We start from the raw sequence: 72089 nt of genomic DNA, 5'->3' as shown, positions 1-72089 counted from the left end.
CAAATTTAAACAATTATATTAAATTTCATAATAATACCAAAAAGTTTATGAAAATCTAAATATTATTTTTTAACATTCAGATTTTTTTTTTATCCAAGCAGCTGCCAGAGCTCGTTAAATAATCTGGTTATCCACTAATGTTATTTCCCTGACCGCCTCCTGTCCTGTCTATTATAATGATAACAACATTGCGAAAATCACCATGGATATTCCCTGCTAATTCAGCCGCACACTTCAAAGACCAGCCCAAACACAAGCCACTGAAGCTAATGGTGCAACAGTTCAATCTAAGTTTCGGAATTAATGGATTAATAGTCTAACTTCCAACGTGGGTTCATCTGCAATCCACCGGAAAAGAGAAGACGTGGACATCAAGCTGGAATGGTTATTAGGGCTTCCGTTTATAGAGGTGTCGAAAGTGAAAGCTTCGTGATGCGCACAGAAATCAACACAGTTGAATGTACAGAGACAACCAGTGTACTTCGCCCATTTGGGATCTTCCGATCTAGCCATGAAATATTCATTTAGTGCTGATCGGAAGATGCCTCCTTGGCTGCCTGACAATGTTCCTTCCAATTTTAAATAGCAAGGTAATTCCGATTAAATCAAGAATTGTTGAGAAATTAGTTTATTACTGCTTGCTTCATCAAAAATGAACTTAACAGACTGAAAAATATATGATGACTCCTTTCTTTAATTTGGTTTTGGGAAACAAATACCGTTCGTGGGAATTACTAGAAGACGCAGTTATTCTTTCCCAGGCTAGTAAAGTGAAACTCACCCACAACTTTATAAGCAATAAATAAAACACAAAATTGAAGCCACTTGCATTTTGAAGAAACCTTGAACGTTTAGCAACTAAAATCTGTCCTTAAAAGGTGGAAGGAAAGCACATTGAGAGGGCAAAGAAGCAGGAGACAAACCACTCTCTGTGACATCCATGCCATTCAAACACAAGCTGTTCGTCCAACTCAGATTTCTTTTGACAAAATTTACTTTCAAGCACCTTCAGAGGGGAGAGTACTCTGTATGTTCGAAGGCATCAAGATGTTAAAGCCATCTGAGGCAGTAGACACGATCATCCCCGGAATCTGAGCATGCCAATGAAGTTCTTTCAAGTCTTTTTGTCCCTGTTCATGGTACAAAAACAAGTCAAGGGTCTGAACTGGCAGCATTTTGGATTAATATCCTGGCATGAGGGGAGTTTCACAAAACATACCTGGTGAACAAACAAAAGTTGAGGGGGCAGATCTGCTGGGGCATTTACTTGCTCTTTTGTTTTAGCTTTGAACTCTGCTTCCTCTTCCTCATCCTTTTCCAGAGAAAGATCCCATATTCTAGTAATTTAAAGGAAATAAAAGAATCAGTTTCTGGATAAAAGAGCCAAAATGCATTGATGTTAGGATTGGTCATCCTATTTACTCGCTTTCCATCTGTTGCTCTGTGCGTGGAGTATTATTACTTACGTTAATTGATTGTCAGATGATGACACCGCCAATGTGGAGGCTTCATGTGGACTCCACTCAATGGATGTGATGGGGCGTTTATGGTAATCAAAATGTGCCACTAAAGATTTATCCTCTTCCTGCCACCATAAAACATATGCTGATAAGATTACAACTAGAGAAATCTAAAAAGAAAATGGCATATGAAAGTACAAAACCCTAAAACCATTAGAAAATTGATAGCAAATGGCATACAAGAAAACAAAACACTAATACTAGGAAAGTTCCTAATAATGGAGATTGACCAAAGATGTCAGATCTGGAACACTTGAAAAACTAACGGAAATTGAGAACACCTAAGCAGAACAAATATTATTTCATGGTCTGAAAATGTGCTATGAGAACTCAAATTCTTTAAACAAAATGATGTAACAGCATACATTACACACAACATACCGATTTTGGTGATAACAATCTAAGATCACGAATAGAAAATGTTCCATCATCACTTCCAGATGCCAACATGACACTAGCCAGCCTATCACAATTAATGCACATGGTAGATCAGTAATATAAAAGAAAATCAGAAGGGTGCTGCTATGGACAATGAGTGGGGTATCTTAATGATTCAAACACCTGTTCCATGAGAGCACGTTCACATCTGCATTATGTGCCTTGAAAGAAATAGCTGGTGACTTCCCCAGACGCGCATCCCATATTGCAATATGCCCATCCACAGAACAAGAGGCAAACACATGATCTTCTGTAGGACTCCACTGCATAAATTGAAGTTGGAACCAGAATGTTTAAAAGATTGAAAAGTTCAGAGGTGTAAGTTTTATTGGATTTAGAAGTAAATCGTGTACTTGTATATCTTCTACGCTTGCAGTATGTCCAGTAAATGGAGTAGCATCAACATTCCATGTTGCACCAGATGTGGGCTCCCATAAGTGAATACAGCTCTTGCAATCACCTTCATACATTCAAAAGATTTTGAGAGCATTAGAACACTTTACATAATATGCAGCAGAGCATTAAAGATCCTTGAGTGAGAGGCTACTGAATAAAAGAAAGTCACGGTACCAGTTACCAGCCTTCCAGTGACACGAGGACTCCAATCTATAGCATAGCCTTCATCTTTATGCCCTTTGAAGTTAAATAATGGAGCTTGATTAAAAACTGAAGAACCTCCCCGGGGAACTTCTGTTTCTGACTCTGCCAAAGCATTCAGATGAGTGCTGAAGTTCCATATCTGCAAAAAAGGTTGTGATTTAGAACATATGAGAGAGGAGCCAGAAGCCCAGAATCAAAATTTTATCACTAATCTGATATGTTCACAACTCCACTATCACCATTCTATGACATGTTAAGTTCAGAATTGATAATCAAACAAGCCTTTGAGATGGGAATACAGAAACAAGAAAGATTGAGAATCTTGAAGAACTTCTTTAGATGGTAAGCATAGAAGTCTAACCTGTACATAACCAGCATCTGACCAAGAAGCACATATATGGGGATTTTGTATCATTGCACGAATACGATTAACACATCCACCATGAGCAACCTTGCGCAACTGTGAAAGAAAAATCCAAAAATGAAAATGCATCCTGAAAAGGGAAAAAAAAAACAAAGAGAGAGACCATGATTTGACGAGACAAGTAACAAACACAGAGGTGCAAGATGTTACCTGCAAAACTGGTGCTGCAGATCCCCCCTCTTCTTCATCTTCACTATCTTCATCACTATCACTATCACTATTGTCTGCATCCATGTCAGAGTCACCGGCTGTAGCTTTACTGGGCACCAATTCACGTCTTTTTCCAGAAACATTAGATATTTTAAATATTCCAATTGAGTTCCAATCAGGATTCTCTGCCTGCATCAATGATATTAACACTAAATACATAAATACAATTAAAGCATAAAATAAAAGGTCAGAAAAACACAATAATTTTCCCAATTTATGCCTCTCAGAAACAACATTCGCCAAATAAATCTTTTAAAGTTTTCTCCTTTTCATTCAATTACTATAATACCTAAAGCTTGCCCCCTTATATAACATTCTCTCTTACTTATATTGATAGTACCTATATGTAAGCAAAAGTTCACTAGTTTACTAAGTAACACAACCTTCAGTTCAAACATAAACAGAAACAAATCCTTTAGGTTAAAAATAAATCATTTTTTATACAATAATTATGCATAACAGTAAAAAAAATGTATTTATCACCTGAGTCCCAGCAACAAAGTACACAGAGTGTGGAAAATCAGTCCGAAGCAAACCAAGTGAATCGCGTACAACATCAAAACTGCAAAAGCAAATCAATCACTTAACTCATAAGAATAAACATAAAAAAATCTTAAATTAATTCACTCTAAAAATTTTCTATCTTTTCTTGTTAGCCCAGTACTACCTACTCTTCAAGTTCAAGTATTTTCTTTTCAAACTTTAATTACATATACAACTCGTTACAATCAAGCCTACTTTCAACAACTAAAGAAAGATTTGGATTAACCTTAAGCAGGGCCAGCCAATGTGAAAGGCGTGAAGAGAATTGTAAGCGGTGGGGTCACACTCAAGTTCTTCACCTTCTTCAAGGTTGTCAACTCCGGGTTGCCAAACCTTCGTTGGCATGGATGGTATTGATGAAGAAGAAGATGACCCATCTCCTTTCTGTGAGTAATTTAAGTAAAATATATTAGCAAAACAGGAAAAGACAAGAGAATTTTGTTGAGCATGAGAAAAAAAAAGGAATCCCAGTTGAATGAATGAATGAATGAATTGACTGTTAAAAAAAATGATGGAAACCTTGCTCTTTCTCTTTGCCTTCTTTGGATTTTTTATGCTGCGAACCATTTCCTTTTTTCAGGATGTTTTTCCAAGATGTGCTGATTATTTGTGACGATGGAGAGGGGGTTGGGGTTGGGGTTGGGAAGCTACTAGGGTTTTACGGTCTGCTAGTTTCTTCCTTTCCTTTCCTTCCAAGTGGTGGTGCTAGGTTTAACAACTAAATTATGGTAGAAGTTCGTTTTAAAATATTTTTTTGTCTCAAATGTTTTTTTAAGGTTTAGATATATTTATGTTTAAAATTAAAAAAAAATCTAAAAAAATATTATTTTAATATATTATTAACTTAAAAACACTTTTATATAAATAACATGTAACATATTAATAAATGCAAACTTAATGATACAATATAGTACTGTCACCTTTTTATAAATTAAATTAAAATTATTAAATTAAACCAAGTTAAATTATTATTAAATTAAAAAAATAAATAAGCCTCATGTCATTTTAATTGTGGACTCTCTAAAAATAAGCCTCATGTAATTTGCGTTTTACATTATTTATTTCAATGCCTCAATTTTATTTTATTTTTACTTTATACTTTGACAGCTCATTGTTTGTTTAATTATGAGAAATTGTTATGGTTTATTTTTAAATAGTTATTACGCTGTCAAAAAAATCTATTATCATTGATTTTGTATCAAGTTTAGGACCTACAAAGGAAAAACAAAAAACAAAAATGACCACGATGCATAGTTTAAAATATATATACATTATTTGTCCAAAAAATGCATAGTTTGTCCAATGCCATTTTGCTATTTTTTGCCTTGGGCTTTGGCAAATATCATTTTCAGTCCTTATAGTTTATCAATTTATCATTTCAGTACAAGACTTAATTTTCATCACTTTTTGCTACTATGTTTTGCAAAGGCAGATAGGAAGTCGGTGTATTATGGTAAGGAGAGCAAAAAATCATTAGCCGGTCATATTTTAGCCATGAAAAAAAAATATTTTTGATGTCAACATGTCTTATTCAACTAATAGAATTCCATTAAGTTGATTGTAAGTGCGAAAATATTTTTTTTCATGACTTGACCTTGTGTTTCTAATAAGTTTAGAGATGTTTTGAGTTTATATATTGTTTTATTGATATCATAAGGATGTTTATTAAGTATTTTTAAGTGAAAATTAAATTAAAAATCAATTTATTAGTAAAAAAACATTAATCTCCTCTCCGGTGATCAAAAATTGGGCATGTAAATGATGCATGCTCTGCCTTTATTTTTTTTAAAAGAAAGAGGTGAATGACATGTGACAAGGGAAAAATTAATTGCTGGCTTTTTAAAATGGACCCGCCCTTTTTTTTATATGTTTTTAAATTTGTATTAGTTTTTTATTTAAATTTAAATTAATGTCTTTTTTTTATTTTTTTTAAATTGTCTCGTTCATTTTTTTAATAGTAGTTATTTTTCAATTATATATATATATATAATGTTTTGAAGAGATTATTTTAATTTATCTTTAGTTTTTTCATATAAATATACTATATTTGCATGGTGTCTTTATAAAAAATAACTTTTAGAATAAAAAAATAAAAATAAATAAATTAGAAGAAGATGTTGGGATTAAATATTTGCAAAATTATATGTCTTTTACTTTTATAAAAAAAAATATTAGCCTTTTATTTTAACATTTGATTACAATTAGAAACTCTTTCTTAATTTATTGGTTCCTATATTTTAAAATTTATTTCATTTGGCATAAATTTGAAGAATCTACTCAAACTTATCATCACTAAAGCTCTTATGAGCGAGGTCTATAACTACTCTTTATTAGAATGATTTGTATACTCTCCTTGACAATTCTCTCCTAATGTAAAACAAGCGATGGAAAATCACATTCTAGTAAAAAAAATGAGCATGACCAGACAAGAACACCTTCGTTTCTAGTAATAAAAAAACAGAATCTCTTAAATATTATTAATCTCCTAGTAGCCCCAAGGCATCCGAAAGGAACATCAGGGGATCCATTTGCACCACCTAACTTTCTCTAAGCTTCTAGCAACACCTCTGACTACCATGCATGCTGAGGTATTAGTTGTTATCAAAGAAAAAGACTTTATACAACATCCACATCCAATGAAGAGTTATGTGAACATAAGAAACTCCAACAATTTTCTTTTCTTTCGCCACAATCATGGTCATGATACTACGTAACAACATGCCCTAAAAAAAGAAGATAGATTGATTTCTAAGGGTCACCTCTAACAACTTATTAAAAAAGAAATGTAACTCAAACAATTAGGAAAATATCTCAACCAAACATTACCCGAGATCAAATAATCTCTAGAATTTGCATCTTTACTTGTGAAAATATTTTGAACTTTAGATTATTTCATTCTCATTATCCAATTCGCAAAGTTTAGCGACCTTACTCGAGTTTACAATTGTTGTATTTTTTTAAGCTTTTTTTATGTTGAATGATATTTTTTACTTCATCCTTATACATATGAATTATTAGGAATTAACCATCATTATATTTTTTTTAATATGTTTTTTATGAGGTTAGCTCAACCTTACAATTTGGGTTACGAGTTTGTCATGTTAATTTGAGCTGATTTAGGGTAATTATTTTTGTTTTTTTTCCCTTCAATTTCATCATTTGACATTAGGTTCTCATGGAATTCATCCTTGTAATTTTTTTTTTCTTTTGTCTGATGTTCCTTTTCTTCTAGTCATTGTTATCACCTTTTCTTTTAAGATTCAATCAATTTATTGTGGTTGCTTTTTCTATCATATAATTAAACAAAACCAACTTATTGTATCCAATAAGGTTTATGACTCGAGTTGTAGGTTTTTTTCCCTTCTTTGAAACACATTAGCATTGCCTGAAACATCATATTTTTTCACTATAAAAAACCTAACTCAGCCCTAACGAAGAGTATATTACCTATCTAGTTACTCACTCTATTATATCCAAGAAAATTAAGGGGTAAATGATTTAGTTTTTTGTAATAGCTAAGCATTTGCACCCTGTAAATATCGCATTCTTACTTTCATCTTTTCCAACTTTAACTTATGATGAAAACTTGAAATTCCTAACTACACTCTTACACATGCATGACATTGTGTGTGTATGTACACACACATATACACACATAACCCATTAATTGAAAAACCTAATAGTTCTTGGAAAACACTATTTATATAAACTTAGAGGTACTATTCACCAGAACAGTGTTATGACCGTCTTGGCATTCTCATAAAAAATCAATGAATTGGCTATTGGGGGTAGTGAGGTCTTTTCATAAGGCCCATTAGTCATCATCAGATTAATCAAGGACAAATAATTCTTTTCACATTTTAAAAACACAGAGAAATGACTAAATTAGTCTTGAAAAAACAAAATTTTAAATTGGCATCCAAGGGTTTTTTTTATTTCCATTATGGTTTTGTTGTTGTTATAAGGTTGGATGAAGGGACATTTGGTATTTTAATAAATTCATAATATAATTAAAAAGCTAAAAGTGGTTGGCACGTGGAACGCATACACCAACGTGTAGGAAGCATCCGCGCTTCTCGGGCGGCTTGTGTAATGCCTCTTGATGACCAAAAATGCTCTATCATTGTGTAATTGGAATCATCATGGTGTTATCTTCCTGTTGGAGCGGTGCGTGGTGGCATTAATAGGGTGGTTTGTTATCGGCAATGCTTTCTTTCTTTTTTCTTTTTTCTCCCCTTAAAATTCATGTTGGTCATACAAAATTCCAGAGTTATCCTTTTATTTATGAAGATTTTAAATTTGATTTGTATTATTTTAATTTCTAAAATTTTGTTACTGGATATTTTGTAAAATCTTGATTTGTTTTCAAATTCATCATTCAATCTTAATTTGTGATATGTAAATTTTTCCAATGTGGTCCTTATTCTTTTAATTTTATTTAGTCTTTTCGTTAAATTTATTTTTCTTTGCAATTTCACCCTTCAATTAAAAAATTTATAGTTGTTCTCTAATTTATTTTTTTTATTTTAATTGTTGTTACCTATTTTTGGATCCCCACAAAAAAAAGAGAAAATAGAAAAAAGTCAAAAAAATATATTCGGAAGAAAATCAAAAAAATAATAGCAGTGAAAAGAGAATGTCGGGGTGCCCAGAAAATGGCTAAAAATTGGTTGAAAAGGTTCAAAAATACAAAGATTAAAATTTGACAGTATATTTTTTACTAATGAGAGCCCTATTGACAAAGAATATTCAATTTGAGGAAGAAAAGTTCAAAATCAGATATTTATGGACTTCATTAAATTTTATTGAAGGTTTAATTGAATTTATGAAGGGTTTCATTGCAAGAAAAATTGATTTTTGTGTCAATTTAGGCTTTAATTGAAAGAAATTAAAGTTCGGGGTCCAATTATAATTTTTAAGAGTTGATTTGGTCAAATTAGAGGCTTAATTGCATAAATATTAAAATTTGATGGCCAATTAGAGGCTTAATTGAAGAAATCTAAAACCAATGACCAAACTGGAAAAGACGTGTAAATAGAGGGACTGAAATTGACTGAATTAGGGGCTAAATTGAAGAAGTTGGAAGTTTATTGATCAATTGAGGGTCAAAATGCACAAATTTAAAACCAATGATCAAAGTGAAAAAGGCGGCCAACTTCAAGCTTGACATTTGAATTTGGTAGGGATGCAATTAAATTGATTCTTAAAATCAAAATTGCAATTGGGGACTTGATTGAACAAATCAAAAATTAAGGACTAATTTGGAATTTGACACTATTTTGGCGCCATTTTCATTTAAATAAAACAGCGTGTTTTGTTCAAAACGACATCATTTCATGCATTGTTTATATATATATAAAAAAATGCAAATGATGTCGTTTTAATGGCACTATTTGTCATCTTCTTCCTGGGAACACGCAAAGACAAAGACAAGGGAAGAAGGTTTTTCTTCCCCTACTTTGTAGCACCTATTTCTAGGGGTGAGCATGTCTGATTCGGTCCGATTTTCACCCAAAAAAATAACCAAATCAATTTATTTATTCATTTTTAAATCAAACCAAAACCGAACCAAAATCAGTTCAAACCGACCAGTTTCGGTTCGGTTCGGTTAATTGAAAGGAAAAATCAGAAAAAACTGATTTCATCTTGGCCAAGCATATCGAGCAGGTTTTCTGAAATTGAAAATAAGGAAGCCAGAAAGAACAAAAGTCAAATGAAAATTTGGAAAAAATAATTCTCTTCACATCCATTACAGTAATCACAACATGAGTATATTATGGCTAATCAACAACCTTGTAAATAAATATAGAAAATAAATATATAATAGATCTACAGAAATTAGAAAAAAAGAAGTAAAAAGGGACAAAAAAATTAAGAGATGAAGATTGAAAAGAGGGGGGGCTCCAGAGTTGCTGTTTAGTTGTTTAATCCATAGGCTTAGTCGGCTATGCTTAAAGAAAAGGATAAAAAGATTGAGAGATGAGAGATAAGGATGGTTCGTTCACTAGATCTACTTTGGGGGAGGAGGGGGTTGTGCTTAAAGCCTTAAAGAAAGGTTGAGAGATGAGAGATGAAGATGTTGGGGAGGGGGGTTGTGCTGAGAGATGAAGATTGAGAAACATAAGCGAGAAAGGTTGAGAGATGAAGATAGGGGGGTTGTGCTGAGAGATGAAGATTGTGAAACATGGGTGGTGGCTAGGGTTTAGAAAGTAGATGGGGAATGCTGGAAATGGAGGTATTTATAGTACTACTGATTTTTTTTATTTGAACCAGTTCGGTTCGGTTTATTCGGTTTCAGCCTTTTAAAACCAAAACCGAACTGAACCGGCTTGTTTTTTAATTTTTCTAATCAATTTAATTGGTTTTTTTACGATTCGATTTTTTCGGTTATTCTTTTTCCGGTTTTCTCGGTTTAATCAGTTTTTCGGTTTTTTTGCTCACCCTTACCTATTTCACTCTCTTCCCCTCTTGCCTAAAAACCCAACACAACCCATACCCTTACATGCCTGCCACCATGATGAAGAAAAGAGAGGGGAGCAATGCCCTGCGAGTGATTCTAGAGCTACTGCACAGAGGCCGCCCCAGCCACCTTACCCCGCACTATGACAGGGGTAGGGTAGCCCTCTCCTACTGCCCCTTATAAATACCAGAGGACAAAAAAAGACTTGGGAGATTATAAAGATGAGGGAACGAACAAACAAAAAAAAAGGAACAGAAAGAGGAACATGGGGATGAAAAAAGAGAGAGGGACGAGAAAAAAAGGAACGAAAAATAGAGGACACAACCAGAAAGAGAGAGAATGAGGGAGAGGAAAAAAAATAGGGAGGAACAACGAAAAACAAGAGGGGAGAAAAAAACAAAAAGAGAGATAACCAGGAGGAGGAAGAAAAAAAACAGAGTAAAACAGAGAGTAGAAAAAAAAGAGAAAAGGGAAGAAACAGAAAAGAAAGAAACAAGAGAGGAGGAAGAACAAACAAAAACAGACAAGGAGAAGGAAAAACAGAGACTGGTGCTTCTGCACAGGAAAGAAGAAAAAAAACGACAGCAACCACCACCTATTACCACATAGCACCACCGTGAGTCACCGTCAATAACAACAACAACAACGCGGCCCTCACCGCCAGGTCAACTTCCTTCCTTCTTCTTCGTCTTTACTGCCTCCAATGTTCTGCAAGTGAACAGTGGAGAGCTCTCTATTATTCACTAGGTCGGACGAGAGCTGGGCCAAACAAAAATGGTTTGGGCCGAGGTCTGGCCCAATCCAAAAAAAAGAAAATTACACTTGGATCGACATCAGGCCAACATCTCTTCTAGGCCGACTTCAGCCCACCCTTGTCTTAGGCTGACCTCGACCCAATTTCTTCTGGGCCAATTTTGGCCCATTCAGGATGAGCTCAACCCATATATTTGGGTCGGCATATCTCATTATATATCTATAATATAATAATATTATATATTAAATAAAAAACAAAAAAAATCTAAAAAATTTAAAATCCTTCAAAAAAATTTGTGATTTTCTCAAGTATCTTTTCACCTTTTTTGCTTAATATTGGTTTGTATTTTTATACTGTAAAGATACAAATCTGATATTAAAATACTCGATTTTCTCCGAAATATTGAAAAAAAATATATATAGAAAAACAAAAAAAAATTCTTCTTTTCATTCACATGCCAAGTCTCTCAAAAATATAAAAAAATTTCATATCAAATTTTCATACAAAACAAAATTCAAAAAAAATATGTATTAGCATGCATTTTGAACTTTAATATCCAGTTTATTAAAGTCATGAGAACTAGGCCAATATTTTAAAAAATTTAAAAAAATTATTTTGTCTTCTTTTAATATTTAGGATTACGAACTTATACGTAAGACATATTTTGACATTAGAACGGTTACGATTTTACTCGATAAGATAAGAATCTCTTTATTGAGGATGACTTTTTTTAAACCATAGATAGACCAACAATTATAAATATAACAATATCTTAGCATATATCAGACAATTAAACAATGCAGCTTACCTTAGGTAGGGCGTATTTGGAGTGTTAATACCTTCTCTTTACGCAACAAGTTCTCATGCCCGATCTTTAAGACTAGTTAGGGTTCCTAGTAACCAAAAACTAGGTGGCGACTCTCATTCCATCTTTTCACTAATAAAAGACAAGAATTCCTTGTCTACCTCATTTTCTGATTTTCCAGAGACCATAAGAGTGGACGCCTTGCCGCAACGCCACACACGTGCGACATCAATTTTGATCATCATTTTTTTAATTGTTATTTTTTTAGTTTTAGATCCTTTTGTATAATTGAATTATTTTTTAATTTCATCCTTCAATATTTGATTGTTTGGAAATTAGGCTTTATGGTTTTTTCAAATAGGATGTTTCTTGTCTAATAACTTGGGACATGAGTTTGAAAAGTTAACACTGATTGACATTGTCTCTTTTGTTTTACTTATTTCATTTTTAGCTTTCATCATTTACATTGTTTTTAAAATAAAAACAAAATGGGCTTTGTGATATTCTTTGTTTTTATTTCTATCAGATTATCTCAATCACATGACGTGGATTGCGGGTTAATTCAGGTAGGCTCGACCCTTATTGCCCAGGTTACAGGTTTGTCATGTTAACTCAGGTCGACTCGGGCCAGGTTTTTTTTTTTTTGTCTTTTTTAACCTAATTATGTCCTTCCATATTTAATTGGTTGGAAATTGAGCTGATCGTTTTTTATTTTCTAGAAAAAGGATTTTTTGTCAGGTCATCATGATCAATTTTTTCAATTTGATTCATTAGTTGTCGTTGTCTATTTTTTATCATCTAATAAAAATAAAATCATCTTATTTTACCTAATTACATGTATGACTCAAGTTGTGAATTTGTCTTACTTATTTAAAATGTATTTACAATAACAAAACATTATTTTTTATATAAAATAGTAATAACAATAATAATAGCAATAACAATCCGATCTTGTGGCGAAGCAGTAGTCCATTTCTAGTACCAACTACGAGGAAGAATCATATGTATATTTAGAAGTGGAACAATTGTAGTTGGAATTTGATTAGCTAAAATAAAATAAAAGAGAATTCAAAGTATTGACCTCGTAGTTAAGAAAATTGATTATATTCCTCAGTTTTTTTAGATTCAAATATCAGAACCGGTACTCAAAATAATTTATTAATTTTTTTTAAATACACGAGGTGGATGTAGAAGATGTGTGCTGAAATTTCCGAGAGAGAGACTTCAAGTTGATTTACACAAAAATTCAATAATATTTTTTATTATTGAATAAAAAAATAAATAAAGTATCATTGAGAATATAAAATTCATCATAGGAGAGCTTGTATGAAGTTTCCGATAAATTAAAGAAGGGAGGGTTTTCAAATAATTGACCAGGTTGGTTTTGATAATGGAGCACCATAATTGTAAACATTGCATCTAAGTCATCCATCAAATAATATTTTATTTGTATTTGAGGTTGTGGTCCAGTAGTGAAAGGGTTTTATTCCTTTTCTCTGCACCAGGGTTCAAGTTTTATTGTACATGTTTGTCATCTTTACGATGTCTTATATGTTCACTGAACTTGCAGGATGTTCAGTAAACCCGAGAATTAGTTGTAATGTGTGTATACTAGTTCAGACACCCCAGATTACCCAAAAATTTGTTTTATTCATATTGACAACACGGAGTAACCTCCCACACAATTTATATATTCAAAACCCTAGATTAAATAGTGTAGCAGGGATTTTTAAAAAAATATTTTTTTAATTTAAAATAGATTAAAATAATTTTTAACAATGTATATATATATATATATATAAATTAATTTTAAATTAAAATAATTAAATTTTTAGCAAACACGTGTCAGCAACGTAGTAAAAGACCACCGTCACCGCGTTTCTTTAGGTATGGTTGCTCATGCTAATAAATTGCCTGAATTATTGTCTCTAGCTAATCCAATTAAAATCCAAGGAGTTGAGGTCCACTTATCTCAAAATAATAAGCTAAATAAATTGAAAGTGAGGTCCACTATCCCCCACCAAAAATTATAGTATAATTTTTAAAATTAAAGAAGCTCTCAGGCCTGGCACACTCTAAGACCTTTGTTGCGGGTTGGAATGGCTAACTTACGAGTAAGTATATTTATTTCAATGAAATTATTTAAAATATTTTTTTTTAAAATAACACCATATCATTTTAAATAAAAATTTATTATTTAAATTTCACTCAAGTTCTAGATTGAGTTTTAGATTATTTGAATTTGATTAAATTAATTAACTAAATAATTTAAAAACAAACTTAACTTGAATTATTTCACGGATCAACCTATTTTATTACTGATAAGCTGGATTTGAAGGGTATTTAATAGTATGATAATAATTATTTTTTAAAGTATTTTTTGTTCGGAAATGCATCAAGTTAATATTTTTTATTTTTAAAAAATTATTTTTGATATTAGCAAATCAAAATGATCTGAAAATATAAAAAAAATAATTTAAAAATAATCAAATGAAATTTTAATTTTTTCTAATTTTTTTTAAAAAAACATAAAAACAAACTATCTTTAAATGCACTTAATCACTTATAAATTTGTTTACAAATTAGTTTTTGCATATCCAGAATCCTCCATTGAACCGTCATGTCCACCATCACCTCTTACTAATAAAGCCTAAATTATTGTCCTTAGTAAACACTAATTAATAAATCCAAGTAAGAGAGGTCCACCATCCCCCACCAAATATTCCAATAAAACATTTAAAATTAAAGAAGGCCACCCTTTCTCATTTCTAAAATTATTTACAAATTAATCCTACTATTTTTAATCCATTTGAATCAGTTTTGAAATTAATCCATTTGATTTATTAAATATTAAAATAAACAGATTGATTTTTAATCCTACTAATATAAATTAGACACATCAACTCGGATCTCATCCATTATAAGTTGGAAAAAAAAATCACATTTAGTCTCTAAGATATTAATATTTAGTAAAATCAATCTATTTATTTTAATATTTAATAAATCAAATAATTGCCCTATATATCTATTTATCAGCGATCTATCCACTTGCATCCATACACATGGCAATCATATAATTACTAATATAAATTAGGCGCGTGAACTCGGATCTCGTCCATTATAAATTGAAAGTAAAAGGTTCAACTCAAACAAAAATAATTTAGAGGGACTAAGCATGATTTAGGTGGAGTACATCAAATGATTGTAAAGTTTAGGGTTGTATTGGATATTCTTCCAAATGGAAAGGGGCAGATCGACCGGTTTTGCCAAAACTAATTGAAATTTTCAAATTATACCGAAAAATTGGAAAAATAGCCGTCCGTAGTAATTCTTTTTTTTTTTTTTTATTCTTAGTAAAATATACGACGACAAGGCGCGTGGCCCACCGAGACCACAGGCCAATCATACATATTCACCAATTTGTCCGCAGCCTCAGACTTTGGAAACTGGACACCTTATTCAAACGCTCACCATCAGTCCTCGCACGTCACTTGTGGACCTCTCGTGTGTCTCTTTGCTTCGAGTCTTCCGGTCAATTCAGAAAAAGACAAAACATAAGGGTTAATCTAAATTTAAATAATTTTATGAGTTTTTCATGCCACTAATATAACTTGATATTTAGATTTATGGTACGAAGTTTTAGATATAACTAGATTGGTAGTATGTGTGCTTGGGTGTGGATTAAGAAGATTGTTATGTAGTGTAAAAAAGCAATTATTAAGCATTATTAGTATATTTAAAAAAACACAAAATCTACAACTTGACATCATAAAAAAAAAATTGAAAACAAAATTATCAATCCCCAAAAATAAAAATATAGAACAGTAAAATAAAAAAAAATAATGAACAAAAAAGAATCTAAAATATAAAGTACTAGCAAACCTGATTAAGGTTGTTAAAACTTGTGAATAGGATCATGCAAATAAGATAATTTAATAAAAAGTAAAAAAAAAAAAAGCTTAATTTTTTTAAAAATTAAATTTTAATAAAATTAAAAAGTAAAAAACCATAACTAAAAATACTTGGGTTACTCGGCCAAACCTCCTTTCTAGATCATGAAATAATGATAACTTGAATGAAAAGAAACCAAAGAAAATAAAAAAAAATATTTTTCAAAAAAAAAAACAATTACAATTGATGTAATTAGAAGAAAAATAATATTAACCTGTGTATATAATTTATTCTAAAAAATTAGTAAATTATTTTAGATTCTTTCTCAAAGACTTGAATCCAAATGGCTTAGAATTTTAGGCGGTAATTTCCATAAAAAACACCATTCTGGGTGATTGAGGTAAGGCTGAAACATAAAGGGGTCATTGTTAAAACAATTTATTTTAAGAGGTTTACTTAGAAAATAGGTAAAGTTGCGAGGGGTAAATTGAATTTAGCCGAAAGAAAAGCAGGAAAAAGAAAAGAAAAGAGGAGTTTATCAAAACCCATCCAACTTCAATGTCCCAGATAAGCCGAAGCAGAACACCCCATCTCTCTCTCTCTCTAAAACCATGTCACATCCCGGCGAATCTACCCGAAATCCGACGGGATTTTCCGTCCCAATAAGTAACACAGACCCTCGAGTCCCACTCCTGAACCTCTCAACTGTCCGTACGAGAATGGATTCACTTCAGCAATTCCTATCAGAATCAGTCAACAACAACACTTTAATCGGAAAAGATCAGATGGACATGGTCTCTTCCGAGATCTCCTCAGCCATACATGAAATCATTGTCAACGCTGCTGCTCTTCTCTCTTGTAACAGCAGTAGCTCACAACCCTTTACGCCTCAGCCGCCGGTGGATAGTTCTGCAATAAAAAAGGCCCAAGTTTTGAAAGTAGAAAATAAAGAAGAGGACAGTGAAGTCGTAGAACTTGATGCGGTAGAATTGCTCGCCGAGCATGTTCATTTTTGTGAGATTTGCGGAAAAGGGTTTAAAAGAGATGCGAATTTGCGTATGCATATGCGTGCGCATGGGAATCAGTTCAAAACCCTTGAGGCACTAGCTAAGCCTGATAAGGGTAATGAAACGATATCAGCTTCCTTTGCGGGGAAGACAAAGTTTTCTTGCCCTTTTGAAGGCTGTAATAGGAACAAGAAACATAGTAAGTTCAAGCCATTGAAGTCGGTGATTTGTGTAAGAAATCATTTTAAGAGGAGTCATTGTCCGAAGATGTATTCTTGTAATCGGTGCAACAAGAAGAGTTTTTCGGTTGTTACGGATCTGAAGAGTCATTTGAAACATTGTGGGGAGTCGAGATGGAAGTGTTCTTGTGGGACTAGTTTTTCGAGGAAGGATAAGTTGTTTGGTCATATGGCTTTGTTTGAAGGACACATGCCTGCTGTTGTTGGTGAAGAGGAGGATAGTAAGGCCAAGGAGGTGGGAGTTGGCGGCGCGGTGGATATGGAGGAGGATGAAGAAGAAGAATCGGTTGTAAAGGGAGATAATTTGGGTGGGGATTGTAATGATAATGAGTTTTTTGAGGGATTGCTTGATGGGTTCTGTTCCATGGAAGGGTATAGCTTGCAGGATGTATTGGGGTCTCCTTTTAGTGGAATCGAGGAGTTTTGTGGTCTCAGGCATTGATTGATCAGGTATATTTTCTCTGTTTTTTGATTTTGGTCATTGCGTCTGTATATATGTACTGTATTCTTTGTAACAATAAGCACATTTTATCAGTCTTGTAGTTGAGAGCATAGTAACATACTGTATTTTTTGCAGTAGCTGTGATTTTTCTGTATCACTTATCATTTCCAATAAAAGTTTCCTCTTTTTTACTTATTTGGGCTGTGATTAGCAGTTGTTTAATTAATTCAGTTACATTTTCCACCAGTGAGTTCTTACTCTATTTCACTTACATTGATTGTTTTAGTTCTAGATCACATTGGTTATTGTTAATTTGTGCTGTGTGCTTGTATCATCAGTAGGCTCGACTCGATGAAAAAAAGTGCTTATAGATCACTGTTTAATTGTTTTAAAATTCTGTGGCCATCTAGTTTTGATGAACGCAGAGGGAAGTGTTTTCAATCTATCAGAATAAAATATTTCAGCTTTTGAAAGGTTAAATCAAACCAAAAAGTTCTACCGTGTTGATTGGAAATCACAGTTTCAGAAGTTATTCGGTTGATTAAAGAGATATTGATGCAAATAGTCTACTGTTTGTTTCTTATGTATGTGGGGGGATGGATGCTATCTCCCTTGAAAGAAATCACTGCTTTCTAGAGGGAGGAATGGAGCTAATATTAAAAGGTTTTGTTGAATAGAGTTACTATATATATATATATATATATATATATATATATATATATGTTTTCACCTCTCTCTGTTTTCTAGAAAGAGGGCTATCTTCTTGAAGAATGGGGCCTCTTCTCTAGAACGTCTGGAACACGGCTACGGTGTCTTTTTAAAAAATTTTAAATTTTTTTTTAATTAAAATTTAATATGATTTATATATTTTGAATTATTTTAATGTATTGGTGTTAAAAATAATTTTTAAAAAATAAAAAAAATTATTAACATATATTTTAACATAAAAAATTATTTAAAAAGTACCACAATCATATTACCAAAACGCCCTCTTTCTCTTTCCACAATAATTCAAACACGCAAGTGAAGCTTTAGCATCCCAGAAAGGGGCAAATGAATTCCACAGTAATTCACCCCTCAGGAATTTGTTTGTGTTTCAAAGAAAATTGATTTTTTTTTATTTTTTAGTTTAAATATATGTTTTGAATATGTTTGATTTTGACAAAAAAAAAAAAACAAATATGCAACCAATTATCAATATTACCTAAAAATCTAATTAAAAGAATGAATAATTAAGAAAGGGACAAGAATCGACAATGAAAGGTTACTCGAGCAATCTATATTGGAAGAGTACGTAGTTGATTTTAATCAATGAATCCATAGCTATTGATTATAAAATCCCATTATTATCAACTCGACAGTTAATATTTGTTATTTTTATTTCGCATTAAGATAATTATGAACATTAGTATTTTCTTAACACATGTAGAATAATCATGATCAATTTTGAAGTGAGGCATAATCAACCAAAAATTAATATAAATTAAAAGATGATAAATTGTTAACTATTAAATCCTTATTGTGTTTAGACTCTTCCTTCTTCTATATATTAATTTAAGGTTAGTGTTGATAATTTTTTTAAAAAAAAAACAATGTTTTTTTCAATATTATTATCATTATTTTTTAAAATTATGAATTTAGATTGATCAATTATCAAATCTCAATTATTATTCAAAAATTTGGTAATTAATCGTTATTTTTTTATGAGTTTGCATGAAGAATCATTATTTGTTTACAACAACAATTGTTTTTACACTAATTTTGAAAACAAATCATGGAAAATAATAATAATTTATTGATGAAGTTTATCGCTACTCGACATCGCGATGATCTTAAAAAAAACAAATATCTGAAATCTTGTTTTTAGAAAAGTAATATCTTGATTAAGGAGTCATCTAATATTATAATCATTAAAAATTCTAAATGATTAATAAAGATTTCATGATACAAAACTGGTTACGCTAAGAGGAACATACTATTACTTTTAAAGTGTCTTATCTAAGATAAATTACATTGCTGATTTTGTCTTAAATTGATAAGGGTATATTGTATTATGTTATCGATGGTCTATCTATAATATTCTCGATTCTAGTATAATTAAAAATTCAACTAAAAATACTTTCAACTTTAGTGTTGCTAAGTTTCATATGAAGAAAATGTATAATATTCATGGTTTTTCGTATTAAGCTAAGAGTTATTTCTAAATCTATTGCTATTATTTTTATCTCTTCCATTAGTGAATATTAAGAGTATTCTTAATTTTGATATAAATGAATATAAATATTCCCGACTCTAATATCAATAAACATTAAGAAGATATTCCTAATTTTAGCATTGCTTGATATTAAAAAATTAGTATTCCTTACTTTGCCGTTAATAAATATATATTTAATTCTTTTGAATTAAAATTTTTTATTTTTCTGGAAAATTTTGGTATTGTGTTGTTATTTTTTAATGTTCAAGGTGATGGCTCACTATAAGTCCATTTATCTCATGGGTAACAATTTTTTTTTTTTCGATATTGTCTTGACGATGTTGATGGTTTTATTATTTTTTAAAATTTGAAAATGTGGGCCCAATGAAATAAAGTCCAAAATACATGCAACAAAATATTTTTTTATGTTTTTGTAAAGATGCCAAAAAAAATGCTTAGATATGCAAGAATAATAATGTTTTTGTTTTTTTTGGTACATAAGAATGTTAAAACAATGCTTTTTTGTACAAAGCTAAAAACATGAATGAATGATTTTTTTTTTAGTGCTCTTGGTCATAAAATATTTTTTTATATGAGCAAAGTAAATTTAAAAACCCAAGTAGAATGCACAGCCCATGCAAAAAAGCATAAATAAAGCCCATCAATTAGCAAACACAGGCCCAAAAAACAAAACACAGCCCACATGTAACCTGGCCCACACGAAGTCAGCCCAGCACAGTAACATAGCCTACAAAACTCACACAAGCATAAAATGAAAAGCAATCAAAATAACCCAACGCCTAATCTAAAATTCACTCACGCCAGCCTGCACAAAATGCCACTCTCCAATTTAAAACCTCTCATAAACATGACCACACGCCCGAACCCTTCATTTCTTTATTTTTTAGGCTTGTTTTTTTTTTTGTATCTTAAAAATAATTTTGTATTTTAAATTAATATTAAAAATAATTTTTTAAAATAAAAGTTTTTTTTATCTTGAATCATTTTATAAAAACAAAAACTTTGAAAAATATTAGTATTACCAAACACCAATTCAAGTATATCAAGAGATAATCTTGAGGAGTATAACTAAATTGGTTAAATTTTGAATTTGATTTTTAGAGTTTATTAATTTAAATGTTATAAATCTTAAAGTCACTGAAAACTTATATGAATGTTAACTTTATAGTATTGGAGGATTAGTTGAGATATACATAAATAAGTTGACACGAATGATTAAAAACAAAAGAAGAAGAAGAAGAAAAGAAAAGAGAGATACCTTAAGAAACGTTGCCCCTACACCCTTACATACCGACACGCACGAAAAAGGAAACCTATGGATCATCATGCATTTTACAGTGGGGATGTCTGGTTTTTGGTTCCAACGGGTATGAGAAATAAAAGCATTCATGGAGAACAGGGTGTAGAAACTTAAGAAAAACTTACAGTGCATAAAGATAAGGAAAAGAGAAGGCCAACTTCTTATATGTTAGACAATTGATATTTTAACTCTAGTGTTTCAGTTTGTCTAAATCAAGTATTGTCTGTTTTCTTTTCTTTCATTTCTGTTTTGATTTGGTCAAAGTAAATCCCTTGTTTTTCTGAAGTTGTTGCTGAGTTAGTGGCAGCACATTGTCCACTACAGAGTTAGTGGTACCACATTGTCCACTACAGTTAGTGGCTGTTAACTAGGAAAGTTTGTTAAGTTTTCTCATGTATTTAAAGACATGCAGTTAATAAAATACTCACTGAGACATTTTATCAAACACCTTGTGTGTAGTTCGTGCTCTTCAATACTCAGCATTGTTGTTCTTGATTGTGCATCCCTTCACCTGCACAAAACAACAACATAATTCTTAACAGTGGTATCAGAGCTCTCTTAGATCTTACAGGACCAAAACATTTTTTTCAAAAATCTCAAAAAAATGACATCCAACAACCTACTTTTAAACTCCCCCATTATATTCACTGGTAAAAACTACCACATTTGGTCAGTGAAGATGCAAGCTTTTCTTGAAGCTTATGATCTTTGGGAAATTGTTTCCGAAGACAAACCAATAGCTCCCTTACCAATAAATCCCACTATGGCTCAAATCAAGTTCAGCAGTGAGGAAAAGGCAAAGAAATCCAAGGCAAAATCAATCATCCAGAATTCTATGGCAGAAAGCATTTTCTACAGAATTATGACATGCAATTCAGCCAAAGAGGCTTGGAACAAACTAAAAGAAGAATACCAAGGCAGTGACAGAACAAGGCAAATGCAAGTGCTAAATTTGAAGAGAGATTTTGAGGCACTTAACATGTAAGAAGATGAAACAATCTCCAAGTATTCTGATCGAATTTCACTAATTATCAACAACATCAGATTACTTGGAGAAGACTTTCCTGACAGCAGGATTGTGGAGAAGGTTCTTGTGACTCTTCCTGAGAGGTTTGAATCCAAAATCTCCTCTCTGGAAGAATCAAAGGACCTCAGTAAAATCTCATTAGGTGAACTAATGAGTGCTCTTCAAACACAAGAGCATCGAAGAACAATCAGGCAAGATAGATTGACAGAAGGAGCCTTTTATGTGCAAAAACAACAAGCTGTAAAAGGAAATAAGTTGCTTAATCTGAGAAGTAAAGGCAAAAATAAAGGGGGCAACACTAGTGAAGGTTCAAAACAGAAGAAGTTTCCTTCTTGCACTCACTGTAAAAGAAACACACATTCAGAAAAATATTGCTGGTGGAGGCCAGATGCAATTTGTGGAAATTGCAAGCAATTAGGGCACATCACAAAGGTCTGCAAGTTTAAAAATTCAGACCCAAAACCTCAACAAGCTCACCTTGCGGATGAAGTTGATACACAGGAGGAGCAATTCTTTGCTGTCACTTGTTTCTCAACAAATGATTCAGCTGATACTTGGCTTATCGATAGTGGATGCACACACCATTTATGTAATGATGCTGGAATGTTCAAAACCCTTGATGAATCTTACAAATCCAGAGTAAAGGTTGGCAATGGAGAATTTCTAGAGGTCAAAGGCAGAGGGTCAGTAAATGTTCAAACAAGTTCAGGTATCAAAATCATTCCTGATGTGTTATTCATACCTGAAATCAGTTAAAATTTCTTGAGTGTTGGACAAATGATGGAGAAAAACTATTCTCTTCAGTTTAAGGATCATAAATGCACTATCTTTGATCCTTCTGGAGAACAAGTGTTCTGTGTAAAGATGAAAAACAGAAGCTTTGTTGTTGACTGGGATAAAGTATCCAATCATGCATATGTGAGTGCTACTCAGGATATTTCAAATCTTTGGCATAAAAGATTTGGCCATTTCAATCAAAAGGGCTTGTCAATTCTGAAACAAAAGGAAATGGTTGAAGCATTGCCCACATTGAATGGTGAGCTTCAATTGTGTGAAACATGTCAACTTGGCAAGCAATCCAGGCCACCATTTCCTAAAGGGCAAGCAGGGAGAGCCAGCCAAAAGCTTCAGCTCATCCACACTGACGTGTGTGGACCTATGAAGACAACCTCATTATGTGGTAACAAGTATTTCATTCTCTTTATTGATGATTATACTAGGATGTGTTGGGTGTATTTCATCAAATTTAAGAGTGAAGTAGTTACAATCTTTCAAACATTCAAAGCTTTAGTTGAGAATCAAAGTGACATGCTAATTAAATGCTTAAGATCTGACAATGGTACTGAATATACCTCAAATTAGTTTCTTGAGTTTTGCAACAGTAGAGGCATTGTGCACCAGTACACTATACCATACACACCACAACAAAATGGTGTGTGTGAGAGGAAGAACAGAACAATAATGGAGATGGCTAGATGTCTCTTACTTGAAAAGAAAATGCCAAACAAATTATGGGCAGAGGCAGTCAATACCTCTGTTTACTTGCTGAACCAATTTCCAACCAAAGCACTGGAGGACAAGACACCATATGAAGGCTGGAATGGTGTCAAACCTGCTGTAGATAATCTTTGAATCTTTGGCAGCATATGCTATTATCATATAGCTGAGCCAAAGAGGAGCAAACTTGACAACAAAGCTCAGAAGGGAGTTCTTGTGGGTTATGGAATAACTACCAAAGGATACAGAATCGTTTGCTTACAAACAGATAAGGTAATTCTCAGCAGAGATGTGAAGGTTGATGAAGCAATCACATGGGATTGGGAACATCAGAAAAATATGATTTCTGATCAACCATTCACCATTCAACCTCAGCTGGTAGCTGATGAATCGGTGGATGACTTTCCAGTTAGAGGCACAAAATCATTTGAAGATATTCACCTAAGATGCAACATGGCAATTCTAGAACCAACCAGTTATACTGAAGCTCAAGAATTTCCAGCATGGAGGAGAGCAATGGAGGCAGAAATGGAAATGATCAACAAAAATGCAACATGACAGTTGATTGAAAGGCCTAAGCATCGCAAGGTGATAGGTGTAAGATGGGTTTTTAAAACAAAACTCAATCCAGATGGGTCAATATGCAAATACAAGGCTAGATTGGTGGTAAAGGGTTATGCTCAGCAATATGGTGTGGACTACCTAGAGACCTTTGCTCCAATAGTAAGGTATGATACTATTAGACTTCTCATTACACTTGCAACACATAACTCTTGGTAGATTCACCAACTTGATGTCAAGTCTGCCTTCTTGAATGGATTTCTTGCTGAAGAAATCTTTGTAGAGTAACCCGATGGGTATGTTGTTAAAGATAAAGAAGATTATGTGTATCTACTGAAGAAGGCCTTGTATGGGTTGAAACAAGCTCCCCGAGCTTGGTATGACAGAATGGACACACATCTGTTTCAACTTGGGTTCAACAGAAGCTAAAATGAAGCAACTTTATATGTGAAATCATGTGGTAACCATTTTCTAATTGTATCTATTTACGTAGATGATATGTTCATCACAAGAAGTGAACTTGGAATGATCCAAGAGTTCAAAGACGAAATGAAGAAGATGTTTGAGATGTCTGATCTTGGAATGATGAACTACTTCCTTGGAATGGAAGTGATGCAATCCAGCCATGACATTTTTACATGCTAAAAGAAGTATGCTTCAGACATCCTAAAAAGATTCAAAATGCAGGATTGTAAACCAGTGGGGACTCCTATGACAACAAGTATCAAGCTTAGCAAGGATGATGAATCTGAAAAAGTGGATGAAAGTTTCTATAGAGGCTTAATTGGCAGCCTTCAATATCTCACAGCAAGCAGACCTGACATATTGTTTGTTGTGAGCATTCTTTCAAGGTTCATGCATTCTCCAAAGGAGACTCATTTTATTGCAGCAAAAAGGATACTTAGATATATTAAAGGTACTATTGATCTTGGTATTTTATATCCAAGATCATCAGAAGGAGCTGTGGAACTAAAAGGCTATACTGACAGTGACTGGGGAGGCTGTATTGATGATTCAAGAAGCACTTTAGGGTATTTATTCTCACTCAATTCAGGTGTCTTCACCTGGAGTTCAAAGAAGCAAGAGACAACAACTCAGTCCACTGCAGAAGCAGAGTACATTGCTGCTGCCGCTGCTGTCAACCAAGCAATTTGGTTGAGGAAAATGTTAAAGGATTTGGGACATGAACAAATTGAAGCTACTAAAATCATGTGTGATAACAGTTCTGCAGTATCAATTTCAAAGAATCCAGTCTTTCATGGACGTACAAAGCATATCAAAATCAAGTTTCATTTTATTAGAGAAGTTCAACAATCTAATGAAGTGATGCTGATTCATTGTTCTTCCGAAGAACAACTTGTAGATATATTTACCAAACCACTGCCTAAAGAGAGATTTGAGACATTAAAACAAAAGATTGGAATTTGTCGTCAAAATGTCAAGGAGGAGTGTTAGACAATTGACATTTTAACTCTAGTGTTTCAGTTTGTCTAAATCAAGTATTGTCTGTTTTCTTTTCTTTCATTTCTGTTTTGATTTGGTCAAAGTAAATCCCTTATTTTTCTGAAGTTGTTGCAGAGTTAGTGGCAGCACATTGTCCACTACAGAGTTAGTGGTAGCACATTGTCCACTACAGTTAGTGGCTGTTAACTAGGGAAGTTTGTTAAGTTTTCTCATGTATTTAAAGACATGCAGTTAATAAAATACTCACTGAGACATTTTATCAAACACCTTGTGTGTAGTTCGTGTTCTTCAATACTCAGCATTGTTGTTCTTGATTGTGCATCCCTTCACCTGCACAAAACACAACAACATAATTCTTAACATCATATCAAGGAAGCATACTCAAAATGACCTTAGATTTACATGATGAAGTGAGGGTTACGGGGCTCCATGCCTACCACAACAGTGAAGGTTTTCTGGTTATTTGATTCCCACACGACGCCGGAACTTTCCAGTTTTAAAAAACCGACGACTTGAAGGCTCAGTGGAGAGTATCAATAGTAAGCCTCCAGTGTTTTTAGCTCAGATGGAACCAGGGCTGCAAAAGGATAAGCACTCCAGTCTTTCTAAAATGTGAAAATATCCAGTTATTCCCGGACAATTTCATAACTAATATATCATATGCAGAGACCGGATTAAATTAATTCCTTGAATTTTTTTGGAAGGTAAACTTGTAATTATATTGTAATAGTGAATAATAAACTAAGTCTATTAACAATTGTTTTTCTCTTTTGTTCTAGCTAAGTAACTATGATATTTATCATGTTTCTGATGTAATTAAAATAAGGATTACAGTGAATATTCAAGATTTAAATTTTTACTCTATTTAAATTTAATTTATTATTTAATAGATAAAAAGTTTAGATATTTGTGTATTGAGTGCTATTAATATTTTTTTATATAAATATTATTAAATAATAAAATTATAAATGTTATACTAATGTCAATATTGTACTCAATAAATATAAATGTTTTACGTGTATGTGTGTATTAGGTTAGATTTCAGTCGAGTTTTGAATTGAGTTCAACGATATTCATTACCAAATAAATTAATTATACAAAGAAAAAATCTACTCATTCACGTTAATTCAAGTTAGTATCTTTCATATTAGAATTAAATTGCCATCCCAAAATTAATAATAATAATAATAAAACAATACATCCGAATCACTATATATATATATATATTTTTTAATAAAGAAGTAAACAAACTAAAACCAATAAAGTGTTGGTCTAACAATTAAATCACTGCTATATATATTCTTTTAAAAGTGAAAATACAAGTTTGATTTTCAGAAAACATGTTTATTGAAAGGAATAACCATGAACCTCAAATGAGATTAATCTTACCGTTTAAAAGGATAAAAACTAAAAATTTTAACCCCTAAATAAACTATCCCAATATCTTCTGGACAAGACCAACAAAGAACAAACACCGTCAAGATGTCAATTATAGAACTCAAATCATGGACTTATGGCATGATTTTTTTTTTCCTGTTTTTTATTTATTTTTCAATTTTGGTTACGATCTCTCCCGTTTTGTTATTTGTTTATAGCCACTTTCTTACAGCAATGTTTTCTTTTCTTCCTTTTATTTCCTTCCTCGAGCAACCAAAACTTAAATAACACAGCTCCCAAACTCCTTTTATTTTAATTTTAGAACTAGTTTGTTTTTTCATTTAAAAATGTTTTTGAAAAAAAAATATTTTTTATTTTTTCTTTACATCAAATTAATTTTTCTTGGTGTTTTCAAATCATTTTAAATGTATTAATATCAAAAATAAATTTTAAAAAATAAAAAATATTATTTCAATACATTTAATTTCAAATAAAAAATAATTTTAAAAATCAGCCTAGTAATAAGCTTAATCCCATGAGTTTTAAGGATATTATCCCAGGACTTTTCCAAGATTTGTTGTCACTCTATCTCTATAACTTCCATTCAAAACAACGAACTTGTTCTGTTCACCACCTGACCATGAGTCACATGTTATTCGAGTACGCTTGTTGTACGTACTGCAATTTGCAAAGAGAAGAAAGATTTATCTTGTCGATTAATCAACAATGGCTAGATAGGTTGATAAGGACCACTATCCACTTCTATTGGAGAATTGTATGAAGAAGAAGAAAGTCAGTCAATAAAATGATCACGAGAGCATTGCCTTTTAATCTTACATATATACCCCTCTCAATCTCCTTTCCAAGTTGACCACAACCTTCTGATGCTTTTTGAAAGCCAGCCCGTGATTTTGAAGGGAAAAAGTAGTCTTCATCTTTTGGCATCGATCAAAATTGTCACGCAGCAGGTTTTGCTATAAATATATTTTGTTCCAGACGTTCTTTTCAGATACTATACATCTGAATAGAAGAATATATAACAAGTCTAGATATTAGTGTGCATAATTCATGTCACCTTCACTAGATCAAGCCTTAGAAATGGTAGGAACTGATTATCTTGAATGGGGTATGGATGTTGAAGAATGGGAGGATGATGACTTGGAGCTGCGTCCACCTCACTTACAGGTGGAAGAAGTTCGGGATCATAAGTGTGGTTTTCCTGTCACCTACATTAGTTTTCCATGTCACCCTCTAGAAGATCGTTGCGATGGCGATGATGATAGTGATGGTGATCAAATCACCAAGCATTCTCATCCAAGATCAGAGGGAAAACTGGTTAAGAGGAAGCCAAAACTGTTGAGTTCTATAATACTGATGGTGAAGGCCATTATAAGGCTGTTGATGATAGCAGGAATGGATAGGAGATAGAGATATACATGCTTTAATCAAGATTGACGATCTCCACATGATTTTACATTTCTAATCTGGAGGTGTCCACAGCTTCCTATTAGCCAGTTTTTTATGAACCCTGTCTGTATAGAGAACTTAAGTTCTGCTATATATTTTGCTTTTAATGTATTCATTTTTTTTTTAAATTAACGTGGTTTATATATGTGTAACTAGACTAATTTCACAAATTTTAAAATTAATAATTAATTAAACTTTTGATTACCGTGAACTCATAACCATTAGAGATAGTGTATTCATATTTGAGTTTATTTATCGTCTTTACTGGATTTTGTTGAAACTTGGAAAGCTGAAAATAAAGATATGTTAAAGTTTCAGATAAATTAAAACCGACTTCAGATGCATAAAATATTACTTTCAAATCATTGAACGATCACCAGGAGATAGAACCTTGTTTCATCATCGTGGAGCAGCTGCTTGTCAGCGTTGTGGATTATATAGAGTACGGGTAGATTTAATTAGTAATCAAATATAAAAAAAATATTAAGAATAAAAAAATCTTTATTAATAATAAATATATTTTATATAAATAAAATCAACACCGTATATAACTATCCTATTTGTTAAATGATATATTCACTGACAAGATGTTACTTAGATTAGTGAGGAGATTTTCATAATTGCAAGCAGTGCATCATACCAGTCCTAACTTCTGCCTGTATTGGCAAGATCCCATCACAATTGAACAGGAAAATTACTTCGTAGCACAGATTTTTAGAAATACATTTCTTGTATTTATCGAGAAAAAGGCTAATATCCTCGTGAACTTCACACTCTAAATCTTACAATCCTCGTTAGATTTTCTTACGTCTTTTAACAAACATGAAAACTATGCCCTGCATTCTAAATACAATTACGTACGAAAATATATGTGCATAAACCTTTCCTTGGGGATTAAGGCTGATAAAAGTCTTAAATTTCAAGCTCTCTAAATATTCAGCACTTTTAACCCTTCAATTGGGTGAAGTTGGACCATCAAAACTGAGTTCCAGGAGATGGCCTGCCAAACTGAAGTTCGATCACAGATAATAATACTTTGATACTCATAATCACTGCATCTGCTTTTTCGATAATTTAAGGCAGTTTTTTTCTTCTTTTGTAGGGAAAATTAAATCTTCAATGAGAGACTCAATGTTTTGACAAGTATGCGTCCCGTTGCCTACGTACAAAGATTCAAACAAAAAACAAGTAGACTCTTAACGGATTGCATGTGCCCCTTATGTTTTCTTTCTTAATTACAACAAAAGTTTAGTAATTTTTCCATTTTTTCCTTGTGTAGACATACCTAAAATAGAAAACAGAAACATTTCTGAAAAGTGGTGTCAACTATTAAAGCACAGATTTAACCAACTGTCTGGAACTAAAATGCAAAGATTCAATGAATATCACATGTTCACAACTCACAGAAGATACTTTTGCAAGTGCATAACCTTATTTCATCAATGCACGCATCATGAAGAAATGAAGGACTTATCAACGGAGTGGACTGCAGTTCGATGCACTTAAAAACATCATATTCTTGTGATCAGAAAGTTCAGAACATAAGAAGTCCTATAATTTCTGCCTGTTGAATTAAGGTTCTGCCCGGCAATGTTGAATGAATGGCTATGTCTGCAACTCCTGACAGATTCATATTTTTGTTCTACAGTTATTTCTAGGAAACATCCTCCATCCACAGCTTTCGTTATCGACACTGGTACATCTATCTATTGCACGTTAATTCTAATAGGACCGATCGAGGCAAAGTATAGAAAGACATCACGGATATAATGACAAACTTAATTAGTACTAATTGGAAGTTTCAATTACGTGCTTTTAGAGCAGACAGCCTCTTAGGACCAATGCTTGTATAAAAACGAAGCCTGTTATTGTTTCGACTTTCGACGGTACCAAATTCTGGGCTCAGCTAACTTCAACATTCTCTAAGTAGATAAACTGTGGATAAGAGTCTGTCAAAGCTCTGGCAATGAAAGACACTGATTATCTTGAACGGGGCATGGATGTTGAAGAATGGGAGCATGATGACTCTGTGCTGCCTCCACCTCACCTACGGGTGGAAGAAGTTAGGGATAATAAGTGTGGCTTTCCTGTCACCTACACTAGTTTTCCATGTCATCCTCTAGAAGATCGTTGCGATGGTGGTGATGATAATGATGGTGATCAAAGAACCTTGCATTCACATCCCAAACCAGAGGAAAAACTAGTTAAGAGAGAACCAAAACTGTTGAGTTCCATACTATTGATAGTGAAAGCCATTATAAAGCTGTTGACGATTGCAGGGATGAAGAGATACATGCCCTAATCACGACTGCTGTCGACATGATTTTATATTTGTAATTGTAACTAGCAGTTGTCTTTCTTCTATTTCTTGCAAATTGAACCTCTCCATTTGAAGTTCTTCATGGTTTCCCTACTAGCCGGTGTACCGGTGTAGTTCAAAGTTTGTTAATATATTAGATGCAATTATACTTTGTTTATCATTATAATTAAAAAATAATTAGTATGAACTAGTAATTAATCGTTATAAAAAGATGCTAAATAAAAGACATAATAGGAAAAATTAGAATTTATACATATTTAAATCTATAAATTAAAGACAAAAAAATTTAAATAAATTATATTTAAATTAAAAAAAATTTACTTATTCAGATACTTTAAAATAATAATTTTTCTGTTATTGTTGTAAATATTTTGTTTTTAAAGTTACTTGCATAACTAGAATGTATATAATATATCTTCTAAAATTTCAATAACACCATCTTGATTTATATGTATTTTTAAACAAAATTTTTTAATTAAAAAATATAAAACTCAAATATCTTTTAAAAATATAAATTTAAATTCTAAATTTAGAAAAAAAAATTAAAACATAAAATTAAAATAAAAAATAAGGTAAGGAAGAATGTATAAAAATCTAAAAAATTCTAGTAATAACTCTTCATTCATTTTTTTAAATAAATTTTAAAAATTAAAAAGTGAATTGATTAGCTACCATTGATTCCCCCCTCTCCTGGTCACAACAACCCGGAACAAATGCATTAATTGAATCCTTAGCTAGTCACGGGATTAAAAGGAAAAGAAGTTGGATACTGAATATAATGAATAAATTTTAACAAATTATGTATGAATAAACAAATGAAAAAGAAATTCATAATAGAATAATATTGATGCTTTCCATCATAGTTAAAAAATACCTTTTGAGTTAGGTTTGATCTAAAATTATGTTCCAAGCAGCGTTTTATGGAAAAAAAATTAATTTTTTTTATTTTTAAATTATTTTAATGTATTAATATTAAAATAATTTTTAAAAATATTATTTTAATATATTTTTAAGTAAAAAATACTTTAAAAAATCTCATCACCAAATACCCTCTCGATCTGTTTACTTTAAGCCTAATCTTAGATGGAGTTTCATTTTAAAGTAGAATTTTTTCTAAAGAAAATTGGGATAACCTATTATATTTATGATTCTAGTCTTAGATTCAGAGGCAGATATGAATATATTTTTCATTGTGTTTGTTTCAAAGAAAATAGTATTGATGCATATAATTACGTACAGCCATTTGTATTCCAGTCTCTTACCTCGTAGCTTTGCCTTTGAGGGCTAGAACACTCTAATCCCACTGACTCGAACTCTTGCTAGTAAGGTTCGAACGTAGACATGCATGCGCTATAAATATATGTGCACAGTTAATAAATTGACATCTAGTTTCATACACCCTTTCAAAACACGCACACACAAAAAAAAATAAAAAATAAAAAATAAAAGTCTTGAATTCAGGTACATGTTAGGTTGATTTGAATATTTTTAATATTATATCACTAATATTAAAAAAACATTGGTTTAATATTTTTTTTAAAGTATTTTTTTTTAAAGTTTAGTTGCGGTTGTCTTTCAAAGTATTTTTTACTTAAAATATATTAAAATAATATTTTTTTTAATTTTTTAAAAGTTATTTTTAATATCATCGCATCAAAATGATTTAAAAATACTAAAACAATATTTATTTGATGAATTTTTTTTAAAAAATTTTTTAAAATGTAAAAATAAACAGAATTTTAAATCGCTGAAACGTGCTACCAATGACGCATTAAACAATAAATTTAACATTGGCTTCCTATAAAATAAAAATTCTCATTAAATCTAAAAAAAGTCAGTTAATTAAAGCGCTCAACAGTCTTCACGAAAAGAGAAAGTTCAGAAATGAGTCCATTGAGGAGGTAATATATATGTGATTGAGATTAGCGACATCATGAAACCATTTAACTTTATTAAGAACGTCAGCCATGCCATCACTAAAGAAATGGCTACTTCTACTTGGTAGTGGATCATATGCTCTCGCCTGTAACCTTATCCACAGAGATACAAGGCTAGTTTAGGTTCCCCTTATAAATACCTCGTATGTCTTGATGCAAAGAAGCACACAAAAACACTCTTAAACACTTGACTGAAGCCATGCCATCAATTGAAGCTCTAGCAATGGCAGGTGTGGACTGTGTGGACTGTGGCATCAACTTTGAAGAGAGGGAGCTTAGAGATGTTGAGAAGACTCCGCAGTATCTTCTAGCCGATGAAGGTGAAGAAGGGGATCTGAGAAGTCATGAGAAGGATAAGTTGATGGGGGAGCAATGGCGAGTCAAGACCAAGATGGAAAGTTCAGTTACTAATATCGTTTCAACCATTCATGGTCAATATAAAAAGCTGTGATATTATGTTTACATCTACATATATGTATTTAGTTTGCAGAATTCCGCTTGTATTATGGCCGCATATGAAAGGAAAATTTCTTGATGTAATATATTCAAAAAGAAAAAACGTCAAAGAGAAACATTTCTAGGCTCTAGCTACATCTCTGTGTCTATACTCATTAAAAATAATTATTAACAATTAAAATCATGCAAAATTAAAGTACTTACTATCATTATTGGAAAAGAGATTCTGGGTTGATTTACAAATATTATGGTGTAATTGTTAAGGAAGTTTTAAAATATTCTGCCTTCTTTGTTTGAATTCATACTAGAAGAACCAGGTCCATTTCTATCTCTGCTAGCTATTTGTCTTCGGGTTCCATATAATCATGACTGCAATCGTGAAAAGGTTGATGCACCCACCGCCTCACAGTGGCAGTGTCTTGCGGCTTGCATGAAGCTTTTCTTGTTCGATAAATTCTTCGCTTTCCAGGCTCCAGCAGGGAAATTATGAGAGTTTAGTAGATACAGTGAGTTGATTGTGATCTCAAGTAAAAAATTTGCAACATCTTGTCGCAGCTCTTTCCAATCACAAAATTTCAACCGCATCAGGTTTTCCATGACCACTTTTGGCTTGTAGAACTTGGTAAAATCTTGGAGCTTATAGGTGCTGCCATTATTAGTCAAAGCATCAACAATAGCACAGAGCAACAGTCCTGGAACTATGGACCATTGACTTGGAAGGGAGACATTTGTTGATGCAATGAAATGGAAATAGAAAATCTCCCCTCTTATGCTTTATTTATTACATTCAGTTATATTCGAAAACATATTGCTGCAGTAGTCTGATGGAGCAAGATTCTTGAAAACAAGGGCGAAATGACGTGGAAAACTTGGTGGAAGCACGGCTGGCATAAGCCGAAGCTGGAAGCGCCCATTTTCTTGGGTTAAATAATAGAGCTATGAGCATTAAACTTCAAGTACAGAGTCAATATCAGCGAAATTAAAACGGTGGTGGGAGAAACCTCGCAGACGCCCACTATATTAACATCAAAATATGTTTCATCTTAGACAAGATGGGAACACACAAAGGACGACCGAGGAGCTTATATAAGCAACTATAATGTAAATTATGAAATCACAATTTTTTTTTTTTTACTTCATATATCTGTTTTCATTCGAGGAAAACATCAAGCTAATGTGAAAGGGAAGTGCATATTTTTAAATCCATTGGGGAATTTGTTATCTCATCTTCCACCAGATAACTCAATAGCATCTTGGTTATAAACCGAATCTTCTCCCCAGTCAAATCGTCTCTGCAATCTTTCGTATTCTTGCATGCGTGTAACTTCAACGTGCTGCCATTCTTCCCACCTCTCAGCTAGCCCCTCTCCTTCCAGCATCCGCACAACCTCTGACATTGCTGGACGGTTCTCTGGTGATGCTTGGGTACAGAGCAAGGCGACTTGTATCATCATCTCCACCTCCTGGATGTTGTAGTTTTTATTTAGGTTGCGATCGACAATAGCATCCAGTCTTTTCTCCCTCTCCAGCTTCTTGACCTTCATAATCAAATATCCCAGTACAACGAAGAGCAAGTCAGAAAGGAGCAGAACGTGAATTAAAACCATGCTAGAAAGCGTAGAGAGTAGAGACATCTGCAAATGATGTCATAACTCCATCCAAATTAAATTTACTTACAGGGTTTTTGACATTTGAGTCATGTAAGAGATGGAAAATTTAGGCGGGTCGAGAGAGTTGTGCATGCAAAGAAACCAATACAATAATGTATCACTGTAATTAGCTATGATTATCTTACATGGTCAAGCAATAAGACATCATCCTCTTCTTCCAGACGTGAAAAGTCAATTGCCCGTTGACCTGTAACAAGCTCTAGAAGCATAATACCATACCCAAAGACATCGGTCCTTTCAGATGACTTGCCAGTGGACAAGTATTCTGGTGCTATGTGGCCCATTGTCCCGCGAACTTGAGTTGTCACATTGGTCTTTCTCACATCCACCAGCTTCGCAAGGCCAAAATCCCCAACAACTGCTTCAAAATCTTCGTCCAGTAGTACATTAGCTGCTTTCACATCACGATGAATAATTTTAGGATTGCAGTGCTCATGAAGGTATTCCAGCCCACGTGCTGCACCTAAGGCCACTCTTTTTCTGGTTGTCCAATCTAAAACAGGCTCCTCGGGTTTACGTTCTGCAGGTCAAGATCAAAATTCAAATGTCGCTAGAAAATAGAAATGTATTGCAAAAAAAATTGTAAGACCATATATAGGCCTATGAATTGTATTTTCACTAGTTGACATTAGATATTACAAGAGAAACAGGTACAATTAATTCATCAAACAGACATGATACATAAACTCTGATGCTGTCCGGATGTTCATAGGTATCAGCTTATCCTTATCCTACTCATGGGTTAAGGAGTACCAGAACCAGTTCAATGCTGCCAATGATCATTACAAAATGTCAAACTCTTTTTTTTTTCCTTTTTTTTTTTGTCAAATATAGGAATTTCATAGCTAATTATTGATGAATGATTATTGAGAATTTGCTACTAGAGTTTATCCCCTTTTTTTTTTAAAAAAAAAAAGGAGGCTGCCAAGCAACTGCAAGGGCTTACTTTTAGCTTCTTTGTTCTATCATCTTGTCCTGAATCATGCATATAAAATTGGGATTAAAATTCTCTCATGTTCGGATCATGTTCCAAATTTCACAATTTATTATGAATTTAACACTTTAAGATACGTGAGAAGGAAAAAAAATATTAAAGTGATTATATTCTTTTCCATTTTTAACATGTACTAAAATAATGTGCATTAATTCTGAATTTAGCGGTTTAGATTTAACAAACATGACCAAACATGAGAGGAACTCAATTTATAGAAAATGATTAATGACAAATACCTCAGCTGTAGATGGTAGAAGAAAACAGTTAAATATATTAACACTTCCTCTCAAAATCCAGCACATAAATAATTAATACCTCTTAGACAGTAGGCCACACTTAAATTCTGCATGAATGGATACACCAAGAGGCGTTCTGTAGTTGTTGTGCAAAACCCTATCAGACGTAATAGGTTCCTGTGAACAGCTACACTTATCATCTCAACTTCACGTTGGAATGCTGCATCACCCCCAGGACTTTCAAAATCAGTTAAACGCTTAACCGCAATTTTGGTATTATCAGCAAGCACTCCCTTATAAACCTTTCCAAAACCTCCCTGTCCAAGGATATTTTTTTCACTGAAGTGGTCCGTTGCAAGCTGTAGTTCCCTCCATGAAAACCTTTTTAACTGACCGAATGCTATTCTTTGATCCACTTCACCTAAACAAATGGTAAGAAGAGGGTTCATGAAAAAAAAATATTGAGTAAGTAACTTCAATTCTTCAATCATAATTGAAAAAGATAATAAAAGGTAAGCAAATATTTTTCATTTTGTATACATTCTCAAACTTTCAAGACTTTTAGATAATAGAACCTATGCTCACCGATAATTCAAATCAAGAAATTTGCACCAATCAATCACAAATAAACACAAATATTAGATTCCATGTTTAGCCAAAAGTCAGAAATGTTTATATAATTAGAACAGTTTTCAAGCAGGCAGGATTTTTCAACAATTTAAACCTTTGAGAAATTATCTGAATCAAATCCAACAACAGGATGGCTATAAGTACTAGATTTCATTTCATGATAGGACACAAACTGATTACTAAATTTCATCCAGATGGAAAAGTAGTTACTGTGGTACCCATAAACGCATACATGTTATAGCAAACATCATATAGTATCATAGATCACAACATCATAAGATATACATGGATTATTTACATGAGGAAAAAAACAATCATAAGATAAAAATCAATCGAGCTAAACCTCATTCTCCTTGGATTGCAATCTAATTCATCCATTTATTAAAAAATGAGTCAGCCAGGTTACAACATGTTGACAGTATATGGGCTTCTGGGCTAGATTTCAAAACTATCATAAAAGCATCTTTATTTAGATAAAAGGGAGCTCATTTCTTTTCTTCTCATAACATGCTCAGTGACTCTGATTCGGATAAGTGGATGAGGTTGCATTAGCCAAAAATATGAACCCAATAAAGTGGCTAAAAGGTATGCATGTTGCATGTGCTCATCAACCATTAACTACTAAGTAAAAAATATCTTCCAATGCGTAACAATAAAATTCAGTTACAGGAAAAATATGCGACAATGTTAAACAGTATTTTTCACTAATCCTTGTTTGTCTTCAGTAAATTGTATAAATTAGCTAGAGGATGGGTACACAAGATAAATTCTAAAGCCTGTTATTTAACTTACATATATTTTCCAAAAAGTGTAAACTAAATGTCAAATTCCATGCTAGTGTAACAAAAGTAAGCTAGTTGAGCCATAAATTGAACCTTCAATGAAAAGAATTTTATCACATCAACAACAAAAACTTGGCCAAGTCAAGTGAGCTCATCAGAATAGAAATGAAAAAACAAGACTGGCCAAAATTGTGACATGATCTATTAAATCTATTATTTCTACGCATGTAGCAGAAAGTAGCTGCAATGCAATTATTTTGCTATGTGCTTAAAGCAACTCAAACCTGCAACATCTACAAATACTTCACGTTTGTAGCCTTTGTGTCTACCCTTGCAAACAAAAAATAGCAAGCCTCCAAAAAGAAAAAGAACTGTGAATCCTCCCACAACTCCAACTATAACTCCAGTCTTTGACTTATGCGAACCACCTGCTAACAGATGAAAGGATTAGCAATTTGCTTCACAAAAACATAACCTTAACGGATGTAGTTCAAAAAACATCTCCAATAAATAAAAAATACTAGTTAATTACCTGAATCGCTATTATGAGACTCGCAGCTATGCAAATTTGGTCCGCCACAATTTAAGTGGTTTCCTGTGAAACTGAAATAAGTGAATGCAATTCAAATTAAGTCAAATGTTGACAGTTGCAAGACATACCACGCAAGCACGCACACATCCACAAAAGAAACAAATGAGAAATTTAAATGAAAAAATTAGGAGTAGAAATAGCACTAATTCCATTCATACTTGTATTTAGGAACTTGGAATAAATGATCTGGAATTTGACCACTGAGATTATTTGAATTGAGCAGACTGCAAAGAAAATTTCAATCATGCCATTAAAATCTTGAAACACAGCCATGGGTTACAAAGCTATAAAATTCAAGAGTCAATTATTGAAAATGTGGGACCATAAGAACAATTTAGGAATATTCCCGTCTGGAGTCATAAACAAAACACTGCTATCTCGTATCACCTAGGCAATGTGCAGGACATCATTACTTACATGTTGATCAAGTTTTGAAGACCAGCAAGTGATTCAGGGATAGCTCCACTGAGATTATTTTGACCCAATGTCCTGGTTGCATGATAAGAAAATCTTACTGATCATGAAAAAGTTTGGAAGAATGCTGAGATATATCTCATATACCTCAAAGAATAAAAAGAGCAGAAGGTGTCACTTACAGAAATTGTAGCCTTTTAAGATTGCCCAAGGAAGACGGTATTTCACCGCTTAAACGATTATTTTCCAAATCCAAGCTGGTTAAACTTGTCAAATTTCCAAACTCTTTTGGTATCCCACCAGTTATGCCATTCCCTTTCAATGTTCTGCATTATGAATGCAATCTAGTATATATTAGTATCCACTCTTAATGTTTAAACTCAACACCTCAGAAAGTCCATACAAAGGGATGTAACTAGAAGCTTTATGAAGCACAAATAAAAATATCCTGTCAACCATATCATCTCGAAAGCATTTCCACAATATATTTAACGTTTTGCAAGGCTAATGCGAAAATATTGAAGCTTCAAGTTGCAGCTATCTACATGTATATATCTATCAGAGTCTGAGTCTATTATGGTACGGGCATGGTTATGTGTATTGGTTATCTATATGCAATGTGTGTGTTAGCATGCACCAGGAAAGGGGAAAAGGTCAAGCGTAGATGAAAGTTTAGAAAGAAAAGGTTGTTGTTGTAATGCAGGATTGAGAAAGGGGCAAAAACACCTAGAGTGGCTGTAATGACATGACCCAAATGAACTAATGAAGTGATTACCATAGACCGAAATTCTAAACTGGGAAGATTTCTCTACCACCATCCCAAAGTAATCAAATTGAAAATTTGCTGCCCGTCAAAGTCCAAAAGGTTGAACGAACTCTTTTCCTCAATTACCACTGAAGTTGTAGATCCTCTCCAATCATAGATGTTCGTATACAATAAGAAGTGTCCACACTGATAACTTTCCTCTCACGCCCTAAGTTGTTTCTATCATATGCTTTGCTTGTCAATTACCCATAGATTTCCAACAATTTCAAAATGATCCAACTGCAGCATCTCATCCTTCTAGCAATCTTATTGTTTGGTGAGGCAAAGTCAAAGCTAAGACTATTTTCCACCACGTAGATATGCATTAAATGAAGTTGATAGCAAACGAATTGGGTAGACATTGTGAGACAAGAGATAACAAAAGATAACATATAGCAACACATATGATAGAGGAAACTAGTTTCAGCTTTCAAATAGAAAATGATATAATAACTAAAGTCACAAAGCTGTTTACGAGACAAGTTCACATCCCCGTGTCATGGTAATATCTGCTAGGACAATTGAAGACCGTAACCATTTTTAGCCTAAGAATTCCAGGAGAGGAGGGGAGAGATAGGCTGCATCTTCCACACTAACAATTTCTTACATTGTTAAGAAAACAAACTTAAGTAGTATTAATGAATAGTTTCTGTAACTCCATTAGAAATGCCATATTATTGGGGATTATCTTTTGCGCATGTGCACACAGGGCGCTAGCATCTCACGTGTGATTCAAGTTTTTTATCACTACTGATTAAAACTCATAAAGTTGCTTTTGAGAATGAAATGCACCTAATTTAAAAAATTCTTTTGCAAAAATGCCCTGAGAAAAAAAACAAATTCATCAAAAAAAAAATCTATAATTAAATATTATCTGCTGATTATTACAACATGCACAATACGTACAGTGTATTAAGAGTCTTTAGAACTCCTATCTTAGGAGACAAGGTCCCAGAACAGTTGATGCCAGACAGCGTTCTGCAAATGGGTGAAAATATAAGCATATCCAATGTGAAAGATAAAATGTAATTCAACCAAAGAACAAAATATTGCAGGAATACTAAATTATTTTATATGAATCTATCATCTGGAAACAGCTGAAAGAAGAGGTAAAACCACATCAAAGAAAACATACACAGAAATGACATGTTCATTACTGTCACAGATAACATTCGTCCAAGTACATGGAGTAACTTGATTTGGGTTCCAATCTTTCAATTGATTGTCTGGAACATTCATCGAAAGCTTCAATGCAGATAGGGCATCTCCTGTAACCAAAAGTACAATTATTTAGCATCTAACCAGGTTACCATCTTAACTATTCAATCAGTAAAGGAAAGTGAACTTGCAAAAGCTTAGTGCAAAAATTAAATCAAAGAAGAGGGTAAATGGCAGCATTCTCAACTTCCATTATATGTTCATTATATCCATCTAATCATCGAGGTCATATTTATTTATATCTAGAACACGAGTGCAGATGCACCCTAAGAGAGAGGTCATATTATCAGACAAAGTGGTCATGGATTGAGAACCCTTTCAACCACAGATGGATATTCAGATGTAATTTAGCCTTTTCATCCTTCTCACACAGATTCTGCATAAACAAATATTTCTCAAGCAAAAAAAATACAGATAACAGGAATGGCATCAGTCTGGATGTTTGTAAGTGTCAGATCAATTTGAAGAAAAACATTGACCAGATTGTGGTTTGCTTCATTTGTCATTTATCATTGTCTTAATGAAGTAGAAATGGCCCCAGCAAGTAAAAACAGTAAATTAGCTTATCAAAGAAGGACAACATACCTTGCAAGTTGGACAATACAAAAGACTGCAAGTAAGCCAATATTAAAGCTGCAAGAACCAGTTCCATCTTCATTGACATCATCCCAATTGCTCAATCCATTGAAGCACATGAACCCAAATGAAGATACAAGAAAAACTCATCTGTGCAAAAATGTCAGCATTTTGAGTCATAAATACTTGGATTATGAGATAATGAATGCATTGGGCGAGAAAGTTCACTAATACATAAGGAAACAATTAAGCTGATCAAGTTTTTTTTAGATACTGATGTGGTTCATATGATAATAGTGAATTAGCTTCATTGGTTGTTTCTCTAATTTTTGTAAATGGGCACTACTGCCTTGGTGCTTCCATCTACAACTCAAAATGGGCACTTGCGTGATTCCATAGATTCCCTTTTAATGGATTCCTTTCTTATTCTAATCTTAGCAGGAATCTTTTTTTTCTCAATTAATTAGTCAACAAGGACAATGGTTTGTTTATCATTTGCAATCTCTCGATGACCAAGGTGGACCAATGTGTATGTAACAGTAAACTTTACATGCGATCATTCCAATTATCAGACAAGATTTCTTCAAGATTTTTCCAGAAAAAAAAGAAGACTTCATGACTAATTTAAGAAGTGATTAAGTCAAAACAAAAACAAGGAGGCAATCACAAATAGGGTAAGAGACCTTATGACTTCAAATAATATATACCTAAGACTAAACAAGAGTTTGACTAATTTAAGACTTCATTTTTCACATAAAAATTCTAGATTGCAGTTAAGTCAATGAGTCTGCTCTCAGGTCATAACATAATTTCAATGGAATATAACTAGTTCCAGAGAAAACAAAGCAAGGTATCATTTCCATTTCCCAACAAATCTCCCTCTAATTCCCAAAGAAAATGCAAAGAATCATCCAAACAGAACTCTAAATCTATTAATTATGGCTTTTAGCACTTAGTACAACACAATTAAAAAGTGGAAATAAAAACACAAAAAAGGAGAAGCATGAACTTTCAAACTAATCCTAACCATTCTATTGAATTCAAAATCACAATTTCTTTCTGTCCTCACATTTTCTCAGAAACCAAACAAAGCTTCAAGCTTCAAGCTTGGGAATCAAAACAAAAGAATCCAAACCCAAAAAAGAAAACATACCAGAGTCATAAACCATGTATTTGAAAGAACTGAAAGGGGCCTCCTTTAAGAGAAAACAGAACCGAACTTTAAGTGGAGGAGGTATCAGGAAAGGTAAAGTGCTTAATGGTTGAGAAAACGTAACAGAGCTAGGGCTTTTTGTGAGTCTCAGAGATTGAGCTGGCTTGATTTGCAATAGCCAAACTAGTGGGTCAATATCTGTCTGGCTGTGCTTGCTCCACTTTACAAACTAGTGGGTCTAGCAACAATGTTTACAAAGTTTTTAACAGCTAAAATCTACACAGAAAGTTGTGTCCTTTTGCTCTCTCTGTGGGTTATTATGTTTACAGTTGTGTAATTTTGCCATTAGTTTAACTTGAAGCAAACTTTTGCAATTATTAGTGCTCCCTCTCTTTCTACATAAGACTCAAAAAAACAGAGAGGGGTCCTTGGGGGGTCCTATTTTGCCATTAGTACATTTGACTATCGTTGTACAGAGAACACGTTCTTGAACGCTTGGCTTAGATGGGAAATGATATTTGTTCCTTGTGCTCTCTCAGATTTGGGTTCCATTTGATCTTTATGTGTTTATAACTTCAAACAGAATTTAATTCAGTTCTTAAAAATAGAAGTGTCTGGTAAAGGTTTTGCATTCAGAAAACAGACAGATTATTTCATAAGGACATATAAAAGCTAATTATGGCTCACGTTTGCGTCGGGGATCTGAATAATTTTTATAGTAAAATATTTAGACGTTACAGGTACCTTTTTTTAAAAAAATCAGTTATAGTTTTGATGCACTAAATAAGCTAATTGTATTTGAATTATATATATAAAAAAAACAACGAAAATAAATGAGAATATATATATATATATATATCACAATAACATGAGAAAAGAAAAACTTTATCCACTAGCAAAAAAAGATAATATTGTTTAATTTTTAATCAATTAAACATGTGAGGATGAAATAATGTAAAAACAAAAAATAGTGTGAGCCTAACTGAACCAGCACGATAGACATGTAATCTGAATATTAAAAGGGAATCTAGTTCAGATTAATCTGACAAACTCGTGTTTTAGGTCATGAAATTAGAATAATTCAATAAAAAAATTAAAGAAAATTACAAAGTCATTTAAAAGGAAAAAAACAACAATGTTGAAAGACAATATCAGAAAAAACATAAAACAAAAAAGATATCAACCCCTATTAATTTTTCAAACTCATGACCTGGATCATCAAACTGGAAACAATATACATGAAAAAATTATAAAGCTCAATCCCTAGGAAACGAAACGTTGAAGGATAAAATCAAAAAAATAAAATCATAAAAAAACATAAAATAAAAAATAGCAATTAAAAAAATATGGTTTAAAGTTGAAATAAAAAATAAATTAAAGGGCAACAACAAATATTTAAATTTAAAAGAGTAAAAACATTAATAAAAGAAAACAATTAAAAAAATAAAGATCAAAATGAAAAAAAAACCAATATACTATTAACTTGGATTGAAAGGTGAAATTAAAAATAATAAAATTTTTATAAAAGAATCAAGGAAAAAAACTTAAAAAATCAAAAAAATAATAATTAAACTGAAAACACTAATACAAGATAAAAAAAAAATTGAACATGTAGAATTTCTCAACATGTTTTTTACGAAACAAAAACATAATATAAATCTAAAAACTTACGTAGCATCTAATTAAACAAATCACAAATAATTATATAAATAAATAAATAAACAAATTCATTAACAAAAAATAAAAACATAATCGAAAAAATTAAAAGATAAATGTAGATCAAGATATTTAATATTGCAACACAGATTACTTACCAAGTTGTGTTTAATGAATTTTTTTTATTAAAATCAATTTGTAATAGAAATAGACACACACATAAAATTTATTAAATAAAATAAAATGAAAAAAATATTATGTAAGACTACACATATTAAATATATATATATATATATAAATAAATGTTTTTTTTATTTTGTAAAATGCATTTAATATATATATATATATATATAATCCATCAATTGCCTCCAAGTTGAGTTTTAAAATTATAATAATAATTATTTTTATCTTCATACATCTTGGTTGAATAATTTTGGAATTGAAAGTTTTTTATAATGATATTTTAAAAATAACAAATAATAAATATTTTCTCTAGAAAAATATTCTTTTTGTACCTTGTGTTTTGAAAGTACAAAAATTCACTTCAAAATTATTTCAATGAAAGATTTATTTTCATGTTTTTATTTCTATCTCTTTAACGAAACATATTTATATCTCTATTATCTTTGTTTTTTCTAGCTGTGAATAGTAATCAAACACTTCTTAAGAATTTCAAAGTTATTATCCTTTCAATTCAAATTTAAAGAAAAAAAAAACTCCTATAAATACACCGGTGAGGGAAAAAGTTGGATGGTTTTCCAGATATGTAGTATATGTGGAAAATAAAATAAAATTATGTATATATGTTTAATGTTTATCAATAAGTTCTGTAGTGATGAACACACGAGATGGCATTGCAATCCTCCCAAGGCATTATTCTTCACACGGTGTATACTTTTCCAGTTTTTTTTTTGTTCTATGCAAATTGAGTCCACGGATTCTATTGAAATAGAGAGACACGTAGAATCCAGATTCAGCCCCCTTCAATCTTTTCTCTTCTAGCTTGGGTGTGTTTGTTTGCACGTGTTCTTGTGTCGGTAGGAATCGGAGAACAAGGTTGCAAATTGTACTTTTTTGGTGAAGGAAAATAGTCACTAATAAGACAATGAAACTATATTCTGAAAAGAAAAAAAAACTATACTTGGTGAGACTTTTGATCATTTTAATTTTCAGTAGACATGATGAATTTTTTTTAAATAAAAAATATACTTAGGCTTTGCAAATACATTTTAAAAAAGAAATAAAAATACTGGGCTTGAATCATAGATATATGACTGCATCAAATAAACTAGTTTTATTTTAATTATATGATAAAAAAATAGACAACAATAGCAAGTTGACTGAATAAAAACATGATCATCATAATGAAAAAAACCTTTTTTTGCAAAAGAGAAAAAACAATGTAACTCAATTCTCGGCAAATTAAGTATAGAAAGATAAAATTGAATAAAAAAAAAACAAAAAAATTGGTTAACTAGTCAATTTTATGACTTAAGTCATGAGATTGAGATAACTCAATAGAAACAAAACAAAGAAAATAAAAAAAGTTCATTAAAAAACAATAATGTCGAATTACAAAATTGGAAAAAAAATAAGTTGAAAAAAAATATATATCAACTTGCGTTAACTTTTCAAACCCATAACCTGAATCATTAGACCAAAAGCATCTTATCTAGAAAAACCACAAAGCTCAATTCCTACCTAATCAAATGTTGAAGAATGAAATTGAAAAAAAAAATTACACAAAAGAACCCAAAATTTAAGAGAATGGGGATCAAGATTGAAATAAAAAACTAAATTGGAGGACAATTACAAATTTTTGACTAAAATGTGAAATTGAAAAGAAAAGTCAATTTAATAAAGAATAAAAAAACAAAATAAAAAGGATGAGGACCAAACTAGACAAAATAACATATCAAAAATTAAAATTGAAGGATGAAATTAAAAACAAATCAAAATTTTACAAAATGACCAAGAACAAAAATTAGAAAAAAAATTAAGTATTGAAGTTGAAATCTCAATAAATAAAATGACAATTCTAAAATCTTGAATGGTGAGTGTGATTTTCGAGAGAGGAGAGAGGGAAAAAAAAGCATCTCCGATGACAAACTGCCCACCACCAACACCATAAGTCGCCTCAAGAGGAAAAAGACGCCACGACAATTTCAATGACACGACAAAAGAAAATTTTTGGCCATCAAGAAACGTTGCATGCGTTGCCTAAAGACTGCAGGCACCTCCAACACACTAGCGCGTGTGTTGCACTCGCCAATATATTTTGGTTTTTTATTAAATTTTGTATTTATTAAAATATCAAATAACCTTTTAACCAACTTAATTATAACTAAAAAACCTGGTTGAAAATACAAAAAAGCCATAGAATCCTAATTTTAAAAGTGTTATTTTTAAAGGTACTTTAGTGTTTTTATTGTGCTTTAGAAATAAGAAAAGACCAAGTTATTCCTAATCAATCTGAGAATAACTAATAGGTTTGTTGAAAAGGCTAAATTACACTCAACAACTAGTTTAATGTTTTTTGTGAGAAGGGAAAAAATTGTCATTGAACTATTTCAGCAAACAATAATTTTCTTAAGTTAATAGGGATAGATGACCAATTCTATGGAAAAAATTAGACAACATGATATCCATTAAAATAGACAACATGTTCTCTAAAACTCCTCAGATTTTAGTGGCAAAACAGATAGGGTTCTTGTTTTCTTACTAAAAAACCTATTTTCAACTAATTTTGATCCAAAACACCTAGAAACACATCCTAGAAACCTTGTCAAACTAGTCCATGACTTCCAAAAATACAAAAAACCACTCAAAACTCAAAATTAACCCGAAATAAAAAAACATTTTGAGCATATATTTGTTTTTTTATGTGGTTTGGAGGTAAAAAAAACACTTAATTTGAACCCTTCTTTATCATAAAAACCATCTGACACAAAAATCATTTTTTCTTGTGGTTGAAATCATTGCCAATAACAACTTTCTCTCTTTATACTGGAATTCAGCGAGCTCTTCTTTCTTTTAAAAAAAACTGAAAAAAAAAGAAAATTTGGTATCAAAATTGAATTTTTTAAAATTAGAGGAACTGATTATCTAATAGCTAAAAAAGATGGAGGATTAAAATGAACTTGGCAAATAAATGTCAAAGTTGCCACTTATTTTACATATTTTTTTCACATCAATTCTCTATCTTTCAATTCAACCCTTACAAAAAAAAAATACAATTGGTGCTAACTCGGCTTAAAAAATAGTCAATTGTGCATAATAATAATAATAATAATAATAATAATAATAATAATAAAAACTTTCCCTCCTCCCATTGAAACAAAAAACTTTGTTAGCGTATCGAAGTTGTGTTCTTGCATTGCTATTCTTTGTGTTTCGTTTTTATTGCACCATCTACCACACTTTTTTCCAAATGGTGGAAAAATAAAAGCACTGAGTCATGCCTTGAAAATTATAGTAGGAAGGTTTTACATAAAAAAATAAAAATTAAATTATGGTAAATACAAAGAAAAGATTTAAAAGTACATTCAATGGCTTGTTGATTAGAAGAATTTCCATTGAATTGGAGGGTTGTTTAATTTTTTGTAATAAATTCTATAATAAAAACAGAAAGTGAAAGTTGATCATGAAATTTAATTAATTCTTATAAAGCGCTAAAGGCACTCGTTAACCAAAAGGCAATCATTGTTGTTTTTTTTTCCCGCACAATCAATAGAATTAAACGCACTCTGCCGCTCTCAATATATTTCCCAATAAGAGTGGATGGGTTTAGTAAGGCTCGGAGAATTTTTGCTCCAATTATTTTATGATAATTCTTTTTTTTTTACTTGAGTATCTTTATAATTTTTTTAGTATGAGACTAGTCCCGTTTAAAATTTATGATTATCCCTTTTATTAAATGTGTTTTTTTAAAAATTAAATTTGTATTCTCATTCTTGCAGGGATATAGCAGTGTCTTAACTGCTAAACCAATACTTTATTATTGTATGATAATTTATTTGAACAAGTGCATTTATTTATATGAGAACTATAGTTCTTATTTGTAAGAGAATTCCAATATATATATATAAAATCAAATCCCTTTCACTTTTGAGAAGGCAGGGAAGAAACTACAGTAAAAAAAGAAAAAAGAAAAACCTTCATAATTATTATTGAATAAAATAAAAACTCAGCTTGCGTATTTCCTTTCCGTTGCTGGATAAGTTCGAAAACCTTTGTGGTTGCTGTGTTTCCATGAGCGGAGAGAAACGGTAAACAAATAAACAAAAAGCATTTATCAGCTAATGGAAAAACCACCACCTTACCTTGCCCATTATTCATTAAAATATATATATAAAAAATAAAGGTTCACCATCATTAACATTCGAGCAAATGGACCACTTGTCCACTGATTCACAGAAGCATACATTATTACAATTCTCGAGGGGCAATTAGCGCATAAAACAAGTAATGATGATGATATATTTATTTATTTTATATCACCAATAAAATCATTTTTTTTTATAAAAAATTAAAAGGATGGAAATTTTTTTTCTTTTGAAACATTAAAATTCCATTCTTAAACTCAAAAGTTTATTATTTTTTTTATTTGGGTATTCTCGTATTCTTTTAAAAAATGAAACTAGTTTCGTTCGAGTTTATGATTACTCCTCCCATTAAAAACATTTTCTAGTTTTCAAACTTATATTCTCATTTTTATAGAGATATAACAATGTCTTAACTATTATATAAATATTTTATTAATTTTATTATTTTCATTGATATTCAAAATTGGGGGGAAAATCAACGAGCATGTATATGAAATTTTAAGAAAAGGAAAATTTTTTTTCCCCTTTCCCTATCATGTTGTCTGAAAAAGAAAAGACAATTATTTCCATTATGCATGGCCCTTCTTTGTTGTAAATGAATTACAAAATAATGTTTAATTGAGTAAAATTATTATTTTTTAACTTAATAACACTTCATGATTTGAGGGTAAAACTCTACTAGATGTTAGATGTGAGGTGTTTCATAATATTTATCGAAAAAGGTTTTTAGTCTCAAACAATATACAAATTAATTAATCTGAAAAATAAAAATACTTCTGATCATCGTGAAAAAGGTTTCTACTAAAGGTGCATGAAAAAAAAAAAATACATATCACAGAAAAACCTAGCAAACAATTGGCCAAAAAGTTGAATACAAAAAAAAATAAATCTTTTACGCCTCTCTAAAAGTCCCACTAAAGTATAATATATATGAAATATGTTTAAATTTGTTTCTTAAAGTGCATTTGAATTGAAAAAAAAATAAAATTAATGTGTTGGATGATTTTGATATATTATTTTAATGTTTTCCAAGTTTAAATATATTTTTATAAAAATAAATATACCACATTATTAAATACACAAGATAATTTTAATTTTTTTAAAAAAAATATCTTGAGTTTAGCTTTGATTTCTATTTAAAAAATAAAAGGGAAAAAGATAACAGGAGCTATATTCACATAAATATAAATTAGATTCGACCAACTAGCTAGAAGATATATTTAGAAATCTTTATTGAACTACATCAACTACAACTAGTGGACAAATCAATTGAATTTTTAGTTGAAGCAAAAGAAAAATATGTATGGTTTATGCGCATGCAAGGTCAGTAGAGTGTACGACATCAGTCATGTATTCTTCAATGATTTTATTGAAGGAGGAAATGCTTACAAATCCCATGCATGCATGTATGTTTGATCAGTCCCGACATGTGTCCCCATTCTTTGATGATTTTGATCAGTCCGATATATATATATATATATATATATATATATATATATATATATATATATATATATATATATATATATAGTTTAACGTGGGTGTTCGGATCAGCTTGTGCGTACCTCGACTAATCTCACAAGCCCTGAAGTTAACGACCGTGTAAGTCTCCAGTGACCATTATATGAGTAATCACATGGCTCGAACTTGAGAACACAGATGGAGCAAATCTCTTGGTCCCAAGCTCTTATCATTGGACCACCATCTAGATAATTCCGATATATATTTATATATATATCGGTGGATCTAAAAGATATGTCTCTTGAATTATATATTTAATTAGATTTTGCATGAGAATGCCTCATCAATTAGACTGAATTATTATATGTCCCCACCCTATCTTTATAGATTGCATTAATTTCTCACAAGGTGAAGGAAAAAAAAAAACATGAGAGTGACTTGCAAATAAATGTTAAGATGTAATAGCTTGATTGAAATGTTACTTATATAGTTTTAATAATATATCTTCTCATTTTTTAAAAAAAATTCAATCTTTTGATTTAGGGTGTTTGGTAACACAGTTTTTTCAAAAATTTGATTTGTTTTTGCTATTTTTTTTAATATTTTTGGATCGTTTTGATACATTGTTGTTAAAATAATTTTTTAAAAATAATTTTTTTTATTTTTATACATTTTCAAATAAAAAATATTTTAAAAAATAATAATTATTATATTTTTAAATATCTATTAAATGGACCGTCCAAGAACGAGCTACTCGAGATAAATCCTTTTCTTATGCCTGCCTCCTTAGTAATTGAATCATAAATAATTCATAATAGCATGGAGAGCATACCTCCTTTTTTTTTTTTAATCTGATTTATGAAAGTTTAAGGACCTGATTTCTCCAAGGCTTTATGTACCACAAGTCGAGAACCCTTCGTAGTATACTTCCAGAAGCAAATGAACCCTCCCTAGGGCAAAACCTGGCCAATATAGTTGAAGCTTAAAACAGAGAATTTGATTCATTCCCCCTTCAAAATGCACAATTTCTAGTAAACTGTATCACATTTCCAAAATATTCTTGCTGTATGACTGCGTGCTTTGGTTTGTGAGCTTTTTGACTGGGTTTATGGTAACAAGAGCACTTGCAGGGCTGTAACAACGAGCTAACCCGACTGGAGCCCAAGACGGGAACAAATTTTATTGTTTTTGATTTTCATTTCTTAAAATATTCCAATCACAACAATACTTCAAAAAGAATAAAAATCCAAAAGAACCTCTCACTGTCAATGCTTTGACTGCTTATTTGAGATAGAATTGCATCTGGAGCATATGCTGCCAAAGTAGCAGAAAGTAGAACAAGTAAGTCCATGATTGAAGAAGAAGATGTGGTTCCATGCAGTCTGTTTTGATGCGTTGACGAAGGTTGGTGGGGATTTTTCCTACTAAAACCTGCAATACTTGACAACTTTGCAGCAAGATCCATCGGCAAAGGTAGTGAATTTATTTGGTATTCTTGTGCAGTTCCTCCTTTTATCCTCAGTCCTCCCTACGATTTTCAACGTAAGGAAAGTAGCACCCAAGGCCACGTTCAACCAGTGCCCTCTCATCAAACTAAAGTGGGTTTGGTACAAAAAGGAAGAAGAAGGAATTCTAAAGTGGGTTTGGTACAGAAAGGGCATTGAACCAGTGAGAAGATTCGGGCCGCCAGCCCCTTCGTCAAACCCTTAAAGCACCATTGCATAGAGCTTGTTCTCAATTTCCAGGAAGAATTATTTTTCTTTTGAGGTGGGCCTCAGTTCAATTCTCTCAAGAATAGATGGGTTCAATAAATAAATTCCAGCGTTGATTTTGTTATCCAGAGAGAGAGAGATTGTGATAATTGGAAGTAGGGGTGCGCAAATTCAGTTCGGATTTATTTTTATCCGGAAAAAAATAGTTAAATTAAAAGAAAAGACTCGAAACCAAACTGGAAACCGGCCGGTTCCGGTCCATTTTTTATCCAAAAAACCGGACGAACCTATTGGCTTATTTTGGGCTTTTTAATGGGCTTTGTAATGGGCTTCTAATGGATTTTTATTAGGCTTACAATTAATGTTGATACTGTCTCATTTTCTTTGAAGATTCCAAATATATTTAATTTTTTTACCCCTAAATATTCATTTATATGAAATTATTAATGTTAATCTTATGTTCAATATATTTTTTTAACTTACTAATATTTTTTTACTTCCGAAAAGTTTAAATAAATAACAAACACTCACAATCACATACCAATAAGTTAAAATCCAAATTACAAACCATTGCCTTCAAAGTGCTTAACAAAAAAACAACAAATAACATTACATTATCGTAAAACACTCCAAGCCACAAAAAATAAATCTTCATGTGCACATTGTCTCAATAAAAAAGCAATTCAAGAGCATTGCACTTTGATTCCTGAAATTCATAATTTAGAATTATAACATGATAAATTAAATCAGAAGATATAAAAAATAAAAAAAAGATATTTATACCATATGTTTTTAATAAATGCATCACAATTTGTGAACTAATTGTCATCCGTTGCTAAATTCAACTTTCCATCAAATTCTACAAAATAAAATATTAAACATGTTAGAATAAAAATGTGTTAATTAACAAATCATAAAATAAAAAGTGTAAGTTTTTATGAACCATTACCCGATTCAAGGTTTTCGTAGGTTTCAAAATCATTCATCAAAGTTGTATTATCAACTGGAATTGGACCATGATGCAACCAATTTTGACAACAAATAAGTGCTTGAACTGTTGCTGGAGATAGAGAACTTCGAAATTGGTCGAGTATACAACCACCTATGCTAAAGGCTGATTCGGAAGCCATTGTGGATATAGGAATAGCCAAAACATGTTGTGTAACTTTCGAAAGTATCTTATATTTTGAAGCATTAATCTTCCACCAACCCAAAATATCTAATTTATCATCATTAGGATCCTCACAACCATCAACCAAATACCTCTCAACCTCATTTCTATTTTCCACACTATCTTCCTCTAGCAAGTGCCTTTTTGAACCGAGCTAAAGTGTTAACATCTATCTCCATATCATCAATAGCATCATTAACATCTTGTTTATGCCTATTATCATTCACCACTTCATCGACTTTTAAATAAAACTCATACAAGCTCACCAAATTATCTCTCACTTTTTTTGTTAGCAATTGTGCTTTGTCATGATCATACAACTCACCAAAACAAAATTTCACATATTTCAACTTAAAACGTGGATCCAAAACATAAGCCACATACAATAAAAAATTCTGATTTGCTCCACAAACCCAATACTTCTCAAACTTACTCATCATATTCATCGCCATTCCACTCAAAAGATTATCTCTACTTTTACACAATTGCAACAAGTTTGTATGCATGTAAATCAATTCATTGAAGAAAGAATTTGATGTAACATGCAATGAGTCAGAAAATTTCAATATAACCATGTAAAAGATCTTTAAAAACTTCAGCAAAGTTCTAGCATTTTCTCAATCCTCCAAACTAGGTGGCCCTATATTTTTTTTATTCCCTTTTGAATCAACCTCCAAAAAGTAACTCACATATCTAGGTTCACTTTGACCTAACCTCACAAACACCTTTTCAAACTTTTCGATAACTTCTAACATAAGATAAGTTGAATTCCATCGAGTTGCAACATCCAAACACAATGATTTCTTACACTCTATATGCAACTTTTATGCACACTTCTTAAATGCAAGTAGCCTAGAGGGTGAAGATCTCACAAACCTAATTGCATTTCGAATCTTCATAACCGAAACATTCATCTCTTTCAAACCATCACATACAATCAGGTTTACAATGTGTGCACAACATCTTACATGCAAATGTTCATTTGACAATATATTAGTTGGCCAATCTTTCATCACATTCTTTAAATATGAAAGAGTAACACTATTAGAGCTTGCATTGTCTACTGTAACAGTTAAAAGTTTATCAATCCCCCAATCTAACAAACAATTCTCAATAACTTGACCAATTGTCTCAACCATATGATTGGAAATTTGACAAAAATTCAGAATTCTTTTATGCAAATTCCATTCATTATCAATCCAATGAGCCGTTAAGGACATATAGTTAATGTTTTGGATTGATGTCCATGTATCTGTTGTTAAGCATAATCATTGACCCTTAAGAGCTCTCTTTAATCTTTCATTCTCTTCAACATAAAGTTTCAAACAATCTCTCATAACAGTGAAACGAGAAGGAATGTCAAATCTAGACTGTAAGGTCCTAGAAAATAATCTAAGTCCTTTAGCCTCCACAAAATTAAAAGGCAACTCATCAATTATAACCATTTTCGCTAGTGCCTTTCTGCATTCATCATAATCATAACCTATTGCCTTAAGAGTTCCCACACTTCGATCTCCTGATTCACCCCTTACTTTATTAGGTTTTAATACCAAAATTTTTTGCTTCTTATCAACCACAAAAGGAAACTTTTTGCATACTTTCAAATGACTCCACATATTACTTGTCCCATTAATAATAGTATGACATGCATTATCCTTTTCACAATAATTACATTCAGCTCTAGGGGTTGTAGGATCACCATCAAGATTTGTAAAATGATCTCAAATTTGTGACTTTTTTTTATCATCAACATTTCTTTTCCTAGATGCAGGGACTTGAAGTTGTTTACCTTTACTATCCGTGGTGGATCCTGCAGTAGTTGATGTTGGGTTAGTGTTTGAAGTTGGGGCATTGGTTGATGTTGGGGTAGTGTCAGTAGATGAAGCATTTTGATTTTGAAGGTTTTCCATCTATAAATTACCAAATGCAAACATGTTCATTATCACTTGCAGAATTATTTTCAGCACTTAATAAACATAAAGATTAAAATCATGTTTAAAAATCAAAATGAAACAAATATTACAGAAGTCAAGTAACATGTCAAAACTAGTTTAGAAAATGTGTCAAAACAAGCTTAGAAAATCTATCAATGGAGGAAAAATAATTACAGAAGTAACAGAACAATAAATACAAGAATAACATGATTTTAATTAATACAAAATACCAATCAAGATCATCCAAAACAGAATAATGAATGCATTTTACAGAATGACAAAACAAAACCGAATAAAAAAAACCCATAAAAACAAAACTAATTTGCAATGAAAGACAAACAACCAAATCAATGACTAAGGGAATTAAAATACAATCTCTATATTAAAAAAAAAACTTCATACAACAGACCAAAATGAAAAATAAAACTATTTTTAAGAGCTGCAAAGAAGGAGATTGTCAAAGATGACATTCAATCCAAATTTAGCCATGTTGGAAAACTATTATTCTCAAGGAATGAATAGGTTTGACGGATATCAGATCTAAAACAATGATCAAAATAGCATCAATAACATAACTCCACTTTGATAAGGTGAAATTATACATGTGCCTCAAAACATCAGCAGTATGCTCTGGTATAAGTATTCCTAAACCTCTTTTTTTCTTTGAAAAAAGAAATAAATCAATGAGCTAAAATAAGGTAAAGACGAATACCAAAGAAATCACATATTAAAATAATACTTTAATCCTAAAAAAGACAAACTTAATTGTCACATTAGCTCAGAAAAACGAATACATAAAAAATCAATCTTCACAGGAACCAAACAGAAAATTATTTGCGAAACCCACCACCACCACACTACACCACTAGTAAAATTTCTCAACATATGCAATTCAAAATAGAAAAAATAGCACCATGTGCAAGGACAAAATGTGAAAGGCAATGCAAAACAGTCCTATGCTATGCCATGGAAAAAAGAGCCAGATGTGAGCCATGGCAGATGAAATAGGTGTTAATAAGAGAACTGAGAAAGAAGTAAATAAAATAATAACCAAGAATGTGAAGGCATCAATTGGTAAATTTTATAGACAGCACAACACCTAATATTACTGATAAATTCTAAAAAGTAGAAGAAGAATAGTCTGGCATGTAAGGAACTGGAAGTGATAAATAAACAGAACTGGATAAGAAATAGGGATTTAGAACATGTAACAATAAAAATTTATATAAACGACAGAGGTTTCAAACTAAGAAACAACCCATTTAGGAAAAAAAATTTCGCTTTAATCACCCAAATAGCTCTAAATTCTAATTCAAACCTAAACCAAAATTCATCACCCAACAAAATTGATTAAAAATAAAAATAAGCTTAACTGTATGAATTAATTAGAAAGGAGAAAAAAAATTAAAACTCACTGGTTTTGAGAGGCTCGGTCTGATGGAAACACTGAGTCACCGACTATGTTGATCCAGTGGAGACTGAGGAAGAAACGTATAAAAAATAAGCTTAACTGTATTTAAAATAACAATAACCTTAACCAAATTAATTAATTAGAAAGGAGAAAAAAAATTAAAACTCACTGGTTTTGAGAGGTTGAGGAAACGTCGGTATGATGGAAACACAAACTATTTTGGTCTAGTTGAGATTGAGGAAACGTCGATCGTCGATCTGTGTTTATGTTTTCTTAGTTTAAGGAGAGTGGACAGTGGAGAGGGAGAGGCAAAGAGGCGAGAGTGGACGGGTTATGGGTGCTCTAGTACGGGGGCGGCCTTAGAAGGGGCGGGGGGGGGGGGATGGCGGGTGGCTCTGAGTAGTGAGAAGAGAGATTGTTTGAAAATTGAAATTGAAATGTTTAGGTTTAGGGTTAGCGCAGCGGAGAGTAAACTGGAGAGAAGAGAGGGTTGCGGCGCGGCTCGATAACTTTTTCTATTTATACTAGAGACCGAACTTTTTGAGCCAGTCTGGTCTGGTTAACCTGGTTTTTTGCACTACAAAACCAAAAACCGAATCGAACCGGGGTTTTTTCTACATAATCTAATCGGTTTAATCTGTTTTATTTTTCGGTTTGATTTTTTCGGTTAATTTTTTGTCAGTTTTATCGGTTTACTCGGTTTATCGGTTTTTTTAAACACCCCTAATTGGAAGAGACAGAATACATACCAGAGAGAGTGTGTGTTGAGTGTTTGTGTTAGTAATTTTATCTTTTGATTATTTTTAAAAAAATTATGTGATTAAAGTTATAAAATGTAATTCCTTCATCTCCATAACCAAACAAATTAAGTATTTTCACGAGTATATACCTCCACCTTCATGGAAAAACAAATCCCTCCATATCTGTTTAGGTAAACGAAGACAAATGGAATTGTAATCCCTAAATTTAAGATCTCACATTAAATTAGTATTCTTTTTTATTATTTTAACCAACTCTTTATATGTCAATTATTTTTTTTAATAAAAAATTTCAGTTTTTACCTTTGAATTTCTTTTCAAGATGCCATATTTCAGTTCAATTATAAAGATTCAATATAATGTTTACTCAACACCTTGGTTGAGGATGATCCTGCCTGATGATACAAAAAAAAAAAAACTTATTATTGTTACCTCCAATAGTTTGTAATGAAGGAAATACAACCCAAATAAAAAAGAAAAGAGGTTGGCATATCCCACAATATGTTGTCGTTCAGATAGGCTTTTAGGATTTGTATCTTTGTTTATGTATAAGAGTTTTTTGAACTTATCAAATCAATATTGTCTCTCCAAATAGTTTTTATATATTTTTCTCCATGGTGTTGGTTATTTTTATATCTCTAAATGAAATTTTTATTTCTTCAATGAAATCTCCATATCTTCCAACAAAATATTCATGCAAAATTTTTATGTATCCAGTAAAATCTCCACGTCTCTAAATAATGAGCTCTCTAAATATTAATTATGGTAATTTCTCCATTGATCCTCCATTGTTGTTGGCACAATTCTTACCTTGACACTACTTTAATAATCACCAAGCGTTCTCTACCTTAAGTGAAAATGTTCTTTGTCCTAAGAGGAACAAACAAGATAATTGCCCTAACATGCTAGAACTCTCATCTTTCATGCATGACACGTTAACAAAAAAAAGTTAGGGTATGTAGACAGGGGAATAAAAGCCACGAGAAGAAAACATGACATGTATAAGACAAGGGAATAAAAGCTATGAGAAAGAAACATGACATGTATAAAACAGTAAGTGTTTTATTTCCAACCGATTAAGTATTTCAAACATGAAACAAATGTTTCAAATATTAGAAAGGGAGCCAAATAATGATACCAAGAAAAAATAAAAAGGACAACTTGCTACCATTTAAGCCAAACTCAAATGGTAAAGATGGTTGTGCGTTTAGGACAACCTAGCCTAAACAGACAACCATATTCTTTAGGCTCTTAACAATAAGTCGGGTCTTGTTTCAACTACCTTGAGACTGAATTCTAATCCTGTATAAATTTCTAAGAAGCCTAGTGATTGACACACACCACAATATCACATTATGACATCTAAAAAGTCAGTATAATATTGCAATCTTATATGCTTACAAACACATGTATTGCTTGTATGGTGTTAACTTTTCTCATTAACGACTATCTTATGCTAACTTATCTTTTCAATAAATGCCAATCTTTTTTGTCAATCACTAGAAGCACAAATTTTTCTTATTAATAGCTCGATAAAACACAACAAGACACAACAATCAATAATATATTTTACGGGGAACCTACATAAAAAAAAAAAAGTAATTATTCTTCATGATTACACCCTACAACACCATGCTTTACAGGAAAGCTCACGTAACTAAGATATATAAATATATACTATGCAATTCAAGATCAAATAACACAAGTACATAATATTCACTTTTATTAGCTATCGTTCTCTCTGTTATATTTGTCTTCCCTCGTATAGTTTACTGCCTTGAACATTACATAATCCTTACATGTTTTTTCAAAGGAATGAGGATTAACCAACCTAGACATCACAATCCAAAACGCAGCCGTAAAAGGACCCGAATCGATCTTAATTTTCTAGCACTTCATCACTGCCAATTGGTTCCTGTTGGCAGGCTCCAAACACCTCATCTGTGAAAGCACAAACCAATGTAAGGAATCATTCATGGCCGTCACTGAAAAAACACAAAGGAAAAGCTGAAATCATGAACATTTTCGTTGATTAATTATTTGATTAAACGGTAAGACCAATACTCTATGACCGTGACTTGCAATGCATGCTTGATAAGTGTCCAATTTCGGTCCTTTGCTTTGGCGACATAAATAAATTAAAAAATAAAATAAAAAAAAGGTTAAAAAGTTCGTCAATCCTGCAGTCACTCGGTGACAAATTTTGGACTTAACTCAGATAAAAACGCGTGACTCAAAATCGCATCTACACGCACCACCAAACAGTCCATCATTTTCCTAGTGAGTTTTTCTTTTCTCGTCATTTATGGTGGGGGGGAGTGTTTACCAATGCAGTGCCAGCTGCCAAACATATTCAATTTTAAATGACTTTTCCAATTTGTTTGTTATTCCGATTTAATAAAAATTATTTTATTTTATTTTATTTTTTGTTCTCTAAAAAATTATTCAAAAACAATATTATTTTAGAATCAACTCGATAAATTCACAGCACAAAACTTGAATTAGATCTAATAACTATACTCCAAACTTACAAAATACACGTGAAATCAAAATCCACACCCTCACCTAACCATCTCAATGACTGACGCCATCGATTCTAATACATGTGTGTGTAAAATGCAAAATATTATCTATACTATTTATTTTTTCCAAAAAAAAAAAGACCTACAGATTAAAATATTAAATTGGATGTTTTAAATATTCAGATTTAACCTTTAAATCAAATGTTTCAGATATTTAATCATGTAGCAAGGTCTTTCACTTTCATGCACATTCACGATCGATGTCAGCATCTAAAGTCTAAACTCCCTACATGTTTCGTTTTTATTGGCCTAGGCCTCGATCTCATGAATAATCCTTCGTCGATAAAAGCAAAAAATATTCATCAAATTGACAGCCTTGGAAAGAACAACAAGAAAAACTATAAAACACGAACAATTCCATTGGTCATATTCATCGATTAATAAATAAATAAATAAATACCCACTTGCTAAGACGGTAATTAATTAAGACCAATAATAGAGACGGGCATGCATGAGCGATATTAAACAAAAGAATCAAATAATATATATATATATATATATATATATATATATATATATTTATGGGATTCCAATTGCTCAAGTGCCGGTTGTTAACTTAATTTGGTAAAATGATTATTGGTTTTAGTTGTAGAAACCAATCTTCGGATCGACATGCAAAAAAAAATCTGGATGGTTGAGTGATTGAGTTAATTATATTTATTAAAACAATAGTGTTCTATTTTTATTTTATAAAACATGGCCTTCGTTAAGTTTGGAGACCTAATCAATACTTCTTTCTTCTTGATTTTTTTTTAATTTCATTCTTAAAAATTATGTTATCATAGTTTTATATTTTATGATTTGTTTTGGTTTACATGCTCTCACGTAAACTATATATTAGAAAATATTCTAAAATATAAAATATTGACTAATTTTACAAAATAAAATTTCAAGTTATTGTTAAGAAAATAAAAGAATAAGAGTTAAAACTAATATAAACAGAAAAAACTTTTTTTTATCTGCACTGTTCAAAAGTGATGAAATTTTAGTTTAATCTATCAATTTTTAATTTTTTTATATTTGGTTATTGTTGTTTTAAGATTTTACACTTTAAATTTAAACTTTATATTTTTACTTTTTAGTTCTGGATGTTAAGAAATAAAAGAAAAAATCACTTAAAAAAGAAAGAAAAATAAATAGTTCAATTAATAATTAAAAAAAATGATCTCGTTGTCAATAGATTTGTTTTAAATATGAGAGTTTAAACATATTGAAAAAAATTGATCAAGGAAGTTTTTTTAGATTTAGATTAATTTTTTTAAAAGATAATTAGAAGGTGTTTTAAGGTTAAAATAAATTTTTTTTTTGAAGTTTATAGAGTGTTTTTAATATATTTTTACGAGAAAATAAGTTAAAGAATTGAATTCATACTCTTTATTTATTTTTATTTTTAAAAAAAGAGCAATAAAAAATAACCACGTGGGCTTGCCCTGCGTGCTTGTTCTTTTTGCTTTTAGGGCAGGCTTGTGGACGTAACCCATCTAGGCCTAGCAACAACCAACCAAGTTTTGGCATATCACCTTCTATTTCCCTCTTAATTTAATTAAAGTTTCCAAATAAAATTATTAAGACAATATATACAAAATTATCCGATAAAAAAAAAGACACCACAACAAATCAACATTCAAAACTATTCGGAGCGTTGTTATTAAATATAGCCTAATTAACCTATTAAATTGATTCGATAAATTAACTTGTAACCTAACTCAAGCTAGTTAGTTTTTAATTTGAATTAGTTTAATATTGATCTGGACAAACTAATAAATTAACCTATTTAAATTCCATCTAAACCTGATAAGCTTCAAACTAATTTTTTTTTTATAAAATATTAAAACGATATTATTCTTAAAAAAATAATAAACTTAAGTTAATATAATAACTCATAAATTTATCCGACAACCTTGTCTTTCAGGCAAGACTGCCAACTGAGTCTACAAACTACGAATAAAATTTCTCTATTTCCTTTTTCTGCACCTTCTTTATATAAAACACATTGCCAAACAGTTCCTTACCTGTCCCTCCCATACCCAGTGTCGTATCTTTCCTCGTAATAACAAGCCGTATGATTCTTTCATTATATGGCATCACATGATCTTTCTGAAACCAAAAACAGCAGTACCTAATTAGGTCTCCTCTCCTTGAAGACAAAATACAGAAAAACTAAGTACCCTGATGGCAAAGTGTTTTAGTTTTGCAGCAACACAAGATTCATGCTACCGTTACTCCTTCACTCGATCAGGCCTCAGATCATCCACAACCGACCTCGGCGAGGGCACGATCATGCACTGTTGGATCCCCAAGAAACACGACGCATCAAAACCTACGTTACTACTGATCCATGGTTTCGGTGCCAACGCAATGTGGCAATTCCACGGTCTAATCCCTAAGTTCATCTCCAAATTCAACATCTACGTCCCCGATCTCCTATTCTTCGGGGAATCCTACACCGCACGAGCCGAAAGGTCAGAGGCATTCCAGGCACAATGCGTTATTGGTGTCATGGAAGCTCATAAGGTGACCAAGATGGATGTGCTTGGGCTGAGTTATGGCGGGTTTGTTGCGTATAGTATCGCGGCACAGTTTAAAGCGCTCGTGGCGCGCGTGGCGATAGGATGCGCCGGAGTTTGTTTTGAAGAGAAGGATTTGGAGGAAGGAGGAGTGTTCAAGGAGGTGACAAGCATGGAGGAAGCTGTTGAGCTTTTGATACCACAAACACCCGAAAAAATTAGGGAGATGATGAGGTTGTCGTTTTATAAACAACCACGTAGCTTGCCTTCATGTTTTCTCCAAGATTTTATTGAGGTTAGTTTCGAGAGTTCATTGCTCCCTCAAGGCTTGCTTGCTTCTTAATAAGATCAGCCAGTAGGGTTTGTTTTCATATCTTGCATCGCAATTAAATTATAGTTATTTTCTCCCTTCAACAAAGAGACGAGCCATTTTAAGTTACGTTAAAGAAATATAATAGAATGTTCACTAAAAAGAATTTTAGAGTTGGAATAATTCAAAATAAAATAAAAATAATTAAATATTTAATTCATAAATTATTAAATATAAAGATAAAAAAAAGTATATAGTATACGAGTTGATCGAGTTTTAAAAATCTTGACCTGTAATATTCATTTTTTACATTTTTTGACCCACTATTATCTATAATATCCATGTTATTTGATTTTAACAGGTCGAGTAAAGTATAAATATTATAAATGAGTTAAACACTCCTATTTTTATTCTTAACATATTAACAATGGCAAGTAAAAGTGTTTTGCTTAAAAAAAGTGTATTTTAATTTCTTTAGTATTTTAGAAAAAAATTATATCACTTGTTTATGGTAGAATGTTTTTTTAGTAAGAAAATATTTAGGTGCTACTTACATCTTTTTTAGTAGAAAAAAATTAAATTGTGTTGGGATTGATCCAATGTGACCTAGTCAACTTAACGGGTCCAAAAACAATCCGGACAATTGTTAAAAATATAGTTTGACTAAAATCAATTTCTAAATTCACTATTCAAGTCGTGGGACCATGATAATCTCATCAAAAATAAATTACAATAAATTATAAAATTCAATTTCCAATCAACTCCATATTGAATGATGAAATTGAAAAAAAAATTAATTAAAAAAAGATCAAAATACAAACAAATCGAGTCAACTTGGGTTAACCTGCCAAACTCGCAACCCGATTTATGTGACTAGGATGATTTCATAAAAAAAAAATCAAAATAAATTATTAAGCTCAATTCTCAATCAACCCAATGTTAAATGATGAAATTGAAAAAAAAAAATGACCCGAGTCAAGATTGATCCGTCAAACCCGTGATTTAGGTAATGACACTAGGATAAAAAAAACCAAATATTGAAGGATAAAATTAGAGGGAAACTCAACTAAAAAAATATTAACCCATCAAACTCATAACTCAGATCATGAAACTAGAATAAACAAACTTATTGAAGAATAAAATTAAAAAAAAAAAACCTTAAACCTTGAAAAGTCAAAAAAAAAAAAAACAAGAAAACAAATCACTTTTTGTGTGAGGAGGGGAACAGTGAATTCCCCTCCTCGAGTAGTTTCGGTTAATAATAATAATAATAATTGTTAGATCTTGATTCAAGTTGTTTAATTACCACCTAAGTTCTGTTGCCGTACACATTTTAGTCTGCTCTGCCTTTTGACGGCCTGTGAGAATTGAATGACCCGTGCAGAGGATGATTTGAATGTTATGAACTTTAGAGAGCAAGAGGTTGCCTAAGAGGAATAAAATGTAGAGGAAAAGAGGAAGAAAAATAGTGGGGAAAAAGCTAGTGTATTTGGCAAGGGAAATCTGAACAATGAGCAGTGTTTTTATGAGTTTGAGATGCCCATTTGAATACCCAGCTCAGGATCAACTTGGAATGCAAGATCAACCAGTTATGTTCTTTAATTAATTGCACATCCGTAAAGCTGAAACAGTTAGATCAAATACTTGAAAAAGGAGGCAGATATTATATCATTTTCTGGAAAGAAGTGTAATGAAAGTGTATTTTGAGATGGCTACAACATAAACAGACTGTCTGATTGCGAACTCTCTCTGTGTGTTTGTGTGTGTGTGTAATTATGATGTCCAAGAAGCCAAAAGTACAGAGGTGATGGTCTGGAAGAGTAGTCCTACGGCGTTCCTATGAGCAAATTGCAAGTAGGGTGTAATAGCAAGGGCTTTGAGATCTCATAGTAATTGGCCTGAGCTAGTTATGATTTAGAAGTTGATAAGAATTGCAGGTTTTAGTAATTTTGACATGGTAATTCATCTTTTCTGGTGGTTTCTACATATTTTTTATCTTCCACTTGCCTCTCGTCTTAGCCATCATCATGTCTATGTGGTCTTTTAAATCCCTTCGATTTTATCCACAGGAGTCCAATGCTTTCATGTTTGAAATTTTTTATCTGATTTTCACTTTGGGAACAGGTAATGTGTACTAAATTCCGTCAAGAGAAGAAAGAACTAATCCAGGCATTACACAAGGACAGAAAGATGTCTGATCTTCCCAGGATAACTCAGGTCGTGCAATCAAAACTTCTCTCTGTTTCCAATATTTTGTGTATACATTTTCCGGTCAGATTTAGCTTTTCTTTATCTCCTTGAGCACCTTCTAAAGGCTGTATTTCTCCTTTATGCAGCCTACACTCATAATCTGGGGAGAACATGACCAGGTTTTCCCACTGGAATTGGCACACAGACTAGAAAGGTAATTCTTCAGAACTTATTCTGCCCAGTGTCCTTTTCAAGCTTCGATTTCTATCTAATAGGAAAGAACATAAAAGCATCTACTTTTGAAACAAGCTCGGAACCTATTGTACCTCCTACCCTTCCTGATATGCTCATCTTTTCAGCAGCCAATTGGGATTTTGGTAATTAGTAATTGCGTGAGTTGATGCAAGAATAAGTTAATGATTCTTCTTCTTCTTTTACCTGCGCAGGCATATCGGTGATAATGCCGAACTAATGATAATAAAGAATGTGGGTCATGCACTCAATGCAGAGAGGCCCAAGGAGCTCTACAGGCACTTAAAGTCTTTCTTCATTGACAATCTTCCTTCATCAAAGCACGCAAGCTATACCAACAGCCGTAAGGCAGATTGAATTATCTGCCAAGAATGATGAGGAGAATTCAGGACTTTCTGATTCTCCATTTAGACTATAACTTGCGTGTGCTATAGACATTTCGAAGCTTAGAAAGGTGCTCATTTAATTATTGAGAGTTGAGAAAGTTAGATCAATGCAAGAAATACGAGCTCTGATCCCCTCATCTCCGTGGAAATTGGTTAGGTTACCCTGGAAATCTGTTACCTTGTAAGGTGACCCCCAAAAAATTTGCATGGCAAGAGCTGGAGAGATTTTTCGGTGGTTCCTTAATACTTTCCTCTTGGTGACGACCTCTTGGAACCTCCTCTGTATCTCTGTTTCTTCTTGTACAATTAATATAGAATATTATATAATTGAAGTTTATCCAATGAAAGCTGAAGTGCCCTTTTCCTGTACCACCATAAGTATGAATGTTGAACTCAGAGTCCTTTGCTCTGCTTCAAATCAAAACCTTTTGGAAGTTGTTTGAATGGTGAGAAAATTGTGTAAAATTGCAATTTGAGTGAGTTGAAAAAGAGTGAAAGAAATTTTATTAGAAAGAAAACATGGTAGATGAAAACAACTAGAAGAGGGATTTAGAAACCACAACCATTGCTATGAACATACAGGCCTAGCTAATGCACATGGAAAGTGTAATATTCATAAATGAATTAGATTCCAGGCCTTCCCATCTTTATTCCATGTACTATTTCTCTCGAATTTGACAAATACGACATACTTTGACCACTTTTCAACTTTCCATTGCCAAAACAAAGGTCTTTGTTAATTAGAATGAGACCTCAGATCACTGCACAAAGAACAGTCTCACTTAACTGTAAGCTGTTCTCTTTCTCAAGCTGCTCCAACGAAAACTAGACCACCCAGAAACCCCATCCACAGCTTCCCTGCAAAATCAGTGAGCAATAAATTGAGATTCACTCTAAGAATCTACATACAGACAAAAGATGCATTTATAATTAGCACTTTGGCTATTCCCCACTTTCATAGACAAGGGCTTGAATCTGAGTCCTTAACCTGGGATAGAAAAAGTAAAACATATCGAGTCCTTGACCCTGCGTTGCAGGATTGCACTGGATTACACCTTAGCACACAATCAGTGCTCTAGGCTTCAGCTTTGCATTTTCTTTTTCTGGTTTACAATAAAAATGTCTTCGAACTTTCACTTTTGCAAATTTGTCCTTTTTTCCTACGAGAAAGGATGCCCCTTTATGCTCCATGACAAATAACATTTGGCATATTCCTCTCCATTAAGTAAAAAAAAGAAGAAAGTCGGTTTGCAAAGCCATTGTCTACCAATTTCATGCATGTAAAGGTATCTGATACTTATCTATCCATCATTAGCACTTTAGCAGATTATAGACTCATGATAATTCAGCAAAAGAAAAAAGGAAAAGATCAAAACTTAAACGACTAATTAAGGTTGATAATATCTCAAATCTTAAAAGGAGAAACATAAGGATTAAAAATAAAAGAAATTAAGACTTACTGGAGGGTAAAGAAACTGAGTTCCAAGTCAGTTCAGGTTGATTCTGCAGACTGCGGGTATTGCAATCCATAGTGGTGTTGATTGTATCACTGCACACACACACAAAGGAATTGACAGGAGGAGCATAACCACATACACCACCACTAATCTCACAAGTATTGCATTTATTATCTATGTAATAATCATCCAAAGCTCCACCTCTGCTCTTCAATTCCACCCCATATTGCCACTGGGAAGGGTCGGTAGGGTGTTCCTGAAGGGACACTACTGAAGCATACCCCATGCACCTCAACTTTTGGAGATCAAGCTCACCTTTGCTATTAAAATTAGCGGGAGAATACACACAACACGTGTTTGTAGGTGGAAAAAGAGGCAAGCCGAGGCCAATCACAGATGGACAAGTGTAAATCGACGCACAAAGATAAGAGGAGGTGTCACAAACAGGTGAGCCCTTGATGTTAAGAGATGAAGTTGGGGGTGTGCATGAGAGGAGAAGGAAAGATGATGAGCCAAGCTGGAATGGACTTGCCCAATCTAGGCCTAAGTTGGGGGATTGTTGCATGGAGGTGCATGTGGACATGTGTGGTGGGGTGATGATAAAGGTGGAGGTGGTGTAGGATATGGAAGTGATAGGATAAGAACCTGTGTGAGTTGTGAGGAGAAGCTGGTCTCCCTCAGGTGAACATGCTATGTAAGGATGGAACCTGGGGGAGCCGCAGCCGTGGCCACTGCCAAAGGGGTACTTGACCTGTATGGAGCCACATGTGGTGCGGCATGGTAGTTCCTGGGCTAATGTTTGCCATAGTAATGTTTGCCATAGTATGACATAACAGAAGAGAAGGATGATGATGATGTTGAAGGATGGAAGATTTTCCATGGACAATTTGATGTGTCGGTGAGGGGAAAGATCAGACAGGGGAAGGGAAGAGGAAATAAGCCGTTCTTATATAGTTTAGAGGATTTTTTGTATCTTCTGTTTTTGACAAAAACACTCGTGTCCTTGCATGTGATGTAGATGTGTTCATGGTTATTTTAGGGCATTTAAGCCAATTCAATCCCGGGTGGTTGTTTTGAAAGCACTAATGCAGAACATTTTGATTTCCGGGGTGGAACACAAACTTTTCTTCACAAGTTCTGTTCTTTGTATATATGGATAGGAGGATCCTGATGCCTAAAGCACAAAACAGTGTGCTTCATATATATCTTAAATATTTAATATATGATTTTTGGGATTAATATCTAAAATTAAAATAAAAAACAAAAACTAAAATTACTCGGTGTTTCATTATACAATGTAGGATTCACATAATGTTTCTTTTTATTATTATTATTATTTCTTTTCTTATTTTTGGTTTTGATCTATAATATTTTTTCTCAATTGTATCCTTAAATATTATGTTTATTGGGATAATTTTATGATAATTTGCTTCAATTAACTTGTTATGTGCTTCTTGCGGTCTCAAAAAAGATTTACGATGTTAAGTTGATGCTCAATTTCACATAATTACTTAAAAATAATTAAAATTTTGGGGTCCAAATCAAAAGTTCAAACAAGAATGCATTGATGAGAATCAACTAACTATACCAAAAAATCCATTAGAGATGTTAATTGGACCAATTACGATATTAATGATCAAGAAACTTAAAAGGACACTCAATAAATTTATTTAGGATATTTGAGTCAGGTCAAGCCTTTTAACTTCAACAAGGAATGATCAGGCTTTATTGATATGATCTAAGAGTTTGACAAGCTTTAGTTGATTTTAGACTTTAATATTTTCATTGCATAACCTTATGCTAAACAAGCATAACTTTCGATTTAACTGTTAGATCGAGCTTAATTTTTTTTCAAATGCTTTCTAAGACATTTTTTTTATATAGAATTAAAATTTCATAGCAATTAGATATCCAAAAGGCTTTGTGATAAGGTTCAAAAGCTATTATATAGTAATTGTATTACTTCCATAGTTAGTTTAAGATTTTTTTTCTATTTGGATTAATACTCTTTAATTATTTTTCCAGTCTTATTTATGATTTTTTACCTAGTATAAATGATTTTTTAGTTATATTTTTTTACAGACTTTTATATCATAATTATATTTTGTGTGTGAGAGTTTGTTTATACTTTATGTTCTTTATTGAAATTTTCTTGAACTTATCAAAGATCAGCTATTTTTATAGCGTTCTTCTTATACTTCCAGTTCATGATTCATTATAATAGGGTTGGAGTATTTTTCATCCAATAACTTTGGTGCCTTAGTTCACGTAATCATTTTGTCGAGTTTTTTTATATCATAATTTGATTTTATCTTTCTTGGGTTGTTCTTGCTTTCTTACATATAGGTTTAGGGGTTATTATCCTCTAAATTTGCATTAATTGATATCAGAGTAAAGCTTTATCTATCTATTTATCTTTAAACTTTATGTGTTATTTATTCTTTGTTTTTCAGTCTTGATTTTTATAGCAATAGTAAAAAACAAAAAACAAAAATAAAAGGTTTTTGTTCAACAAACCCATTTTCAAATTTATATAATAATAATAAAAAAAAAAGGTTGAAATCACAAGTTGTTTATTATGACCCTAATGGGGTTTATAAAAAAAACGAATTTGAAACTTACAAAAAACACTTCAATTCATATCAAATCATGATTATTGTTAGTTTGGTATTCATATCAAAACACTTCAATTATAATAAGAAATCGTGATATAATGGTTAAGATAGATTGATCGGGGTTGGCTAGCTTTTATTTTTGTTTAAAAGTTGTCGTGGTGTAAGAACTAAATTGATAAAGTGGTAAAGGTGAAATGAAATATAATGATATATACATATTGGTACAGGAGAGGTCCCGAGAGATGTGCAACAGTAGGGGGACACGACTAGAGCTTTGACAATAGGTAGGTGTTTAACACCTTAATTATTTTATTTATCATGTTTTTAAAAGTAAACCAATTATCAATATAGAGTTTTAATTCATGCGGATAAATTGAAGAGAAGGAATTAACTTTCTGGTAATGAAATTAGTGCTCGGTAATGAGTGAATGAACTAGTTTCTCGGTAATGAGACTAGTATTTGCTAATGAGCAAAGGAACTAGCAATTATCCTGACTAGATTTAGGTCATTTTGACATTTTTTTTAAAATTAATTTCTTTTTAATTTGTCCTTTAACATTTAATTTGACGTACTTAAGCTTCAAATCTTTTTTATTTTATTTTTTCTTTGTTATTTATTAAAATTGTTGAGACCTTTTAAAAATATTTAGAGTGTAACTTCCATAATATTAGCAAGCATTAACTTTTTTTGATTAGTCATTATTGTTTTTCTTTTATATTGTTGTTGACTTTTAAATAATTACATTATTAAATTCACCGAGTGTATTGAATTGTTCGAATCAATGAATATGAATCTTAAATTTTTCTTGCTCTTTTAAAAAAGTTATGATCGCCTAAGCTTTTTTAATGAAAAATTTTACTTAGCTCACGAGTGCCACCTATCTAGTTATTACAAAAGTGGTGACTTGCGCTATATCATAAGTCGGATTAAATTTTTTATAAAATAATAAAGATGTCTAAATAATGATAAAGTTAATTTAGGTTAATTTAACCAACACATGACTCGAGATATGAGATCATGATAATGCTGCAAAATATACACACACACACACACGCACACATACACACAAAGCTCAAAGTCCAATAATCAAATGTTAAGGGATGAAAGTAAAAAATAAATTAAAAAAACATGTCAAATAAAAGACCCAAGTCAAGTCAGTTTAACTTTACAAACCCGTCAAATGCGATATGAGATCAGGATTTGAAAATTATTTTTTAAAAAAAGAAACTAGAAAAAAAAGACCGAAGTTATTGAAAAATGATAAAAGAAACTAAGTCAACACATTTTAACTTGACCACCACGCATATGGAATAACCTCGCATAAAGAAAAGTGAAAAAAATAAAAACATTGAAGGGTCAATAATTTAATGACAAGGGATAAAATTGAAAAAAAATCAATTTTAAAAAAAACAAGTCAACCTAGGTTAACTCAATTAATTTACGACCCGAGATATGGAACATGGATAATCCCACAAAAAGAAAAGCAGAGCAAATCACGAAACTCAAGGCCCAATAAGTCAATGTCAAATGAAAAAAATAAGAAAAAAATTTTAAAAAAATTAAAAAGGATTTTAAAAAAGACCAAACTTAAACTAGGTTAATCATCGAAACTGATGGATCGATTCATGAGACTAGGATTACTATGTAAAAGGCAGACACGAAAAAAGTACGAAGTAAAATTCTCAATCATAAAAAAATAAAAATAAAAACAATAAGGATTAAATCTTGTACAAAAAATAATTGAAAGAAACTGATTAGGAATTAAATTGAAAAATAAATAAATGAGGAAAGGGATAAAAAAAAGAGTAATAAAAAAATGAGGACCAAAATTGGAAACAAAATGAAATTTTAAAGGACAAAATAAAAAAAATACAAATGATAAAAAATAGTAATCAAAAGAATGAAGACCAGACTGGATACAAAAATTAAATAAAATTAAATATTGATAGATGAAATTGAAAATATATTTTTAAGAAGTATTAAAATCAAAACAAATAGAAATAAAAAAAATAAAGATCAAATTCAAAATAATTAATAACCAAAGGATACAATTGAATTTTTAAAAGCTTGACATTAATACCAAGACCTAAGAGAGAGAGAAAAGGAATGAGAAAAAAAATTCATCGTTGCTGAATTGCTACCAGTCTGACCAAACGTGTCAGTTTTTTTTATTGATTTATTAATATTTTAATAATATAAATTACTAAACAAGCCCTACAAGCATATAAATATTAAAAAAAAAACCATGCTGCAAAGAAAAAACCACCCTCCCAAGCCAGCCTTAGATTTTTTTAAAATTAAAGATTAAATATATCATTTTACGGTACAAAAAATGTGTAAAGATAACAAAATCTTATTTTACAAGGGCAAAACCTTTGAGCTTTTAATGATACCAATGTTATTTAACTGTCCAAATAAATGGGAAAGGATATAAAAACCCCTAAATAAAAGAATAATTTTTTTTTAGCTTTTAAAAAAACAATGAACAACTAAATTATTTTTGACAAATAACATTTAAATTTAAATGCCCTGGGAAAAATGAATTTAACCTGCCTGCTATCAAGACAATTATCAAGTATAATGAAGGATAAAATGATTTTAAATCCGTTTCTAGGAAAACACTAGTCCTTTTATTTTATTTTATTTTTTTGTAATTATTTTGGAAGAGTACAAAATAGGACAATTGAACAAAAGGAACTTAGACAATATCAAGTAAAAGAATCTAAGGTATAAGATGAAACGAACAGTATTGAACGGCAGATAAGTAGGTTACAAATAGACAACTGTGAGGCAAAATCACCTAATGAGAAACCTCTAGCCTCATCCTCCTTCCACTTGCTGCCTTCTCCTCTTGCCTGCCACCACCAACACCACCTATCTCTTCCCCTCTCTCTGCGAAAGAGGCAACTAACAGGCAAGCCACTGGCACTTTAAAAGAGAGGAGGAGGAGGAGGAGAAGAATACACAAAGCAGGTTCCTTTTATACAGGTTACTTTGCTTTCTCCTTAACTGCCCTAATTTTGCACTACTTTCAATATATAGTCAGAAAGATAAAGTTTGATTTTTTCATGGTTATGTTTTCTCATCGTGGTGTTTTTGTTATTGAATAAAGGACATTTTTGTTGTTGGGTCACTGGAAACTTTGTTATTTTACATGAATACCAATTGCAAATTGCTTCTTTTTGTTGGGATTGAAACCCTAGTTATAGAAGTGATTTCGTGTTGTTTGGTTGACATTTGGAATGTTTTAACTGTATTTGAAAGCTAAAAGTTGCATTCTTGGTTTTGGGAAGCATAGAGAAGTTCTTCCAAAATGTTGGCAACCACAGAAGAAGTT

At 31.9% G+C, this 72089-nt stretch overlaps 6 protein-coding genes across 7 annotated transcripts in view; 3 read left to right on the top strand and 3 right to left on the bottom strand.

Annotated features, from left to right (window-relative positions):
• Positions 1-664: 664 nt before the first annotated feature.
• On the bottom strand, positions 665-4440 carry LOC133672438 (protein HEAT STRESS TOLERANT DWD 1-like). The gene is made up of 12 exons (XM_062092852.1): positions 4255-4440; positions 3962-4119; positions 3676-3754; positions 3133-3321; positions 2920-3018; positions 2529-2697; positions 2312-2418; positions 2082-2221; positions 1902-1983; positions 1467-1585; positions 1220-1337; positions 665-1130 (listed from the first exon to the last, which is right to left on the bottom strand). The coding sequence occupies exons 1-12, from the start codon at positions 4300-4302 to the stop codon at positions 999-1001; spliced, it is 1440 nt and encodes a 479-aa protein (XP_061948836.1). The 5' UTR covers positions 4303-4440; the 3' UTR covers positions 665-998.
• An 11733-nt stretch (positions 4441-16173) lies between these two features.
• On the top strand, positions 16174-17528 carry LOC133672523 (protein SENSITIVE TO PROTON RHIZOTOXICITY 1-like). The gene has a single exon (XM_062092956.1). It carries the CDS (start codon positions 16257-16259, stop codon positions 17331-17333), a length of 1077 nt encoding a protein of 358 aa, XP_061948940.1. The 5' UTR covers positions 16174-16256; the 3' UTR covers positions 17334-17528.
• Positions 17529-33945: 16417 nt separating this feature from the next.
• Positions 33946-42291, bottom strand: LOC133673090 (probable LRR receptor-like serine/threonine-protein kinase At5g10290). The gene is made up of 12 exons (XM_062093729.1): positions 42025-42291; positions 40881-41021; positions 40213-40345; positions 39984-40055; positions 38455-38598; positions 38276-38347; positions 38017-38082; positions 37799-37869; positions 37551-37694; positions 35934-36275; positions 34750-35144; positions 33946-34492 (listed from the first exon to the last, which is right to left on the bottom strand). The coding sequence occupies exons 2-12, from the start codon at positions 40960-40962 to the stop codon at positions 34178-34180; spliced, it is 1836 nt and encodes a 611-aa protein (XP_061949713.1). The 5' UTR covers positions 40963-41021; positions 42025-42291; the 3' UTR covers positions 33946-34177.
• Positions 42292-61165: 18874 nt separating this feature from the next.
• Positions 61166-65039, top strand: LOC133672832 (uncharacterized). Its single transcript, XM_062093369.1, has 4 exons — positions 61166-61836; positions 63976-64068; positions 64188-64255; positions 64488-65039. The coding sequence occupies exons 1-4, from the start codon at positions 61207-61209 to the stop codon at positions 64648-64650; spliced, it is 954 nt and encodes a 317-aa protein (XP_061949353.1). The 5' UTR covers positions 61166-61206; the 3' UTR covers positions 64651-65039.
• Positions 65040-65156: 117 nt separating this feature from the next.
• Positions 65157-67254, bottom strand: LOC133672833 (wall-associated receptor kinase-like 15). Its single transcript, XM_062093370.1, has 2 exons — positions 66140-67254; positions 65157-65537 (listed from the first exon to the last, which is right to left on the bottom strand). The coding sequence occupies exons 1-2, from the start codon at positions 67014-67016 to the stop codon at positions 65485-65487; spliced, it is 930 nt and encodes a 309-aa protein (XP_061949354.1). The 5' UTR covers positions 67017-67254; the 3' UTR covers positions 65157-65484.
• A 4230-nt stretch (positions 67255-71484) lies between these two features.
• The window catches only part of LOC133673129 (chaperone protein dnaJ A6, chloroplastic-like), a 7543-nt gene continuing 6938 nt past the window's right edge, over positions 71485-72089 (top strand). The window contains exon 1 of one of the 2 annotated variants that reach the window (XM_062093785.1): positions 71485-71740. The gene's annotated coding sequence lies outside the window, so the exon portion shown is untranslated. The remainder of the gene's footprint in view (positions 71741-72089) is intronic. The other variant, XM_062093784.1, reaches the window with a different exon arrangement.

This window comes from Populus nigra, chromosome 14 (assembly GCF_951802175.1).
Source record: "Populus nigra chromosome 14, ddPopNigr1.1, whole genome shotgun sequence".
Taxonomy (NCBI): Eukaryota; Viridiplantae; Streptophyta; class Magnoliopsida; order Malpighiales; family Salicaceae; genus Populus; species Populus nigra.
This window is presented reverse-complemented; position numbering and strand designations above follow the sequence as displayed.

Bases quoted from the DNA above. Each gene is read 5' to 3' on its own strand.
- LOC133672438 (XM_062092852.1), bottom strand. From the start codon at position 4,302: ATGGTTCGCAGCATAAAAAATCCAAAGAAGGCAAAGAGAAAGAGCAAG. The intron at 3,322-3,675 runs GTGATAAATACA...TCATTGATGCAG, and splicing joins ACTTTGTTGCTGGGACTCAG to GCAGAGAATCCTGATTGGAA. The intron at 1,131-1,219 runs GTATGTTTTGTG...TACCATGAACAG, and splicing joins AACTTTTGTTTGTTCACCAG to GGACAAAAAGACTTGAAAGA.
- LOC133672523 (XM_062092956.1), top strand. From the start codon at position 16,257: ATGTCACATCCCGGCGAATCTACCCGAAATCCGACGGGATTTTCCGTC.
- LOC133673090 (XM_062093729.1), bottom strand. From the start codon at position 40,962: ATGATGTCAATGAAGATGGAACTGGTTCTTGCAGCTTTAATATTGGCT. The intron at 38,599-39,983 runs GTACGTATTGTG...TTCATAATGCAG, and splicing joins CTAAAGACTCTTAATACACT to AACATTGAAAGGGAATGGCA. The intron at 37,870-38,016 runs GTATGAATGGAA...CACTTATTTCAG, and splicing joins TTCCAAGTTCCTAAATACAA to TTTCACAGGAAACCACTTAA.
- LOC133672832 (XM_062093369.1), top strand. From the start codon at position 61,207: ATGGCAAAGTGTTTTAGTTTTGCAGCAACACAAGATTCATGCTACCGT. The intron at 61,837-63,975 runs GTTAGTTTCGAG...CTTTGGGAACAG, and splicing joins TTCTCCAAGATTTTATTGAG to GTAATGTGTACTAAATTCCG. The intron at 64,069-64,187 runs GTCGTGCAATCA...TCCTTTATGCAG, and splicing joins ATCTTCCCAGGATAACTCAG to CCTACACTCATAATCTGGGG.
- LOC133672833 (XM_062093370.1), bottom strand. From the start codon at position 67,016: ATGGAAAATCTTCCATCCTTCAACATCATCATCATCCTTCTCTTCTGT. The intron at 65,538-66,139 runs GTAAGTCTTAAT...CTGATTTTGCAG, and splicing joins CTCAGTTTCTTTACCCTCCA to GGAAGCTGTGGATGGGGTTT.